Consider the following 70,808-nt stretch of genomic DNA (forward strand, 5'->3'; position numbering starts at 1 on the left):
ATTTCTTCTTTCCAGCCAGCGAGAAGGGAGTTTGACAGGCTACCATCGTGTACCTGGGAGTAAGCCCCACTGAACTCAGCGAGGTTTACTTCTGGGGACACATATAGAAGCTCGCTCTGTAAGGCTGCAGTCCTAAGCGTAGTTACAGAGGAGTAAGAAGCCCCCATGGACAACAGTCAGAAGGAATCTCTCCATCCCGCCCCCCCCCCCCCCGAAATGCCAACATAGGACAAGGTGACTTCAACTGCCCTGTTCCGCCCCTTCACCGCGTTAAATCTACAAACTATTTTCTGCAATAAAATTAAGCCTTTTGTTGCAAATATTTCTCTGCGATTTTGTGGCATTTGTAAGTACTTAAAATGTTTTTTTTTAAATCTTACCTTGGGCCATTTTGAGCACTGGGTATGGATTTAATTGCTTGGGGCTGGATGGTGCCGTTCAGTGGGAAATAATTTTAAAACTTGGCATCACAGGTGTGTAAAACATCTATATTGGTATCGTCGCTACGACTATTAAAAATATTAATTTCTATCGGACAAATTTACATTAATTGATGGCATTGAATGTTATAATTATATAATAAGAAATAAGTATACATAATTCTATAGCAAGAATAGGCACCTATTAGAAGTATTATTAATTGCAATATTAATTGCTTTAATAATATGAAAGCCAATTTCAATAATAAGATTGCTGAGAGATGACATGGGTGTTAATTCAATCATGGTTATTGGTAATAATGAACATTAATGTCTATAGAAGAAAATAGCATCTAATAATATTAACAGCAACATTGTTAATGTTATCAACAATAATCACTATTAGTAATTTTATTATTAGTGATTTATTAGTAATAAATTGGATTAGTTAATAATACTGATACTAATAGATACCATTTCTTCCTATAGACATTAATGTTTTATTACTATTACATGATTATTGATAGTTCTTATTAAATGAAGATTAATTTCTGTAGGGTGAAATGACATCTATTAGTAATGCTGTTATTAATAGGAGATGTTTCGAGTTTCTACAGAGGCTTTAGGCTGAACATCGTTAGAATTCCTACCTCATTTAGATTACTGCTGGGAAGGGACAAGCCCCCCCCCCCCTTTACATTGATCTGTAGATCATCTTCACCTACAGTGTCACCTCATCATAAATTATTGTCTTGGCCATGGAGTCACAAGAAGATAAAAATATATACGGAACACGGATCACAAAGCATCCGCCGTTCCTTTGACTGCCCTAGATTTGTCTCAAGCTTTCCGCTGCTAGAGCGAGAATAAGCCACGTTCTCCGTTGCCTCTTGTTTGACCCCCAAAGTCCAGTGGGGACGAAGCCGAGGCAGAACTTTGGCCCCTGCGCCCCCGCAGAAGCGGCAGGGGGGCCGGGCGCAGTGCCGTAGCCCTGGAGGGGTGCTCCCGTCGGAAGCACCCCTCTGGCGTCCCGCTCGCTCGGCCGGCTGATTTCTGGCCAGTTTGAAGGGAAGGCGCCCCGTTTTGGGAGCGCCTCAGTAGCCGAAGGGTGGCCCTTGGAGTCGCGGACCCGTTTTTCTGACGGCTTGCGCGGGAGCCGCCCTTCAACCTCGAGCAAGGGCTCCTGCCGATGAAGTGCTGGCTTCAAAGGCAGGACAAAAAGCCCGCTGAACTCCCAAGGCGGTGTCCGCTGGCGGACAGGCGGCCAAGATTCCCCACGCACGATCCGTGGGCATGTGTGGAACGCGCAGACAGGAGCTGGAGGAGAGGGTGGCGTTTCCTGGGTGGCTTCTCGGGCTGCGTTCTCCTTTCTCACTGGATGTGTGCGCGTCTCTTTTTAAACCACCCTCCCGCCACCCTCCACCCCCCCCTTCGCGACCCCCTCAGGATTTGAATGCCTTCTGGAAGTGGCAGATTCCTGGACGAAGAAGCTCCCCGCCGCCGGTTGGCTGGCGCCTTCCACTCTCTGAAGAGGCCACGGGGATGGACGGCGGCGGCGGCGCGGCTGCGAGCCCCCGGGCGACAGACTTTCCCTGCGCCGGCAACTGAGGAGACGCAGAGAGCCCCCCTTTCTTCTCCTGGCCTTCCCTGCCGGGATTTTGCCCGAATCAAAGCATTTTATTCATTCATTTAATTTTGGAAGCAAAAGATACACCTTTTCGGATGGGACGGGAAACGCAAAACCACCGGAGGAGGAAGGTGGAAGGAGTGGCGTACCGCTTTCTGCCCCAGCACTGACTGTGACCCTTATTGTTTTCGGGGTGGAGATCTTGGGATCTCTCTGTGGCTTGGAGGAACAGGAGACAACGCTCATTTCAATGGTCTGTTCCATCTCAGAAGAAGGGAAATGACCAAATATAATCTACCCCTCGCCTTTCTTCTTTTCTCCAAGGAATGCGATCGTTGACTTTTTTCTGCAAAGTAGATTAATTTCCCCTTTCTTCAGTATCCTCATTTTCCTTTCTTCCTCTTCACCCTTTTCTCTATCCCCGTTTTCTTGCTCTGTTGCTGGTCCCATCCATTACCCCCTTCTTGCTAAGCCCTGCGCTCCACAGCCATCTGCTCTTTCCTTCCTTCCTTCCTTCCTTCCTTCCTTCCCCCTTCGTATCTTCTCCCCTTCCCAGTCCACCCTCCATATCCTCCGCCAGCCCCCTTTGCCTCTTCCTTTCCTCTTCCTGACCTGTCTTTGCTCCTCTCCTCCCTGCCTTCCTAGGCGTCATCCTCTTCTCTCCCACTGCCCCCTTGGTCTTCTTTCAGCCTACCTCCCCATCTCTTCTACAGCCATTTCCCCCCCTCCTGCCCCAATCTTCTCCAATCCCTCCGTCTCTCCTCCTCTCCCCTGCCAGCCTCTTCCACCCCAGCCCTCTTAAGCCCTCCTCCCTTTCTCCCCCCCACCCTCTCCTCCTCTTCATCAGCCCCCCGCTCTTCTCACTCTGGCTCTGCTCCTGGCCACTTCAGGACTCCTGGCTCTCCTCCTTCCCCTGCCCAGCACGTCCCGCCCTGCTCCCTTCCCTAGGATGGCTTTGGTGGTGACCCCCTGGCAGGAGGAGCTTCCCGGGGGTCCCCCAGGGCCCCCCCCTCCCCCAGCCCCACAGGAGCCTGGCGGGGGGAGCAGCGGCGACAGCAAGGGGGCGTCAACGGCCGTGGACTGCCTGGTGTGTGGCGACAAGGCCAGCGGCAAGCACTACGGCCAGTTCACCTGCGAGGGCTGCAAGAGCTTCTTCAAGCGCTCCGTCCGCCGCAACCTCAGCTACACCTGCCGTGCCAGCCGCCAGTGCCCCGTGGACCAGCACCACCGCAACCAGTGCCAGCACTGCCGCCTCACCAAGTGCCTCAAGGTCGGCATGCGCCGCGAAGGTGGGTCGCGGGGAGGAGGCCCGGCGGCTCTGCCCCGGCCTGCGGCCCTCTTGCCCCTCTGCTCCCGCGCTCAGGCTGCTGCCTCACTCTCGCCGCCTGTCTGTTCTCCCCCTCGCTTCTCTTGAGCATTCTCGCTGCTCTTCTCTCTGTCATTTCCCCCTCGTCTGCTTTCTCTCCGTGCCATTCTTGCATTTCTTCTTTCCCTGCGCCTTCCTTTTATCTGCATTGTTTCCTGCTGGATTCCCTTCCTCCCTTTTCTCTGGATGAAGAAAACCTTTCTCTCTTTTGCTTCTTTCTTCTCCCTCTGTCTAACTTGGCTTTTTCTCCTTCCTTCCTTCCTTCCTTCCTTCCTTCCCTCTCTCTTTTCTCTCACCCCATCTTTATACTTTCTCACTCTTCTTAATTCTACCAAGTCTCTTTTTACTGCACATCTTCTCTCTCTTACTTCCTCCAACTTCTCTCTTCTTCATTTCCAGCTCCTCCATCCCTTTATTCTATCTCTCTTCCTTACTTTTCTTCCTCCTCTCAATTTTGTCTTCACTTTCCATTCTGCCCTCCTCCATCCCACTCTACTTCCCTCTTTTTTGCAGTCTTCCCACAAATGCTCATTTTGATTATTTTGCACCAACCATGTGCCAGATACCAAGCTAGTTTTTAAAATTACTACTGCATTTCATTCACGCAGCATTCAGTCTTAATCTTTGTTGTCCTTACACCAACCTCATGGTATAGGCCACAATCCTTCTTTCTTCTTTTTATCCTTCCCTTTCCCTTCAAGACTTTTCCTTCTTTTCTTTTCTGATGCACATGCAGCATCTTGTCTTTTTACTCCACCTTTAAAGAGAAAGATCTCTTAAATGAGAAAGGATCTCTTAAGTACCCCTACACCCATCTTTCCCCATTCTTTTATGTTTCTTTTCTTTTGCAATGTGTCCTCTTACTCTCCTCCTTTTCTTCCATGTCCTTGTTTTCCTTTACACGTGTTCATTTACTCCTCTTGCTCTTTATTAAAAAATCCTTCCATTTCCCCTTTTCACTCCCTCTTGGCTGTACTTGGATTTTCCCATTGTATTGTGCTGCTGGGAAATTTATTTTTCTTCATTTGTATTTTTATATGTTCCATTTCAATCAGCTCTCACTTCCAATCTTCTCACCATCCTTCACTCTTTTTCTCTCTCTGCTACCCAGTATCCTTTCCATTTTTTCTCTGCTTAACCCTGTTTTATTCATATGTATCTCCCACATTTATCATTGCCTCTGCTTTTTTCACCCCCACCTTTTGCAAAAAGTCCCCCCCTTTTTTGTTTTCTATTCTGCTCCCACTTGTTCTAGCTTACATCTTCTCTGCATTTGTTGCTTTGATTAAACCTCTGTGTTCAGGAACAGTCTATCTCTGAACATCAGATACCAGGGGCAAAGTTTTGGGGAGCAGCGTGAGGAGGGTGTGTATATAGCCTCCAAGCACTGCTTTTGTCTTCCGGGAAGCGGGCCTTTGGTGTAATCCAACGGAGCGCTTTTTGCATTCTTAACCATAGGACCTGAGGCTAAAAGAAAATAATTCTGGAGCAGAGCCCAGGGCAGCCTGATCAAGAATTATGCTCAGTGACCTGGAATTAATTTTCACTCAAATTAATGTTGTTGTTATTATTAAAAATGTATATACCACCTTATTAGCTAAAAAGCCATCACAATGGTGCACAGGAATTCAAAACAATAAAACCTTAAAACAATACAATTAAGAACATTAAACACAATAAAACATTTAAGCATTAAACCAACTATGTGATTTAAAAGGCAAGATTAAAAAGATGCACGTTCACACCCTTTCTAAAAGCCCAGAGAGTGGGGGCAGTTGGAGTTCTCGAGGGAGTGCATTCCGCAGTTTGGGAGCGACACAGGAGCAAGACCTTTCAGGTGTGCCCGACAAACGGGCCTGTGCAGATCATGGTGCCCTCAAGAGGGTCTCTCCTGCAGGCCTTAACAACCAGGCAGGCTCATCACGAGACAGGCAGTCCCTTAGACAGCCAGGTCCTAAGCCATTTAGAGCTTTAAAGGTTAAAACCAACACCTTGAATGGCACGCAGCCAGCAATTGGCAGCCAGTGCAGGGCTTTCAGGAAAGGCATTATACGGTCCCACTACCATGCAGCGGTTAGCAGCCCAGCTGGCACATTTTGCACCATTTGAAGCTTCTGGATGCTCTTCAGGGCTGGCCCCACATAGAGCACATCGCAGTAGTCTAAACGTGGCGTAACCAAGGCATGGATAACTGTTGCCAAGACAACAGTTGAGATGCTGAATGCAGATGGAGTTTACCCCTGTACACTGATCCCTTGGATTTCTTTGTTTCAATAGATTCTGTATGATAAAGAAAAGCCAATACACCATAGCAAGGTATTTTTCCACCATTATTTTCCAAGCCATAAGTCTGTCCATAAACTCTTAAAACGTGCATAAGAACACACTGCTTATTTTGAAATTTGTACAGTTGATTATGATCAGCCCCTGATTGAATATAGCCTGTAATCTTTCCCGTGATCGCCTTCTTCCAAAGGTTACACAGCCAATCTTTAATCAATGCAATATTGAGATCTTTAGCTCGACAAATCTTTCCTGTACAGTGGATCAAATTATGTTGTTCTTGATTTAATAATTTCCCAGAATATAACCTAGTAACAGTACCTCAGTTACATATGGTAACTTATCTATATCTTCTATCTCCTTATATATCTCTGGTCACAATACTTATAATATGTTGTAGAATATCTATCCAGTACTTCCTCAAAAGTGGACACCACCACCTCATATGTAGGTAGGTGTCTTTGGGATGGATCAAAATTTAGTCATACTTAGGAAGGGGGAGGGGGCCCCACTGAAATTAATGGGACTTAACTTAGTCATGACTAACTGATGACCCACTGATTTCAATGGGTTTACTCTACGTATGATTAATCTGGATCTACTCCCTTATTTTCACAGTGCTTTCAAGATAAACCTGGACTAATTCTAGTCACTTAAAAAACCTCCATGGAGTTAAATGCCATGTAGATCAACCTTCTCCCACCTGGCGCCCTTCAGATGTGTTGGACTATAACTCCCATAATCCCCAGGCTGATGGGAGTTGTAGTCCAACACGTCGGGATGGAGCCAGGCTGGGAAAGACTGCCTGAGCTGTGACGTTTTACTGGGCTTCTCTTTTTATGTATTTAAGGCATTTCTATACTGCCCTTCATACAAAAATATCCCAGGGTGGTTCACAATAAGAAATCAGAGTAAAATGCAATTATGTGATTAAAAATATGATGAAATGACAACAATGAAAACAAAAGCACTTTGCCAAATTCGCTGCAGCTTCAAAACCAATTCAGACTGGAGAATGCAGGACTTGCAATTACCGTGTTTAAGAGTGCTCCCTTCTCTAACTTTTTAAAAACATTACTGAAAAAAGTAAGAGAATAAAATGTCTTAACGATGCCTAAAAGACAACTATGTAGGCACCAGACCGACTTCCCCAGGGAGGGAATTCCATAATTGGGGTGCCACTGGTAGAAACTCAGGTGCCTCGCCAGTTGCCACCCATTTGATTTTCTGAGCAGGGCTACCCAATGGAAAAGACGAGCTGTCCTTTCCCATTGATTTCAATGGGTAGTGAAGCACGATGACTGAGGCCTGGCCTATGGATGCAGCAGAATGAGGTGGTTAAAGGTGTGAGGTGGAGGAAATGAGCTGCAGCACTTCAAACTGCGGGCAGAGGAATCACCTCTCTGAATGCTGCCCTGTGTGAAAAACATTCCCTGCAGGCAGAAATCTGGCCCAACAGGCAATGAACTGCCTGGAGGTTCCCTCCCCCACGTGTGTTTTTGTGCTCTTTCTAAAGGAGTGTTCTTTCTATGTGAGCATTCAAATTGGGCAACTCGGCCTGCCGCACGGTCCCCGCGGGGGGGTTCTCCCTGCTGCCGCATTCTGCTGCATGTGCCGACCTGGCCTTGGTCTGCATAATGGTGGTCATTTGCACACAGCCAAAAAAGAGGAAAGGCACCATCGAAAAACAGGACGCCAATCTGCATCACATTTGCGCAGGCAAATTTGTACGTAAGTTGCAAAACTGGGACGAATGACAACAGTTTCGATAGAATACATCTCATCGCAGTGAAGCCTGACTAGCTGAGCTGTGAGCCGTCCAGGCGCTGCTACCGGAGGACGGGTGACCCCAAAGCCCTGCTTGGCTCTCCTTCCTTTGGGTTCTTTAAACCAGTCTTGGACTGGACACCTCTGCAGTTAGAGGTCTTCCCTCTGTCACGTAGGGCACCTGGCCACCCAGCTTAGTCTGGGTCCAAGCCGATGGGCTTAGGACTGAGGACAGGGTGTGCGTGCGTAAGGGCCTCCCCGGCATCTGAGGCTGATTCCGCAATGCCCTCCTCCCCTCCTCACGCTCTTTGCACGTGTCTCTCTCTCTCCCTAGCCGTGCAACGAGGCCGCATGGCGCACACGCAGCCCAGCTCCGGCCAGTACCCCTTGGCCAACGGAGACCCCTACAACTGCCACTCCTACCTGACGGGCTTCATCTCCCTCCTGCTGCGGGCAGAGCCTTACCCGACCTCGCGCTACGGGGCCCAGTGCCTGCAGCCCAACAACATCATGGGCATCGAGAACATCTGTGAGCTGGCGGCCCGCTTGCTCTTCAGCGCCATCGAGTGGGCCAAGTGCATCCCCTTCTTCCCCGACTTCCAGCTGGCTGACCAGGTCTGCCTGCTGCGCATGACCTGGAGTGAACTCTTCGTCCTCAACGCGGCCCAGTGCTCCATGCCGCTCCACGTGGCCCCGCTCCTGGCCGCCGCCGGGCTCCATGCCTCGCCGATGTCAGCTGACCGCGTGGTGGCCTTCATGGACCACATCCGGGTCTTCCAGGAGCAGGTGGAAAAGCTGAAGGCGCTGCACGTGGACTCGGCTGAATATTCCTGCCTGAAAGCCATCGCGCTCTTTACACCAGGTGAGAAGCTCGAAGCTGCGTGCTCCGGGGGCACACGCGTGTCCCGACAAGGGGAGCAGGTGGTCGAGAGGGCGAGGCAGGAATTGCAGGCCCACGTCAGAATCTGGCAAAGGCAGGCAGGCCTGGTGGGTGCAAAATAGGGAAAGTGAGGCAGAGGCCTGGGCAAGAGCAAGAGCAAATAGGAGGGGCAGGGCTGGCCACCTGGCCATCTAGAAGAAACTTGTGGCGCAAGCAAGTGATTGGCCCAAGGTCACCAGTCAGCTTCTTGGCTGAGTAGGGATTTGAACCCAGGTCTCCAGTCCTACTCCAACCCTAACCACTACTCCACAGTGGCTCTCCCTATTCTGAGCGAGGGCAATGTGTTGCAGGAAGTGCTGCCTTTGCTTGGAATTGGCTTTGCGATGTATCTGATTGGCTATTTGGTGCCATAATGGAGTATGGAATCCGTGATTGGCTAGGATCTCTTCACAGCCACAAGACGGCCCAGTGTTTGTTTAAAAGGTGCTGGATAGTGGTGAGAGGGGGAGCAGGTGGGTTGTGAACGGCCACGAAAGAGGTGTGCAAGGGAAGGCTGTAGCTGGTGGCGATTCGCCTTCCATGAAGCAGTCGTTTCACACAGGGAAGGTTCTCGCAGAAACATTCAACGGGGTCTTCGTTCTATCTGCCCATTGGGTATTTCGCCTTTGGGTTGGTGTCAGGCATTTTCCTGAATAAGCCAGGTATCTGAGCTTACTGGTGGGCAGTAGGAAACCTGGTACCCTCCATAGCTTTTGGAGTACAACTCCCCCAAACCCCAGCCAGCATGCTCGGTGGTCAGGGATTATGGGAGTTGTAGTCTAATTCATCTGGAGCGCCTGCCCCTGGCTTAGGCTGGCCATAGTCATAAAGGTCAGCTGTGTTCTGGCTGTCCCCAGCCTCGCGCTGTCCAGAGATGCTGGGAACTGCGCACACCGCCCCCCAGCCAGCAGGGCCTCTGGAGCTGGCTGTGCGCCAAAGGAGGGGAGGCCGCAGTCCCAGCATTTGCCAGTGGTTTCTGCTCTCTGGAGAAGCAGTGCCTGGGCAGGACAGGGGCATGGGGAGGGAGCCATGCGGGTGCATGTCCGTGGGCCTGTGGCGGCGGGTGTGCACCGCTGCATCGAGGCCATCGAACCTCCAGAGGAAGGAGAGGAGGCCATGCACTTCATGCGTGGAGACACGTGTTCAGCAAAACATCCCCCGAGAACCCCCTCCAAGGCTGGACCGTTTTGTTACCGTGGGCGGAGGACCGGCCACACACGGCGTCCCAGGTCAACGGGGGCAGTTGGGGAGTGTTCGTCCTCTCGGCCTGAGTTGCAGCAGCAGCAGGCAGGATGGGCTCCTGTCCCGTGGGCTCAAGCAAATGGCGCCTTTCCAGAGGCGACTGGGGTCAGCTGTGGAAGGGGTGCATGCAGGAAGCGGGACTGCTTGTCTCCCCTTGGCGTGCTGTGCCCCTTTTTGCTTGCAAACAAACGGGGCTCCCGCCCCCTCAAGTCTTCCCTGAGTCCAGGCCCAGCAGGTTTGGCTTGTGCTGCTCTTGTGGGGTGCTCACTCTCGAGTAGCCTGTCGGCCTGGTGTGGGAGACTGAGGGTGGCCGGATGTCCTGCTTTACCAAGGACTGTCCTCCAATTGAAGGGGGTATCCCCTCTTTGAAGGGCTGTTTGGTCCAAGCTGTCTGCTGTAAACTGCCCAGAGAGCTTCAGCTGTTGGGAGTCGAAATGTAGTATGTAAATATATAAGTCCGCTTGAAAGATCAGTAACCCTAAGGAGGGAGAGCAGATCAGGGCCTGGAAGCCATCCCTCAGCACTTAGCAGCACCTGCACAGAAAGCTGAGCCCCAGGCACACTGGTCGCCTTTGCCACCACCTTGCATTTCCATTGAAATTATAATAATTATTTCTGAATCTGTGTCTCTACACGCAAATTAGTATATGCCAGTTTTATGCAAGTCTTTGTCCTCTCTTGCCCTCTTTTCTTGGCCGTGCGCAAGCAGCCTCCCTCGGGGGATCCCACCTCAAGTCTCAGCTGGCATCGGCTTAGCCCCCAGACTGGCAATGGACAGCCACTCCTAAGATCTGGGGATGGGGTAGTGAATTGTTTGGTACCATGTGGGACCCTCTTTCAGGCTCCTGTGAGCCTCGGCACATCTCGTGTCAGGTTAGGATCTGGCTGTGCTCTCCTACGCTTGAGTCAGTTCTGTTCAGAATGGCAGTTCAACTTCCCTCCAGCAGGGGGAGAGAGGGGGACGCTCTGCTCCCTCTGCTGGCACAAAACAGAATTGCTCAAGGAGGCAGCTCTGGCCTCCATTTTTGGGCACTCTAGCGCTGGCTTGCTGCCATAATTGGCCCTTGAATGCTGCCTGCTAGCCAAACAGGGCTCTCCCCCAAGGATGGAACAGACCAGGGTAGCACCTCTTGGCTGGTTCCTGTAAAGGGAAATGGCCCAGTGTCGATTTTTTACAGTGGCCGTGTTGCCTGCAGGGGGCCTTGCTTCTCTCGTGAGCCTCTAGGACAGCCTTCCCCAACCTGGTGCCCCCAGATGTTTTGGACTACAGCTCCCATCAGCCCCAGCCAGCATGGCCAATGGTCAGGAATGCTGGGAGTTGTAGTCCGAAACATCAGGAGGGCACCCTGCTGCCCTTCCCTGCTCTAGCTGCTTCCCCAATGCTTTCTCCGGGTGCCGCCCATCTCTCCCCCATCCCCGGCCAGGCACGAATTTCCTCGTTGGAAGACAAGTGTGCAGCAAGGGGGGGACGCAACTTCTGTGTTTTTGGAGTCACTCAGCGAGCTTGCTGTCACATCCATGTCACCCTATGGGATGCGAGATGGTTCTTCCTGGGACATCAGAACATCCCTGCTGGGACGCGGGAGACATCTGCCTCTGGCCAAGGGCGGAGGGAAATGGATTTGCATGGCGTAATTTCCAGGCGGTTTGCAGCAGAAAGAGACGCGTCTCTCTCTCTGTCTTTCTCCCCCACCCCAGTGGTGCAGCTAGGGGCAGACGTCCTGGGGCCCACAGCCCAGGAGACCCCCCAAGTGACCACCCAGAGAGCTGCAGGGGACGAGGGTATCACGACACCAGAAGCAAAGCTCCGTTTTCTCCCTCTGGTCATGATGGTGCAATGAGCTGTGAGCGTAACGTGCAAAGCCGCATATGCGCAGAGTATTTTCCTGCTTCTTTTGATCAGGGATGGCAAAGATTGTAACGTTCCTGGAATGTAGAAGCAGTTATAAAGCATGGGATGTCAGTTGGGGGGTGGGGAGGGAAATGTTAATTGTGTGTTTCCCAACTAAAGTAATACACAAGTCATGGGCGAGGGCGGCAAAAGGCCATTAGGTTCAAGGTCTGAAATGTCGGAGCTGCAGCACTGCCCACCCCCATGGAAATACGGAGGAAGACTCGCTTTGTGGAAGAAGGAGGGAGAGGTGGAAGATGGCTGGGTGGGTCTGGAGCTCCCTGCCGTGGTGACACTCTGCACATGCTCAGAGGATTATTATTATTTCAAGATCAGTTTTGGCAAGCCTTCTAACATACCAGGAACGCAGAGGCATTCGGCCCAGTCTGCCGATGAGAGGCCTCTTTCTCTCCCCCTCCACCCCACAGCTGAGAAGGGGGACGGGGCGGGGAATTGGCCCAGGAAGACCCGTTTCACAAGGGAATGTTTTGCATTGCGACAAGATCTTGATTGCACCTTTAGGGACAAGGCAAAGAGCGCGTGGGTTGGAGGAAAGGAGGAGGCTGAAAGTGATCATAGAATCATAGGGCTGGAAGGGGCCTACAAGGCCATCGAGTCCAACCCCCTGCAAGGCTGTTTTGACATTTGCTTGATCAGCCTCCTCCTTGCAGGCTACATGTCCCCCATGGCTCGGGGTGGTGGTGGCCAGGGAGCCAGGGTCCCTTCAGGGCCTGTGAGCTGAAATCCCTGTGGGATTTTAGCGGGATGACCCAGGAGAGCTGCTGACCAAGGTGCTTCTCAGCCTGTTCCACAGCTCTGTGCAGAATGTGGCTGGCTTTGGATTCACAACTCCTGAGTTCGGTGCCCTGAAGCAGCTTGCCTGTCTCTGGGGTGGAAGCATCGAGCTCAGAATCCCTGGCCATCGCTTCTGGCAGCTGGTGTAGCTCAATGGTGTGGCTGACTGGAAAGCCAGTGGTTGTGAGCTGGAGTCCTTTGCGGTCGCCTTGAGCATTTTTAACTCACAAAGTCTGCTTTGCGCTTGAGTCTCCAGTGCAGCCTTTCCCACCCCCCACCCCCCGGCGTGTTGCACTACAACTCCCAAGAAGTTGCAGCCATGCAGCACGCCCTTTCAGTGCCGCTCTGCCTTGAGCTGGACCAGTTGGAAACCGTCGGGACTAAACACACCAATGTTGACATGGGAAGGTTGCCTCTCAGTACTGCAGGCCCGCCAAGGGACCTGGGCCCCTCTTCCTCCCTTCCTGACTTCTCTGGAACGACAGTCTTTCATAGTTTAGTGTTGTGCAAACACGACGGGGACTGAGAAGCGAAGACAGAACGCGAAGCGAGTAACGGAGACTGACACCCCAAACCATCTGCTATTGCAGTGGTTGACTGGTGTTTTGTTGAACTTGTTCTAATAGCAGAAAACCACTAATAGCATTGATTAAAACAAACCAGCAGAAACAGCCACAGTGTTCTAGAGATAAGTGGTTAATGGAGAGCGCCGTTCCTTCCCCGTTCCGTTAATGATTTCTCTGAAATATAATCATTGCTGTGGTTAGCCCCCGTACGCAACTAACTGAAGATACGTTTAGACATTCCACAACTGGCCCTGAGCTTCCAGGACACGTTGCCTCGAAAAAGAGTGTCTGCTCAAAATGGGTCAGCGCTGGGATTAATCCTGGCATGGTTCTGTAAACTAGGGGTGTTGAACCTCTTTCCGCCGGAGGACTGATTTCCATTTCAGAGAAGCTCTCGGGGGCCACATTCCAGGGGTGGGCAGGGCCTAAGGCAAATGGGGCGGAGCGAGCCACAGGGAGAAAGGGCTGGACCAACATAGAAAAACATCAGTGTGTTTTCACTTAACGCTGCTCCTGCCAATAATGAAGCCTTAGGAAGGGCATTTCAGCCTTTTAGAATATGGGAAAAAACTGCACAAAAGCCAGAAAACCAGGAAACGATTGTAAATCGTTTACAATAGCATTAATAGCGTTATTAATGCTATTGTAAATGATTCACAATATCATTGTAATTAATAGAAGCTGCATTAATAGAAGCATATTAATAGAAGCTGCATTACTAGCTGCATTCATAGAAGCATAGCTTCCAAATCCCGGGAAGTACTAGTTCCCCTCTACTCAGCACTGGTTAGGCCTCATCTGGAGTATTGTGTCCAGTTCTGGGCACTGCACTTTAAGGAGGATGCAGACAAGCTGGAGAGGGTTCAGAGGAGGGCAACAGAGATGATCAGGGGACTGGAAACAAAGCCCGATGAGGAGAGGCTGAAAGAACTGGGCATGTTTAGCCTTGAGAAGAGAAGACTGAGGGGAGATAGGATAGCGCTCTTCAAGTCCTTGAGAGGTTGTCCCAGAGAGGAAGGCCAGGATCTCTTCTTGCTCATCCCAGAGTGCAGGACACGGAATAATGGGCTCAAGTGTCAGGAAGCCAGATTCCGGCTGAACATCAGGAAAAACTTCCTGACTGTTAGAGCAAGACGACAATGGAACCCATTACCTGGGGAGGTGGTGGGCTCTCCCACGCCAGAGGCATCAAGACGAGGCTGGACAGCCATCTGCCAGGGATGCTCTGACTTGGATCCTGCACTGAGCAGGGGGTTGGACTCGATGGCCTTGTAGGCCCCCTCCAACCATACTCTTCTATGATTCTATGATCTATGATTCTAAATAATGATTTCCAGCACCTAAGAGGTGAATCTCTCTGTGTATTTTTTTTACATCCCAGACTACTGCTGGCTGTTTCCATGCAAACGTGCTGTCAACAGTTTAATGCCCTATGCTAACACCCTGATTCTCCCTTGCAGACGCGGTGGGGCTCACGGATCTGTGCCATGTGGAAAACGTCCAGGAAAAGTCCCAGTGTGCCTTGGAGGAGTATGTCCGGAACCAGTACCCCAACCAGCCCAGCCGTTTCGGGCGCCTTCTCCTGCGCCTGCCTTCGCTGCGCATCGTCTCAGCCCCCGTGATCGAGCAGCTCTTCTTCGTCCGGCTGGTGGGCAAGACCCCCATCGAGACCCTGATCCGGGACATGCTGCTGTCAGGGTCCAGCTTCAATTGGCCATACATCCCCATGCAGTGAGAGCAGCCCAGATGCCACGAAGATGGCCATTCTGCGTCTTGGTCCAGCATTGGGTGACTTGGACTGCACCAGTGTGCAGACAATGGCATGTCACCCAGAAGGCCGTATGGGCCTCTGGGCCTCTCCCAAAATGGCTGTCTGTGAGACAACCATGAAAGGACATTAAGTGGGCAGGACTGAAGACTGCTTCCTTGTCTGCTTGTTTTATTCTAGGGGGTGCGTTTTGCAAGAACAGGCTCCACATTTCCATATTTATGCTACTCTTCCATGAACAAAACAATGGCCATTTTGAAAAAAAAATGAGCTTATCACTTGTATGATTTTTTTTAAAGGTTTGTCTACCACAATGTTTATTTTTGCCCCCAAGGGAACTATACTGCAACATGGATCCTAAAATGAGATATTTTGTTGTTCCGTTTCCAGGACCTATAAGTTCATTGGTGATCTTCCTTGAACCACAGTCTCAACAGGTGAATTTTTTTTGATGGTGTATCGGCAACCAGAGGCTAACGTGAACTAGCTACTAGGGCATTTGCAGGAGGATGTAGTACAATGTGGAAAATGAAAATGTGTGTGACTTGTTTAGCCTCAATCGTGCAATGAGACTTTGCAATCTTTTCACCTTCTCTTTTTGTGATTTTGCATAAAACTGTAAAAAGAAAAAAAGAAAAGGGCAGGGCCAGTTGAAAAAAAGACTTACTGCTTCAGGCCAATCTGCGTATATATGTGGGAATTACCTTTATGTTACCCTTTCTACAAGGAGCCCCCAAAGTGTTACATGGCCCCCCTCCCCTGGGGAAATGGGTATTTACAGCTGGGGAATTCTCTGTGATCTGTGGTGATGGGTGGAAATGATACCCAAGAGACACATTGAAGTGCAAGAGATATTCGGGTGGGGGTGGGGATCCTGACATTGCAGGGAGGGGAAGAAATCATAGGGTTCTGTTCCCATGGGAGAAGGAAAAGCTGACTGGGGCTCATGGGGGGAGTGTCACTTTGTTTCTAAAGAAGGAGCAAAATAAAAAGATTTGGGAGCCCCCTTAATTGGAGGGTAAAACATGCTATTTATAAAATAAAATAAACCCAGATTATATCCTATGCCTGTTGCCCTACTAAATGTATTTACATACACCTTTCCCCATATTTTAATTATTATTTGGGGGGGGGTTATTTGTAAGAGGGAGGGAGAGGTATCACGGTGTGGAGTGTGGATTCCTCTCTTGAGGGGAGGGTGGAAAGAGACAGAAAACGAAAGGAAAAACCACACAACACCCATCAAATAGTTTTTAAAATTTGATGGAGCTGGCATTATAATTAAAACTGATTATTGCTGAACACCTTCCAGATTTTTGTTTTATTCCTCCCTCTCCTCTTCCGTTCTGTGATGCCCCAGAATCTGTGGGTTTGGGGAAGATGTCTCTGCAGTAGCAATCACCCGGTACGGTGTGGACAGATGGTGGGAGGAAGATGGTTTGCAGGGGGTAAGAGAAGATGTGGGGGGAGAGAGTTTGGGGAAACGGTTACCTCAATGTAACTGTTAAATGCTTTACGTGTTTGGTGGGGGAACGACAGGCGGGCGTGGGGAGAAGGGGGGGCTTGCTTGTTCAGTTTTGCTGTTATTCCCTTCTCAACATATGAACGGGCACAAAACCTGTGCAGTCACATCGCCATATGGAGTGATGCTCACAGACAAGGTGGCGATGCGGTGACGGTCACAATGGCTTAAAAAAAAGAGATTAGCCTAGTGAGGGACGCATCAATCTTTTCCCACTCCATGTCGCTTTCACCATGTGTTCACCATTCCGTCCCTGTTCTGCCTTCATGTGTGAGCTATATGCACCCCAAAATTCACATTGAAATACATATTAAAAAATACAAATTTTTAAATGCATCATCTCTCAACATACCCATTTCTAAACATGGTTTCTCCAAAATACATGTTTTTGAAAATGAAAGCCCAGAAGCCGATGGATTTCTGAACTGCATATGGATCAGGCTGGTGTGGATCGGGACAGTTTGCATGGGAATTTGCAGATCAAATTAGACAAAACCACAGAGATGGAGAGGTCTCTCAACAGCTCTTCACCTTGGTAGAGAAACAGAGTCTCTGCATTTGGTGGCTGTTTACCTCTGAGTGCTGGAGTTGGGGCTCAAACCTCTTGCCTTTGTGATGGGGTTTCCAGAGGTATCTGGGCAGCCCTCGATGGGAATGTAACTCTGGACTCCAGGCATTTGCAGATGAAGTTGTTTGCAAGGGTTGTTTTCAGAAACTCTTATACCTCAGTCTGACTGCTTCTTGAACATGTACAGAGTGCTTTTCCCATAGGTTGGAAGCAACTTCAAAATGTGCATTTGAGCATGTCAAAATGCCCATATATAAGGAGTCCTTAAAAAAAAAAAACTCATAAAAAGAAGAGGAATAGCAACACCGAAGACACTCTGGATTAAATCCTAGACAGGCTACTAAAATTCTGGCTAGTCAGTGACAGAGTGAGTCAGGCGTGCCCCATACCTACAAACTATATGGGGACTGTGCAGATCTCTCTCTTGGCTTCCTGCAACTCCATCCTTGTCCCAGCTGTCCCAAGCTCCTGCTCACCCCCAGAGTCTCTGGGCTTTCTCTCTTGATGCCCCTTACGCCTGCAACTCTTCCCAGAGCACCCGTGGGATGCCACCTCTCTCTCGTTTCCTTGTGAACCCACCCTTTCTTAGCTCGAGCCTTCTGCCCTCGTTCCCAACCGGAACGAGGCCTGACAACAGGGAGAAGAAAGGAGCCCCACCCTCCTCCGGGCAGTGTGGGATCTGCATACAGCACGGGTGCGGAACCCCTTTCGGTCTCTGTTCCGGAGAACGTCTCGGGGGCCACATTCCAGTGGTGAGCGGGAATGGAGGCAAAGGGGGCATGACCGAAGCGCCAAAGATGCCAGCGTAATTTGACTGGGATCTCTTGCTGCCAGCAACTTGGCCTGAGGAAAGGCCATTCAGCCTTTTGGAAAGGGGGGAAACTGCACAAATGCGAGGGACTGATGAAATGAGTGGTGTTCAGGGGAACGCGGCTGTGGCCACCTTATTAACCCTGGAAGAACCAGATTGCTTGAGGTTCTGCACCCTCGGCATTTGGAATTCACTTCCAGAAAATGTGGTGCCAGCCTGACCATTAGCGTAGCAAATGCATGGGGAACTCCACCGGTCATGAGTCCTGAGAGCTCGGGACAGCCTCCATTGTCAGGGGCAGGGTACCGGAGAACCACACGTGGGGGACAAGACAACCACTGTTCGTGCTCTTCCTTGTTGCCTTCCGTGGGTGGGGGGGGGGCATTTGCTTGCCATTGTTGGAAAGATAATATGGAGGTGGGGAGGAGATGGCCGCAGGCACATGCAATTGTGTGGGCTCGCTGTCGTCCCTTGTTATTCTTGCTTCTCTCTCCTGCCCTCTGCTGACTTCCCTGCACTGTTAAAAATGAAGATTGTAAGCTCATTGGGGCAGAGGCTCCTGTGTGGCTTATGTTATTCTGCAAAGTCCCCTGCCCCCCACCCCACGCATTGATCAGGCTTTATAGATGATGTTGATGACAACAAACAACGAGTGATAGCCTTGATGGCATCTCTTCTTTGAAGCCCTTCCTCTTCCAGCCCCAAAGCTCAAGTCCACGCCTGGGGAGTGTCACTGGAGAATTCTCCACTGTTGCTGCTGTGGGAAGAGAGAGCTGTTTGGTTTACGACCCTTTTTCTAAAAGCCCATTAGAGAGCCGTCAAAAATGGCCTTTTCCGAGCGAAGGAACTGGGCAAGTTTGCATTTGACCTGGCTATAAATATCTTCCTTGGTGGAGGAGAATCTTTTAAATTATGCCCAGGACTGGGTTTGAGTTACACCCAGAATAAGACCTCCTAGGCTGGGGTCAGGATGAATCCTGTCAGGGGCAATTTGGAAAAGGCCATGAGAAAAGTCACCGGTTGCATTTGCACGGACGGACTTGTGTTTCATGAGTGGCCCACACACTCTTTACACACTGGAGCAGATTCCACACATCAGATCACGCCCAATAAAATCCTGGGAGGTGACTCCAGAGCTCCCTGCGCCCCAAGAAAGCAGCATGGGCACCCTATGCAGATCCTGTTCTGGTCAAAGTTGGGCTGATGTCTTTCCCTCTAGAAGGGCTCCCATGCCTTTAGCAAAGATGTGGTGAGCAGAAATTCAATGGGTGCAGATTTTGTGATTCAGTGAAGAAGGAACGCTTCCTCTACTGAATGTAAGGCTGTGTTAGCAACAACAACGACAACAAACACAAAACCCATTTCACTGCCCCATTTGTGGGTGGTGAAAGTTTGCCCCCGGTCTTATATATTTTTCCAGTATCATTAAAACAAAACCCCAAAACACACCCCTCGGTGCAGGGGTAAGCAACCTGGTGCCCTCCAGATGAGTTGGACTTCAACTCCCATCAGCCCCAGACAGCATGGCCAATGGGCAGGAAAGCTGGGAGCTGCTGCCTTAAGGGCATGTCCATATTACAAATTAAGAAGCATGGCCAGCCAAGGGCTCATGGGTACAGCCGTTTTGGACACGCCAGTTAGGTGCCGTGCGTGCCATCTTTTGGTAGAAAGGCAGGGTATAAAATAAATAAAGAACTGACAGAACCCAGGGCTCTTTGGAAAGAAGTGACTGGGTCAGATCCAGAGCGGCTGATCCATGAATGGCAGGCCTCCTTTCCCTGCATTCTCCCTGCTCTGGAGGGTCCCCCAACACTTGGGAACAGTTTTCCAGGATGCCGTAGGGGGAAGGAAGGATCGCCAAAAACGGTTTCCCTCCTTCCTCTGGCGTTCATGGATCTCTGCCAATTGTAGGTCTAGCACCAACTCATCATGGTGAACTAGGATGAAACCAGGTTAAATCTGTGCCCAAGTCATGCCTGTAGGGTTCTAGGCTATGGAACAGAACACCCCTTCTTTACCCTGTCAAGAGTTTCTTGTGGGGGGAGGAATTGTAGTATTCTAACAAGATGGCTTTCAGCAGATTGGCACTTCCACGATGCCTCCTTAAAAGTTACAGGCAATTGGGTGGGCAGTCAATCAACGTCAATCATCTGTGGGGTGACTTCAGTCTTGAAGACAAAACGGAGAAGGAGGTGAGTGGAGCAAGAAATGGAAAATAAAAAGGGGCAGCCTTGTTACATTTTTTAAAACATCCAAGAGCTTATAAGTAACAGGTTTCGCCTTTTAGCGTGCATTAAAATGCAGGGTGTTGGGTTTCTTTCTTTAATAGTAGTTGATAATATGTCCAGAAAGGTATAAAATTGCTGTCTTTAACTACTCACCAGCACCGACTTCAGTTGTCGTCTCCCCTGTGTCTCATATATTTTGCATCTAAAAGCTTAAAAACGAGGTCCCCTTTCAACATCATCACTATCTCTGAAACACTGATTTCCACTTACATATGATAATAATGACATTGTCATATCCAAAGCATCTTCCATAAAAGTCAGGACAAAACTTTCCAAATGCATCGCTTGGCAATGCGAAGTAGTGGAGAAAAATCGCAAACCTTTTCACTTTGAATTTGCAGTGGGGGCGGGGATGGAGGACACCCCTGATTTTGTGACAACGAAGACATATTTTCTGCAAATGTCATGTGAAGAGAGTCTTTCAACTTCAATTATGTTTGTACGTGAGGAAGATCAGGATCTAAATCAAATCATCATCAATAATAATAATAATAATTATATCTTGTCTTTCTGGTAAAACTGGCACTCAAATGGGCTAACGATAGTAAAATTCCAGTTAAAACAGAAATACAAATGAGACATAAAATCAGACCAAAAACACAATTCAAACACAATTCGATCAATGAAAAGGAGTAACCTCCTTCAACAATGACCCAACTTAAATACCAAAGGGCTGTCTGAATAAACACATCACCAATAATACAAATTTGCTTTTGCGGGTTTTGCAAATTGAGAGCATGGAGCTTCCCACACACCAGTTTGGGAAATTATTGCTTGTTTGTGTTTTTAAAAAAGCTTTCCACCTTTATTTGCACCGTGTGTGTGTGTGTGTGTGTGTGTGTGTGTGGTTTCAGCATAATTAACCTATGGAACTTACTGCTACAAGATGTGATGGCCAATAGTGTAGACAGCTTCAAAAGCGGATTAGCCAAATTCATGGAGAAGGTGAGGTCTATCCATGGAACCTCTATTTTCAGAGGCAGTCTATGTTCTGATTAGCCATGATCATTGGGAATGGAACTTCCAAGGCCAGAAGCAGTCTGTCTCAGAGTGATGGTCCCTAGGAACCAACAATAGGCAGGGTTTATGGTTGCCTTCTGGCCCTGCGTGTGAATTTTGCACTTGGGCATCTGAGTGGTGATAGTGGCCAATGGGTTGCTGGAACAGATGGATATTTGTTCTGATCCAGCAAGAGTTGTTTTTATGTTTGCACGTTCATCTTAGTAAACGATGCATGGATATTTGTTATGATCATGACTTCCCAAAGACTGGGGCTACTTCAGCTGCCCCAGTCCCAAAGTTCTGGAGCAGCGTGTCGGCTGGAGGCAAGACAGCAGCGGAGACTCACGGTGTCTCTCGTCGCGATAGACCTGCCGATGTACAGGCTGAGCAGCGAGTCCAGGGAAGCAGAAACAAGCACACTGGCCTGCGGCATTAGCCGCACAAACTCGGTGTCAGTTTGGGCCCCCTCCAAGCTCTGAGATCAATTCCCCAGGGCCTCTGCCAGGAGGCTGCCCATCCGAGGGGATCTGGGGCGGCCAATTAATCATGCCCGTGGTGCCTCCCGCCAAGGACCAAGCCTTCCACCCACCCTGAGCCCAGGGAGGAGAGGGGCAGAGAACAGCATGGCGCTCACTTAGCAATACTGCCGACCCACGTGCCCCCTCCTGCGGGCCCATGGTGTTTCCAAAGTGCCCTCGCGTGCAATGTCAGTTGAGAACAGACTTGCTTGGGAGGCTAATTGACACATTGGAAGAGTTAAAAGATGGGGAGGAGGAGGAGGAATTTTGAAGGAGCCTTGGCATCTTGCATTTCATTTCTCCCTATTCTGAGGCGACAAAGGAAAGGCAGGGGAAAGCATGCAAGTCCTTTGTGTCTGCAGAAAGAGAGGAGGACTGCTTGGCAAAGTGTCCAATCCCCCATTCAGGTGCAGGGCATGGTGAAAGAAGCCCTGAGCCTTAACTTAGTCCCAGCTCACGGCCAGAGATTAGAGCGCCTTCATTGCTCCAGAGGGCATTTGGAAATTGCAGGGAGCAGATTTTGGCTAAACATTATAAGAAACCTCCTGACAGGAAAAGCTGTTCAGCAGTGGAACAGGCTGCCTGGGGAGGTGGCAGGTTCTCCTTTGCTGGAGGTATTTGAGCAGAGGCTGGAGGGCGTCAGGGGTGCTGTGGCTGCACCCTGCATTGCAGAGCCTGCATTGAGCGGGGGGGGGGGGACACCAGATGATCTCTAAGGCCCCATCCAGCTCTGATTCTACAATATATGCAGAACTAGGTTTCAGGCTGGATCTATACATGCAGCGGAATGAAGTGGTAGAGTCCTGAGTGGAATAAAGTGGAAGAGTCCTGAGCTGTAGAATGGACTGTACCACTTCAGGCTGCAGGTGGGAGGCAAATCATATTTGGAATTTTCCTTGTGGGTAAATTTCCCTTTAAGCAGAACTACAAAGAGTCTGAGCATGGACAAGCTAAAAAAAGACACCTAAAAAAAGATACTGTAGAGCTCGAAAAAGTGCAGAAAAGGGCAACTCAGATGATCAAAGGGCTGGAGCATCACCCCTCTGAGGGAATCATAGAATCATAGAATAGTAGGGTTGGAAGGGGCCTGCAAGACCATCGAGTCCAACCCCCTGCTCATCGCAGGAATCCAAGTCAGAGCATCCCTGACAGGTGTCTGTCCAGCCTCCTCTTGAAGGCCTCCAGTCTGAGAGAGCCCACTGCCTCCCTAGGGAATGGGTTCCATTGTCGTATTGCTCTAACAGTCAGGCCTTTTTCCTGATGTTCAGCCGGAATCTGGCTTCCCGTCACTTGAGCCCATTATTCCGTGTCCTGCACTCTGGGACGATCGAGAAGAGATCCTGGCCTTTCTCCCTGACTTTCAAGGACTTGAAGAGCGCTATCCTATCTCCCCTCAGTCTTCTCTTCTCCAGGCTCAACATGCCCAGTTCTTTCAGTCTCTCTTCATAGGGCTTTGTTTCCAGTCCCCTGATCATCTTCGTCACCCTCATCTGAACCCTCTCCAGCTTGTCTGCATCCTTCTTAAAGTGCGGAGCCCAGAACTGGACACAGTACTCCAGATGAGGCCTACCAGTGCTGAGTAGAGGGGAACTAGTACTTCCCGGGATTTGGAAGCTATGCTTCTATTAATGCAGCCCAAAAGAGCATTGGCCTTTTTTGCAGCCACATCACATTGTTGGCTCATATTCAGCTTGTGTTCGACAACAATTCCAAGATCCTTCTCGCTTGTAGTGTTGTTGAGCCATGTATCCCCCATCTTGTAACTGTGCATTTGGGTTCTTTTTCCTAGGTGCAGAACTTGGCATTTATCCCTATTAAATGTTATTCTGGTATTTTCTGCTCAGCACTCCAGGCTATCAAGATCACTTTGAATTTTGCTTCTGTCTTCCAAAGTATTAGTTATCCCGCCCCATTTTGTGTGATCTGCACATTTGATCAGCATTCCCTGCACCTCCTCCTCCAAGTCATTCATAAAAATGTGGAAGAGCACTGGGCCCAGGACTGAGCCCTGCCGTACCCCACTCGTTACCTCTCCCCAGCTTGAGAAGGTCCCATTGATAAGCACTCTTCGAGTCCGATTCTGTAGCCAACTGTGGATCCACCGGATCGTTGTTTCATCTAGCCCACTTTGAGCTAGTTTGCTCATCAGGAGATCATGGGGCACTTTGTCGAAAGCTTTGCTGAAGTCGAGGTATATGATGTCTACAGCATTCCCACGGTCCACAAGGGAGGTGACCTGATCCAAAAATGAGATCAGATTTGTCTGGCAGGATTTGTTCTTGACAAATCCATGTTGGCTTCGAGTCATCACTGCATTGTTTTCAAGGTGCTTACCGATGGATTGCTTTATCATCTGCTCCAGAATTTTCCCAGGGATTGATGTCAGACTGACTGGTCTGTAGTTCCCAGGTTCCTCCTTTTTACCCTTTTTGAAGATAGGGACAGCATTAGCCCTCCTCCAGCCATCTGGCACTTCCCCCGTCCTCCATGATTTCTCCGAGAGAATAGACAGCGGTTCTGAGAGTTCTTCTGCCAGTTCCTTTATGACTCTAGGATGCAGTTCATCTGGCCCTGGAGATTTGAACTCATTCAAAATAATTAGGTGTTCCTTGACCATATACCTATCGATCTCAAGCTGCAATCCTGCCCTGAAGGTTACAACTGAAGGTTACAACAGCTGGGATTGCTTAGCTTGGAAAAAAGGAGGGTAAGTGGAGACATGATAGAGGTCTACAAAATTAGTTATCTTGTGGGGAACGTGGAGAGGAAGACATTTTTCTCCCTCTCTCAAGAACCCAAAGGGGTCACATCCCATGAAGCTGATTGATGGGAGATTCAGGACAGATGAAAGGAAGGACTTCTTCACACAGCACCGAGTTAAACTATGGAACTTGCTGCCACAGGCTGTAGTGATGGCTTTAAAATGTAGTGATGGCGGCCCTTCTCCGTGAGCCCCTGCCAAAGGAAGTGAGGCGGGTGGCTACTAGGAGGAGGGCTTTTTCTGCTGTGGCACCCCGGCTCTGGAATGAGCTCCCTAGTGAGGTTCGCCTGGCACCTATATGGTATTCCTTTCAGCGCCAGGTGAAGACCTTTTTATTTTCCCAGGCATTTTAGCATTTTAGCTTTCTAGACTTTTAGCTTTGCTGTTTTAAATCTGTATTTTAAACTCCTACACTGCTGCTAAGTTTTATTGTGGTTGTATTGTTATATTGTGGTTTTAATGTTCTATATATTTTTAATTGCTTTATTGTGTGCTGTTTGGTTTTAATTTTTGTGAACCGCCCAGAGAGCTTCAGCTATTGGGCAGTATAGAAATTAAATGAAATAAATAAATAAATAAATAAATAGTGAGGTGGACAAATTCATTTGGATGGCTTTAAAAGCGGGGTGGACAAATTCATGGAGGAGAAGGCCATTGATAGCTACTAGTCCTTATAGCTCTGTGCTACCTCCAGGGCCAGAGGCAGTGAGCCTATGTACACCAGTTGCTGGGGAACATGGGCAGGAGGGTGCTGTTGTGCTTGTGACCTGCTTGTGGGTTCCCAGTCGACAGCTGGCTGGCTGCTGTGTGAACAGAATGCCTGACTAGATGTCCCTTTGGTGTGATCCAACAGGGCTCCTCTTACGTTCTTCTTCCCAATATGCTCTTTTTCTTCTTGTGGGGATTAAAACACAAACACGGGGCAGCATTCAAAAGTGGTATCCCACCCCATCCCATGCAGTCCGAAGTGGTGAGATCTGCTCCGCCACCACAAAACTCCACCTCCTCATTCTCAACTTAATTTGTGGCAGCTTAGCACCAACCACTTGTTCAAAACCTGAAATACACAACGTAAAAAATATAGACCCAAGTTCCCCTGAGCAGGCAAAGAGTGCATTTCTCTTGCCACTAACTAACAAAGAGTCCCCCACACATCAAGGTTTCTACAGAAGAACGTTGAAGTGTCCAGCCAGTTTATCTCAGCCTCAACATCTCTTTTTCTAGGAACAAGTAGTGGCCAAAAAATATCTGGATGGGAATGTTCAACAGCTGGATGTAACCTTAATTTTGGAGAGCACTGGAAGAGGTTTGAGAGAGGCATTGCTTCTAACATTTCCTTTTCCCCACTGTCAGCTCTAGTCAAACAGGTGGTACAGGTTTTGAAACACTAGGCAACCTACCAAACCTGTTTATCTGAGTAAAAAAAAGCATGCATACAGACTACTGGAGCTGCTGCCGTTCTCTCAAACTGCCTTAAATTCTCCAGGTTCTTTACCACTTTTCTCCTTAAACTTTTAACTCCCTGGGCAGCAGATAGCAAATCTATCATCCATCCCTCTATCCACACAAATCCCTGCATATAACTTCACCTTACTTACAACAAGAAAACAAGAACCTTTTCCAAATGAATGGGATTTCCTATTTCATGTCTTCATCTGGATCACACCCTGTTTAAAATAACCACACGCGATCTGGATCATGGGGAACAAACGGATGGTTACATTTGTGGCTTTCAAGGAAACCATGGCAGTATCAGCTACACTTTGGGGGCAAAAATAGTTAAAAAAATATTTTAACAAAAAGTGCTAATGGATCGAAAAGTGGCATCAAACTGATGGCAGAAATGTTGTGAAACCTACATTTATCAGATAAAAGCGTCACTTTAAAATTCCACCCAATTCCCAATGCAACGGCTGAAGCGTGGAATGTGAACTCTTTGGGGAAATGCATGCTGGAAATGAAATGAAATGAAATGCTGACACCAGAGCAATTGTGGGGGCGGGGGGGGGGCAATCCAGTGAATGTGATCAGCCTTGAAATCAATAGGACTAATTTGCTGCATGCAGGCTGACTTGGGAGGGATTCTGTCCCCAAAGGCCGCCTGGAAATATTTAAAGACTATACACAAGGCCGCCCTTCCTTTGCGCATGTACCCGGGTTAGTAAACCTAGTAAACACGAGTCCTCCATTGCTTTTCCTAGAAGGCAGCTGCAATGCGTTGTTGCTGGACTGTGGTCCTTTACCCTCGGTGTGATACTCGCTCAAGAGGGCCACGTGCTACCTCCAGTATCAGAGGCAGGATGCCGACGTGCACCAGTTGCTGGGGAGCGTGGGCAGGAGGGTGCCGGTGCGCTCATGCCCTGCTTGTGGGCTCCCGGTCGACAGCTGGTTGGCCAGTGTGGGAACAGACTGCTGGACTAGGTGGAGCCTCGGTCTGGTCCAGCAGGGCTCCTCTTACGTTCTTATGACCCCACAACAGGTCTTGCATCAGAGCTGCCATGTCCAAACCCAGAACTGGAGCTGCAGGACATTTCGAGAGAGCTGAATGTGGCTTAGGAAGGCTTCATTGTCCACAGCATCAGAATATCAGGGCAAAGATGCATAATCAGGTGTCCCACAGTGGCCAAACTGAGGCCTTTGTGAAGCTTTCAAGGAGCCCACCGAGCCCACAGCCCACGTGCCATTGTTTGGTCCCCTGCAAGTGGCATTAATCAGCGGCTTCTGAACCTGAAGAGCCAGTGTGGTGTAGTGGTTAGAGTGTAGGTCCGGGACGTGGGAGATCCAGGTTCTAGTCCCCACTCAGCTGTGAAGCTCACTGGGTGCCTTTGGGCCAGCCACTGATTCTCAGCCTAACCTACTTCACAGGGTTGTTGTGAGGATAAAAGAGGGAGGAGGAGGAGCATGTGAGCCGCCTTGGGTTCCTTGCAAGAGAAGAAAAGCAGACTATAAGGGCGCAATCCTATCCAGATAGGTGGCTGCCTCCGAACTCGGAGGCGACCGCCTATCCAGTGCAGGGCAGGAGAAGCATGGAGGGGATCGTTCGCTCCGCACTTCTCCTGCCCTGCTTTTTCTGCTAGACAGCCGATTGTGGCTGTGTAGCTGCGGGAGCACGGAGCGGGGAAGGAGGCTGCTGTACGACACGTTGGCTGTGTCGTACAGGCATTTCTGCCCCGGAACGCCCCCAGCCACGCCCCTTTCTGGCCACTCCGCACGCCTCTTGTGAGCATGGAGGACGGGGCTGTTCCACGCTGCCTCCGAGGCAGCGTGGAAGTGGGGGAGGTCGGTTCTCCAGGAACCGACTTTGGACCGTGGGATCCGAGGTCGGTTCCCGGAAAACCAGATATCCTATGGCCGTGTAGCCACTGCCTAGCGGCCATAGGATTGCTCCCTCCATGTAATAATAAAATAAATTTAAAAATAATGGTGAACAGCAATTGACAGACCTATCCAGGCTTGTTTGTTTGGCAGGTTTTGCGGAACACCGCAAAAACCTGCCAACCCTGTTTGCCAGAGGTGAAAGCTGGATGGGTTTACATGCTAGGAGCGGCAATTCTTCTTTCAAACAACCTGGGACTCTTCTCTCTCTCTCTCTCTCTCCCACACACACACACACACACACACACAACTGCTCTCTTCAGGCTGATTCTAACACTTTACTTGAATCTTCTGGCAAGTCTACAGAGTGTCTGTGAATATTTGAGCAATGTTCTTTTTAAAGAAGTGAAAAATTGCCTGTTGGGAGGAAAAACAGTTAAAAACGAATGTTTATGACAGCTTATTTTGTATTTTAAAAGAAAAGCAAGAAAAAGTAAGGATACGATTCCTAAAGGAGGATGGTTCGGTTTCCGTCCCTTCTTTGAGAGTCTTGAAACCATCTTTGGATCGTGGGGGTCGGCGGGGGCGGGGAGGCAGGGATTAAAGACGGTCTTTGGCAAGGACACACCAACAGTACAGACATTACAGTGGGAGGTGTTTGGAGCATGAAAGTGACCCACAGGGGGGAGGTCTCAGTGCGCAGTGGGTTCTGGTAGGCATTTTCCAGTTCGAAGGCTCAATCGCCAGTCCTTTTGCAATCCACACTTTTGTGTCAAAAAATTGAAGGGGATTGTTGTCTCAGTTCAAAGTGGCACCTGGCGGAGGGGCCGGCTGGCTGCCCCCCCTTCTTCCCCTCAGCACTTTTGAAACATTAGCCCCTTTGGATTTTATTCTGGGAAAGCAGAAGAGTATTTTGGGCAGGAAATTAGTGGCTCCATCTGTGAGAAAAATCTGAAAGGGAAGACGGCACCCCCCTCCCCTGACAACCCCAGTGTGGCAAATTGAGAGAAACAGACGGATAGATGGGAGGAAAGAATGGGTTTTAGGGGGTACAGAGATGCAAGGGCCAGGAGGCATGTGTAGGTGTGTGTTGGGGGGGAATCAATTGAGTCCGGATTTCTATGAATCTGACCCATGGATTCCACAGAGACTGGCTTTTCCAGACTTGTACAGGCTCCATGGACTTGCAGACATTTTTTTTTTTAACTTTTCGGAATTTTATGTAAATCTAATCATAGAAAAATACATTAAATGAAAAAAACACTGACCGAAAATGCAGATTTCCCCCCTAGGCTAAAGCATGGAAATGTGCATTTGTGTGTGCGTGTGGGTGGGGATTGCACATGGGGGGGATCTGCACATTTTGAGGGAGATTTGCACATTTTTCCAAGTGTGAATTTGCATAAATGCAAATTTGCACAAATGTGAATTTGTGCAAATTTGGGAGATTGGAAAAAATCCAATTATGGTGGCGAGCGGAGAGCAGAATGGAAGGTGCCTGGCAGTCCATGTCATGCTGATGGAACAGACGTTACAAATCCGTGCATCCTTCGTAGCCACAGACTCACTGGAGCCATCCCGTTCAGAGGCTCGTGTCACCGGGATGGGTCTGTTCTCACACAACTCCCCTTCCTTTCGGAGAGCAGCAGCTCAAATGATTGTGCTCCTTAAGTCAGCCCCCTCCAGCTCCTACCCATGGCCTGTCAGGGCCCCCTCGGAGGGCTGGGGTGAAGCACCACCCAGCCGGCAGTGCAGGACACGAGCGCTGCATTCCAGCTTCCTACACAGAACCTGCGCGTGGCAGTGGTGCCATTTTCCCGGCAGCCATGGCAAGATGCTGGAGTGAGCCCAGTCTGGGTGGCACATTCTAACACCAAGAGAAGGAGAGATGTGGCCAGTGGAGGGAAAACGGAGACACAGCCAAGCTGACGAGTGCAAGATTGATCGACGGAGTGTTTTTTCAAATCTCCCCTTCCATTTTGATCATATTATATCATCTTGTTTCATATCTATTACTCAAACCTGGAGGAGGAGGCTTCTTTCGCCCTAGCTGACCTCATACATGCTCAGCGGTTTCCCCTGAGGAAGAAGATGCCACTTCCAAAGCCCTCTGGAAATCTGACAAGCAGTTGGTCAATCCATCTTCTTGCACCTGTCCTTTATTCTTCTCTCCCCAAATTGCCCCCTGAACTCAGTCCCCCAAGCAGGCCTCTGCTTCCCTTCATGTTCAGGCCACAACCTGAGGACACTCTAGGGAGGCCTTGTGCCCCATCTCAGCACACTGCTTGACTGGGGCCAGGAAAAGTTCATCTCTGGATCAGATGGGCTATGAGTTCTGTCTGTCAATTTTGGTTTCTCCCACTTCCTTATTTTTCCAATCTTAAATTCAGTCCTAAATCCCCAAATCTGGATAATTTTTCCACTCTTAAGTTCACTTCATCTCAGACATTGAGATTTTTTTTTAACAAGTTTGCATGAAAATTCATATGCATTTCGGTGTGCATTTCTCCTAATACATTTTGGGGTGTAATTTTGCCTAATAAACACATATTTCACAAGCAATTTCCCTGATATAAGGCATTTTTTTTAACATTACTTTCATAATTATATGCATTTTTCTGGGCACTTTTCCTGAATATATGCATTTTTGTATGCATCTTTTTAAATAAGAGAACTCCATTGCAAAATTCAAAGAAGTGTGAATTTCGAAGGATAACCGAGTTTCAGTTCCCGTATTGGTTTGAAAGTGAGAAATTAGGTAAGTTCTCATTAAAATGTGAAGCAAATTTCTTTCCTCTCCCTAGTGTATACATGTGTGCCCTCCTTCACTAAACTTGCTTTCTTGCTGGTGTCTGTGTTGCCATTTTAAGGCTGCATTATGTAAGCCAGAGAGAGAGAGAGAGAGAGGCCGCCATTGCCTCCTAGGTGTCAGGAGTGGTTTAAATTGGTTGAAACTGGATTAAAACTGTTCAAATTCCAGTGGCAACTCAGTTACTTAAATTTCTCAATCATCTGCTGGGATGCTGAATAAATAAAAAGAAATATGGTGAAGGCATATGCCATCAAACATGATACCTTCACCACCAAGGAAGGAAGGAAGTCATGGTGGTTGGATGGTTAGATGGAGGAAGGAAGGAAGATAGACACAAAGCGAGAGAGAGCGAGAGCGAGAGATGGATGTTGGCTGAGGAAGGAAGAAGAGATGGAGGTTGGATGAAGGAAGGAAGCAAGGAAGCAAAGAAGGAAGGGACAAAAAGACAGAGGGAATCACACACACACACACACACACACACACAGAAGATGCATGTTGAATGGAGGAAGGAAGAAGAGATGGATGCTGGATGAATGGATGGACGATTCTCAAAGTTCCCACTTTGGCAACTGATAGCAGATGGTACTGTCCTACATGAACTGCAGAAACAGTCAAATGGCCTTCCAGACTGGTTGTTCTACCTCTCTGCTCCTCTCTCAGTTCTGCAGTCACAAACAGCTCCTTCTGCTCTCTGCAGAGACCGAGGCGATCCAGCTCTAATGAGATCTGCATGGAAGCTTCCTGTTTGACAGCAAACACTCGCTGGAGGGAGATTGAACCGGGGATTCTGTGTCCTAATGAGCCAGCCACAGAGCACTGCATGGGGCACCAGAGAGGAATCAATAATTTGGGGGTAAGTTTGCGGTCAGTAGCCACATGCTATGTGAAAAGGTTATTCTACAGCAAGGGGAGACCAGGCGAAGGCGCTTAACTCCTTGGGGGCCTACATCGAGCAAAGGCCCTTGCCACTCCAAAAGTCAACTCACGGCTCGTGAGCCAAGGGAGTACCGGCTATGGAGAAACCACCACTGAAAAGGAATCCAATATGGGGTTGAAGGGCGAGATAGAAAAATATATTAAGTAAATAAATGGAAGTCTCACCATGGTCAACAGCGCTTACGCCCAGCGTGCCTAGGATCGTAGCCTTCGTCACCTCCAGGTTACATCATAGCAATGCGCTCTATGTGGGGTTGCTGTGAAGGCTGCTTGGACATCTGGGCGGTTTAAAATGGGGCTTCTTGAGTCTTACCTGGGTCCCAAAGATCAGATCACGTATCTCTGATAGGTTACGCCACGGGTGTTGAACCTTTTTCTGCCCAAGGGCCAAATTCCATTTCAGAGAAGCTCTTGGGGGCTGCATTCCAGGGGTGGGCGGGGCCAAAGGCAAAGGGGCGTGGCCCAGTGCAAAAGGGGGTGAGGCCAAAGTACCAGATTAGTTTTGCTCGAACTGTGCCAGTACTGCCCCTGACCAAGCCCTAGGAGGGGCATTTCAACTTGTAGAAGGGGGAAAAAACTTCACAAAAGCCAGGAAACCACCAAATGATTGGTGGTTGGAGGAAGGGGGTGGAGCCTTCTGGGGACCCCTGGATGGTTGGCTTTGGAGGGCCCATGCCCCAGGATTATGGTGACCCATTTGACTGGTGACCCATTTGTTTCTGGGCTCAGCTCAAAGTGCCGTTCTTGACTCTGTTCAGCCTGGGGCCCTCCAGATATGTTGAACTACAACTCCCATCACACCCATCCATCCATGTGGGATGAGGCAAAATAGGCAGGGGAAATCATCACCATCATCACCATCATAATCCTACCTTGCCATGAATCAAGCCCAAGGCAGCTAACAACAACAATAAAAATGCAAACATATATGAAACAATAGCTTTCAATTCCACGTTGCATAAAACTTAACCCTGTTAGAAAGAGTGGAGAAATCTTTTGCCGGCTCGGGGGCTCATTCTAAAAATGAATCTTTCCCTGACACTGGGTCATCTGAGGTGACCCTCTTCTCCGAGAGCTAATTTGCAGTCCTGGCATTCAAAAGAACCAGTTTAAAAAAAAAAATCAAAAAAAATCTCCAAACTGGCTTATATATGAAGCTCAAATTTATCACGCAGCGGAGAGGTGAGACCCACCGCTAGCAGAGGCGGAAAGAGAAGGAGGGAAGAGAGAAAGGAGGAGTCGTGTTCACCATTAAGCGAACGGGCCCAGGGATGGGAGGTCATCGCCCGCATCACCCCGTTTTTAATTGGGTTCATGTTGAACAACAGACTTGTCAACAGAGATGTGCTGGCTCAGGAACGCCCCAAAACGAGTCCCGCCAAATGAGTGGGTGGACAGGAGGATTGTTCTGGGTGGGCAGAGGGAAGCGTTTCCATTTGGGTTGCTTAGCAACACACACGTCGGGCTACAGGGATCATTCGCCGGGCGCCAGCTGACCCCGATGCAACCTACCCAGAAGGCACAAGCAGAAATGGCACTCCCGGCTTCGTTCCTTTGGGCAAAGAGATGAAGCAGTCTCAGCTGCTGGGCATCAGCAAAGCTGGGTTTTGTTGGGGTTGATAGCAAAGGGAGCCCTAGAACCTGCTCGAAATGCCAGGGCCATATGATTTGTACACCGTCCAGCTGGTGGTGTACAAATCTAATGCAAATATGCAACATGAAACAGACAAATCTAAAGCAAATATATGACTTGAGAAAGACAACAGTTTTGTACACGGCACCAATACAGGGATTAGGGATGGGAGAATTAGTGAGACTGGACTTCATTGCGGTTCTCAGAGTTCCACCCTGAAGCTCAGTCTGCCTCATTCCTGTTCCCGAATGCAAGCTATTTGGGTTTTTTTTAATCAAATGAGAAAAGTGTGCTTTTAGATGCAGTTTTTTAAAAAAGCGCACACCCAAATATGTACTTTCCCTCTCAAGGGCTAAAGCATGAAAATGTGTTTTTTTTTTTCAAAATGCACATGAAACAAACACATTTTGTGAATATGATTGAAAGCTCAGGAATATGAGCTTTGCCTGAAAAATGCACATGTGTTCGTGTTTGTGGGTATGAATGGGCATGTTCTGGCCGAAAATCAATCAAAACAAAATTCTTGTACATCACTAGCAAGGACAGAGTCAGAATCTGGAATCAAACGTTGTCAGTGGATTCCCTGAAACACTAACAGGGGGCGCAAACTAACAAAGCTGCCACTGCACTGAATATTCGCCAAGGTACGAAATGTACCAAAATTCCCGGTTTCACCAGCTGTGTCTTGAATTTTAAAATCCCAATGCTTTAGCCCTGTTTTAATGATCCTTTGTGGGCTTTGCAGGCATCCATTGTGAGATTTGACAAACTGCTGAATGCTAAGTGTGGTTGCATGCTCCAGTACAGTCACTTCTTCATGTATTTATTTATGTAAACTATTTCTCGGCCACTTTTCGGGGCAGGAGACCTCCCAAGGCGGCATACAACAATAAAACATAATAAAAATTGATGTGGTATTACAAACAATAAAAATAGTAAGAAGAGCAAAAAAATAGCAGTTGTTGTTGTTGTTGTTTATTCGGTCAGTCGCTTCTGACTCTTCGTGACTTCATGGACCAGCCCACGCCACAGCTTCCTGTCGGCCGTCGCCACCCCCAGCTCCCCCAAGGTCGAGTCCGTCACCTCCAGAATATCACCATCCACCTTGCCCTTGGTCGGCCCCTCCTCCTTTTGCCTTCCACTTTCCTTAGCATCAGCATCTTCTCCAGGGTATCCTGTCTTCTCATTATGTGGCCAAAGTACTTCAGTTTTGCCTTTAATATCATTCCCTCAAGTGAGCAGTCTGGCTTTATTTCCTGGAGTATGGACTGGTTTGATCTTCTTGCAGTCCAAGGCACTGTCAGAATTTTCCTCCAGCACCACAGTTCAAAAGCATCTATCTTCCTTCGCTCAGCCTTCCTTATGCTCCAGCTCTCGCAGCCATAGGTTACTACGGGGAATACCATTGCTTTCACTATGCGGACCTTTGTTGTCAGTGTGATGTCTCACCTCTTAACTATTTTATCAAGATTTGTCATTGCTCTCCTCCCAAGAAGTAAACGTCTTCTGACTTCCTGGCTGCAGTCAGCGTCTGCAGGCATCTTTGCGCCTAGAAAGACAACGTCTGTCACTGCCTCCACGTTTTCTCCCTCTATTTGCCAGTCATCCATCAAGCTGGTTGCCATAATCTTGGCTTTTTGAGGTTTGACTGCAACCCAGCTTTTGCACTTTCTTCTTTCACCTTCGTCATGAGGTTCCTCAGCTCCTCCTCGCTTTCAGCCATCAAAGTGGTATCGTCTTCATATCGGAGATTGTTAAAAATAGCAGTACTGGTTGCAAATTGGCCATCAACGAGTAATGTCAGCATGCAACCTACAAAGCATAAAATGCCATCACAGGTCAGCAATGGCAAGTTCAGTGTTCCGCTCAGATATCCCCCGGTATCACATATTCATTAAATATTTGAGGATTCAAAGCATAGCAGGCGGAAGATAATATTAACAGATGCAGAAGGGAATTCTGAGGATTCATTGCTCAACACTCCTTTCCTTCCGCCTCCCCCCAGTCTTCCCAACGCTCACTCAGTCCTCTTTCTGGTGTGGGATGGGAGAGACTTCGACTGGCTATGATTTATTTCTGTGGTGGCTTCGCTTGGTTTGCTCTCCATAGGACTTCGGAGCATTTACGCCATCCTATCCAATCCACCTCGGGCATCGAGAGTTGCAGAGGAGGGCGTCTCCTCCTTATCGCCACGTCGCCCTGGGTGGCGTGGCTTTGAAGGCACAGAACGTGCTGCCCGTGGCAGCCCTGCCAGGGCAAATACAAGTGGGTGCCTTTGCTTTGGGTCCAGGGAGGCCCCGTGTCCTGCGGAGTGGGCCTGCGGCATTGAACTCTTGGCATGGCGATGAGAAGTCTGAGCTGGGGGGAAGTGTTTACAGCAGCGCCACATCCTCCTGAGTCCCGGGAAGAGACAGACAGATAGCAAGGTGGCCGGGAAGGTAGGCCACGCATGGAGATGATGTGTGTGTGTTAAGGCCAGGGATGAGAGAATGCGCAAGGATTGGGCTTTCTGAGTTCTCCAAGCGCCACCTTGATGCTCAGTATTCTTCATTCCCATTCCTAACGGCAAGCTCCTGCACGCATTCAGACAGCAAAAGTATGCATTTGGACGCACGTTTTTTAAAAAAGTGTGTGCCCAAATGCGTACTTTCCCCCACTGACTGAAACGTGAAAATGCTTTCTTTCTTTTCTTTTTTTGCAAAGGAGCATTGATAGCCTGGGAATGCGTGAGCTTTGCCTGCAAAAGCCGTTCATGTTTGCATTCGGGTTCTTAAACGATTGGAGAAAAAATTGTCATACATCCCTAGTTAAGGCCCTTTTGGAGATGTGAAGGTGACCAGAGACGAAGGGCAGCTCCTGCACCCACGGCTGCCTCGTGTCCCTTGGAGTGCTGAGCCAACCCAAAATGAAAGGGGGCTCCAGGACAGGTACCGGCCATCGGTTCTGGCAGCTGTCCAGGGATCTGAAGTGTGGACACAGGACTTGCTACAGATCACCAGATCTCTCCATACATTCCAAGGGTCTCTGTTTACCAGGGACACCCCTGATTTCCTAGTCTCTGTCCCCAGTACATCACTTGTCCATAGTTTTTGCCTTGGTGGGGGGGAGAGTGCCTCTATCTCACGCCCTGTAGCTGCCCGTCACATTTTGAATTCTGCTGACATATTGCCGGCATGTTGTCACACCCGTTGCTTGGGGCTGCCCTGAAAATGAGTCAGAATTGTCATTCTGCGCATACCGCAGCTGGCTGGATGCTTGGAGCAGAGGCTAAAAGTTCAGAGCATGTGACACCAATTTCATACTGGCAGCACTGGTTACCTAGCTGCTTCTGGGGACAATTCAAAGTCCTTGTTTTGACCCTATATGGTTTGGTATCAGATTCCCTGAAGAACCACCTTCACCTGCATGAACTTGCCAGGCATTAAAATCAGCCACAGAGGCTTTGTTTTCAATTAGGAGACTGGGCCTTCTCAGTGGTGGCCCTCTATCCATGGAACTTCCTCCCAAGGGAGTTATGCTTGGCTCCTTCCCTGTTTATTAGGGGGCCATCACACAAGCATGCCTCTGTTTACATCGATGGGATGTCAGAGGGGGTGCATCATGCTTTGCCAGCCACTAACAAGAGGAAAGGGGCCCAAGGAACCGTCAAATGCTGTTTTCTCTTTCTCTGTGGGGGACTGCTTCCAGGGGGAACTGTTTTCTGGGATGAAGGAATGTTGGAGGCTGCATGGCAGGGACCAAGCACAGCTCCTAAGACTCTGATCTGACTTCCAAAGTTGTCTAAACACACTGCCTTCCTCTAAGCTATATAACCTTCTCCTTTCCTTTAAATAATGGCCAGTAATATGGCTTTTTATTTTCTGACAAGCAGTCCCCACTCCGATGGGAAGATGAAAAGGGTAGGGACACGCTCTTAGTAGTGATGGATGTGCAAGCAGCCGGGCCTTTGACGGTGATCGGCTTTACTCAAGCCGTCAGACAAGGGTGGCGGGAGCAACGTTAAAGAGCCCGTGCCAAAACTGCTCCAGCAGAACTGATGGTCAAACCTCTGACTTAAAGCTCATGAAAGAGAAAGAAGAAGCTGAACAATGGGAACTGGCTAATTTCTTAATCCTAAATTGTGGTGTGCAAGGTGCGGTTTGTTTATTTAGTTCCGGTATTGGTGAACCTTCAAGCAATTGGTTCCCAGGGCGGTGAAGAGCGAGGTAAAAAGAACATCCATTGCTGAAGGGAACAACTCTGCACATGCTCAAAGGCATACATAGCTAAGCCACACTCTCTAAGCCAGGGGTGGGGAATTTCTTTCAGCCGGAAGGCTGAATTCAGTTTTGGAGAAGGTCTCAGGGGCCGCATTCCAGTAATGGGCCAGGCCAAAGGCAACAGGGGAGGGACCAAAAATACACCCCCCCCCCCAGCATATTGTAAGCTTTTATGGCCAGTAGCTAAGCCTTAGGAGAGGCATCACAACCTTTTAAAATGGAGAAAAAACTGCACAAAAGCTGGGAAACCACCAAATGATACATTGTTGGGGGAAAGCGGTGGGGCTATATGGGAACCTCAGAGGGCCAGATTTGGCCCCCAGGCCTAAGGTTTCCTACCCCTACTCTAAGCCAGACTTCCCTAGCCTGCTGCCCTCCAGATGACTACAGCTTCCACCATCCCCAGCCAGCATGGCCAACACCAACACATCTGAAAGAAGGTTGGGGGAAGACTACTCTAAACTACTGGTCTTCAAGTGGGGCCTTGGGACGTAGGGATCCATCCCACCCTGGCCTGAAGTGGGTTACAGCAGGGACACGGCTGCTGTTTTTTGTAATGCTCTGCCAGAGAAGGAAAATGTGCGTGTTTGTGTGCAAGAGCGGCAGAAGGTCACTGCGGGAGAAGGAGAAAGGCAGGAGGAGGACAGGAAGATGCTTATACGGGGGGGGGGGGATAAAAGTATGATGGGGGAAAAGTTAACAATGGGCCTCATAAGAACATAAGCCGAGCCCTGCTGGCTCAAAATAGAGGCCAACATCTTCTCTAGCAACGTCCAATATCGCACAGTGGTCAAGCTGGTGCCTCCGAGAAAGCAGGATGTGAGTGCAATCGCTCTGTCTTGTTACTCCAGCAGCAGCAGCAGCAGCAGCAGCAAATAATAATAATAATAATAATAATAATAATAATAATAATAATGTATCCCATTTCTGTCTTCCCCTCTGAAGTTTCTGTGCGCCTAACGCTCCTTCCTGCAACTGCTTGCTGTTGAACCCTTATTATTTCCCCTGTCAGTTAAGTTTCTTTCCTTTAAAACACACCCACCCACCCCAGAGTCTTCATATCTCTACGGAGGCGTTCTTACTGCCTGAATGGAAAAACCTACTATACAATTAAGTCAGACAGGACGGCATCTTTAAAGACCTCCCTCCCAATGTCAGAGCCGCTAACAAAAATCGGTTGCTAATTTGTAGTCAATGTGCCGGATTCTTCAACTCTCTCTCCCTGGCACGCTCTCTCTCTCTCTTTCTGTCTCTCTCAGCCTGCATCTTCTAATGCGAGTGATAATTTATATGAGTACCCAGCAGGTCCTCAGTCACGGGGCCGGGATTTCTGCTCCACACAGCCACAAAGCAAGCCTATCATGGAAAACAGACCCTTGGTTACTGTCTGTCTGTCTATCTCTCTAATCATCTGTCTATCTACCTATCTACCTATCTATGGTATAGTTTTTGTTTGATGTAAGCAAGGGCGTCGTTAACATAGGCCCACCTGGGCACGGGCCCCGGATCTTTCAAACTGGGCCCCGGATCTTTTGAGCTGTCCTAATTGCCATAACTTTTTTTTAGTTTGCATGATAAATACATGATATTTGGAGGCTTGGTAGCCCCCACGGAACTTATTGAATCTGCCAAATTTCAGGCAGTTAGGTGCAGTGGCTTTTGTGCTAGTCATAGGTAAAATTTGCTATTTTCAAGAAAATCTGTCATAGCAAAGAGCTATTTTTTTTGTGCTTCCACATACATGCATGGAATTTGGGGACCTGCCAGCCCCAATAGAAATGACTGAGCCTGCCAAATTTCAGACAGGTAGGCCAAGTGGCTTTTGTGCTAGCCACAGGTAAAATTTGCTTTTTCCAAGAACATCTGTCAAAGCAGAGAGCGATAATTTCTTTGTTCTTCCATATAAGTGTATGGAATTTGGAAACCTGGCAGCCTCCATGGAGCTAATGGAATATGCCAAATTTCAGGCAGTTAGGTGCAGTGACTTTTGTTCTAGTCACAGGTAAAGTTTGCTATTTTCAAGAAAATGTGCCAAAGCAAAGAGCTATATATTTTCTGTGCTTCCACATATGTGCATGGAATTTGGGGACCTGGAAGCCCCTATAGAGATGACTGAGCCTGCCAAATTTCAGACAGTTAGGTCCAGTGGCTTTTGCGCTAGCTATGCGTAAATTTTCCTTTTCTCAAAGTCTAAAACAAAAAGTAAAAACTGTCAAGTCACCCAGGGGATTAGAGATCCTAATCAGAAGGAGTTTAAGGTGACCATTAGGAGGTCACTATCCTTAATCTCTGGTGTTGGGTTTTTTTGAGGTGCAAAAAACCTCTCTCCCCCTACTTTTCTTTTCTGCTCTTACATGCCCACTGTTGGGAGCTTGCCTGCAATGAAATTTTGAAGAGGGAGAAGGAAGGGAAGAAAGAGCTCCATGTGAAATACTGGTATTTCACACAGCATCTGATTTTACTGCCCCAAACTGGAAGCTTTGGATTCTGCAGACGTTTAGTAGCTTCAGTACAGCAAAGGATCCAATCAGTCTCTACAAACTACTTTTTCTCCCTCCACTTTAATTCCTCCTAAATAGCTGTAGGACTCCAATAATACCAAAGGGAGGGTTAGGACTATGTGGCATCATGGTCGAGAAACTGCTGAGGCTTTGAAATAGGTTCTACAGTTTGCAAAAAGCTAGAAAAAGCCCTCAGCCACCTCACCTCATAAAGGTCATTTAAGTACGTGCAATCCTTATAAACCCTCCACAGCCTCCTAAATTCCTCTGAAGTACCACCTCTCTGAAAGGAGCCACTTGGCTTAGGGAAGTTTTTCTACCCCACACCCCCACACACATTTCCAATCACCATTCTTATTTTCTTCTCCCCTCCCCTCCCCTCCCCTCCCCTGTTTTCTTTCTTTCTTTCTTTCTTTCTTTCTTTCTTTCTTTCTTTCTTTCTTTCTCATCTTTATTCCACCCAGAATAAATTCTTAAATTCTTAAAGAGAATTCCCTTCAGTAGGCAAGAGAAGTTTTGAACTGTATTTGACTTTATACAAACGGACAAGGGGGTTGGTTTTTCTCCTTCTCCCCACTCAAGCCTTTGAGAAAAGTGGGTTCACATGGCTGCAGAGAAACAAACCTGGGGCTGTTTTGTTTGTCAGTTGCCATTATCCAGCAACAGGAAGGGCTGTAGCTCAGTGGTAGGGCACATGCTTGGCATGAAGGAGGTCCCAGGTTCAATCCCCAGCATCTCCAGGCAGGGCTACGAAAGAATCCTGCCTGAAACCCTGGAGAGCCGCTGCTGCCAGTCAGTGCCAACAGTACTGGGCTAGATGGACCCAGGGTCTGACTCAGCATAAGGCAGCTTCCTATGTTCCTATGAACAGAAAGTAGGGGTGTACAAAGCCCCGCTTACCTGGCTCCGCTGGGGTCCGCAGGTGGGGGGAGGTGATCTGTTCCTCCCCCCTGGAATCCTGCCCGGCTGGCTCCGCTCTGTGGCCAGGCTGTGGAGCCACCGGCCAGGCCAGCCCGCAGTGGAGCCTCCAGCCGCTGCCGGGCTGCTACAGCCACAAATGGCGTCCTGCGTAGGGGACGCCATTTGCATCCCTATGCTGGCCCTTGATAGGCTACGTATATATTTATGTAGCCTATCACGGCTAAAGCAGGGACGCAAATGGCACAGGGGATGCCATTTGCGTCTCTGCTTTAACTGTGATAGGCTATGTAAATATATACATAGTCTATCACGGGCCGGCGTAGGGACGCAAATGATGGCCACTACGACAGCTGCCATTTGTGGCCACAGCAGCCCAGCAGCAGCTGGAGCCACTGCCGTTGCTGCAACCGCCGCTTCATCCGCTGCCGGAGCCGCTGCCAGAGCCGCCGCCAGGTAGGCTCCGTTTCGCGGGGCTTTCGCGGGGTGGTGGGGCGGGTTGCTCCATTCTGCCACAGATTCCGGGGGGCCAAATTCACTGGAATCCCTGGGATCCGTGGTGGAATTCTCTAACATCCCTAACAGAAAGCTTTAATAAAAATAGGAGTTTTGGGGTTGTTTTTTAAGTGGAGGAGAGATAAATGCTGCTCATTTATACAAGCCTATGTATGCCTACTCAGAAGTAGGGATGTCAGAGAATTCCGCCACGGATCTCGGTGAGGCCGAATGCCAGTGCATTCGGCCCCCCTGAAATCCGTGGTGGAACGAAGCCCCCCCCCCCCAAGGCACGTGAAACGGAGTACTTACCTGCCGCCGTCCGCGCTGACTTGTGAATGGCGGCCGCATCTGCGGCCGCCATTTGCTTCCTCATTATAGCCGTGATAGACTACGTAAATAATTATGTAGCCTATCACGACTTAACTAAGGGAACGCAAATGGCAGCGGCTACGACTGCCGCCATTTGCGTTCCCTTTTTGTTGTTGTTGCTGTAATAGCCTACCTAAATATTTACGTAGGCTAAAACGGCAAAAAAAAAGGGAACGCAAATGGCAGTTGTTGGTTTTTTTTGCCATGATAGTCCGCTGTTGTTGGGTTTTTTTGCCATGATAGGCTATGTAAATATTTACATAGCCTATCAGGGCAAAATACAGGGACGCAAATGGTGGCGGCTACAGTGGCCGCCATTTGCATCCCTGCAGGCTGCCCAGCGGCCGGATGTCTGGCTGTGGCCGGAGAGAATTTCGGGGGGAGGGACGGATCACCTCCCCAGCACCACGAATGCCACCCTTTGAAAAGGTAAGTGACTTTTGTACATCCCTACTCAGATGCCCCATTATATTTAATGAGGCTTGTTGTTGTTGTTGTTGTTCAGTCGTTCAGTCGTGTCCGACTCTTCGTGACCCCATGGACCATAGCACGCCAGGCCTTCCTGTCCTGCGCTCTCTCCCGGAGCGTGCTCAAGTTCATATTCATTGCATCCGTGATGCCATCTAGCCATCTCATCCTCTGCCGTCCCCTTCTCCTTTTGCCTTCAGTCTTTCCCAGCATCAGGGTCTTTTCCAGGGAGTTTTCTCTTCGCATTAGGTGGCCAAAATATTGGAGCTTCAGCTTCATTATCTGTCCTTCCAATGAGCACTCAGGGTTGATTTCCTTTAGGATGGACTGATTTGACCTCCTTGCAGTCCAGGGGACTCGTAAGAGTCTTCTCCAGCACCACAGTTCGAAAGCATCAATTCTTCGGCGCTCAGCCTTCCTTATAGTCCAGCTCTCACAGCCATACATTACTACTGGGAAAACCATAGCTTTGATTAGACGGACCTTTGTCGGCAAGGTGATGTCTCTGCTTCTTACTATGCTGTCTAGGTTGACCATAGCTTTCCTCGCAAGGAGCAAGCGTCTTTTAATTTCATGGCTACAGTCACCGTCTGCGGTGATCTTGGAACCCAAGAAAGTAAAATCTGTCACTGCTTCCATTTCTTCCCCTTCCATATGCCAGGAAGTGATGGGGCCAGATGCCATGATCTTCGTTTTTTTAATGTTGAGTTTCAAACCAGCTTTTGCACTCTCCTCTTTCACCCTCAACAAGAGGCTCTTGAGATCCTCTTCGCTTTCTGCCATTAGGGTGGTATCGTCTGCATATCGGAGGTTGTTGATAATTCTCCCGGCAATCTTAATTCCGACCTGTGATTCATCCAACCCGGCATTTCTCATGATGTACTCTGCATATAAGTTAAATAAGCAGGGTGACAATATGCAGCCTTGTCGTACTCCTTTCCCAATTTTGAACCAATCGGTTGTTCCATGTCTGGTTCTTACTGTTGCTTCTTGTGCATAGGATTCCAGCACAAGTTACTTCTGCAGGGAGGTTTGCACCTTGATATTCCGCATGTTTACTCAAAAATAAGTCCTGAGTTGTGAGCATGGTACTGCAGGCTTAATGCAGTGCCTACCCAGTTCTGTCTAATGAATTGACTACCCTTTCAGCTCAGTCCTATGCATGTTTTGTTATTTGTGGGTTTGGGGTTGGGTTTTTTTTGCATGAAGTCTAGCTTCAGTGGTGAAGGAAAGGCACTTCGTGCATGCTCAGAGTTTGTCCATAACTTAGTCCTAGTTTTGAAAACAGACTCATTGGCTGAATCCTGGTGAAGTCTTGGCACAAATGAAGATATGGGGAGGAAGATACAGTGAGAGTTTGTGCATAGAGAGGAGTCACACAAAACAAGACATCTGTTTTGATAAAGAGTTGCTGGAGGATGGTAGGAGGAAGGATGGTTGCATGGAGGGGAACAGAATTGATAGGGGGAGAATGTAAGTGCTCAGTGGTGAAAGAAAACATTCTGCACATGCTCAGAGGCACTCTCTATTTAAGAACATAAGAAGAGCTGTGCTGCATCAGACCAAGGTCCATATAGTCCAGCATTCTGTTCACACAGTGGCCAACCAGATGCCCACTGGAAACCCACAAGCAGGACATGAGTGCAATAGCACCTTCCCACCCATGTTCCCCTGCTGCTAACATTGGTGAAATGTAAATAAATTCTAGTAATTCTAAATTTGCATGCATGTATATCCTTCAGAAACTTTGCAGGTTTCTTGCCTGGGGGACACCTCTAATGACCTGTGCACTTTCATACAAATTTACCCAAAAACTACTGGGGAAGGGGTGAATGGAAGGGAAAGCAAATCACTCCCTCCCCCAAACTGGAGAACTCCCCTTCCACATGAACTGCTGCACCTATCCTTCTGAAACTTTGCTGATTTCTTACTTAGGGACAACTGTGGGCTGTCTGTAATTTTCAGAACAATGGTCCACAAGGAACATAGGGAGATAAGTATGTCTTCTTTTGGAGACTTCAAAATGTCAAGGTCACCCTTGCACAAAAGCCCTTGTGGCTACCATTCTGAAATTTGACAGACATGATCTTATCTGAAAGAGCAATGAATCCTGAAAGTTTTATCCAATTCTTTCAAGGAATTAAAACGTTATTGGCAGGTCCCTTGAAAAGAAAATCAAAATATAAACTCTGCACCTATTTTTCTGACATTGGGCAAGTGTAATCCTCTTCTAGGGGGCTACTATGCCTGAAATTATCCAGTTCTGACCAAGAGAAAAAAGTTACAGGTTTTTTTCTCATTTCCCATGGTGGTCAACAGGAAGCATAAAGACTAATTTTTCCAAACTTAACTCAGGTTCGGTGCTGAGCTGGTGGACTGACTACAAATTGGCCTGAGCAGAAGTGGGATGTTTTCCAAAATGCTGAATTGGGATCTGAGTTGAAGGGGGGTGGGGGGTCAGTGCACACTTCTTATGTATGTATGTATGTAATCTATATACACACGCAAGCACACTGCATGCACACACCACACACTCACACACACACACACACACACACTAGATGTGCGCTTAGACTCATGTATATATGTGTGTGTGTGTGTAACACACAGATTTGCATACAGTGTGTGTGTGTGTGTGTGTGTGTATATATATATATATATATATATATATATATATATATATTTATATTTATATATATACACACTGTATGCAAATCTGTGTTATGGGCCTGTGCCCTGGCTCTTTTAAGACCCTAGCAATGCCCCTGGTTGTAAGCGACCCTGAATGGGATTTATTTTTAATAACAGAAAGCCAGGGTATAAGCACTTTTTATGGATAAACAAATAAGCAAGAAGAAACCCACAATAGGGCCCATGGAGCTCAATGTCCTGAGCCGGCCTTCCCTGACCTATTGCCTTTTGGAAGTGTTTGACAACAACTCCCATTATCCCCAACCAGCATGGCTAAAACAAATGTGTAAGGTTCTGAGCCCAGGCCATTTTAATTCTGTGCCAAGAAAAGCCGAGCAAATCAATAAGAGCTAGAAAAGTACTTTAAAACTATATATATATATATATATAAAATTGAATTTTTTCTATACAGTGTCACATGCTGCACCTTGTCTGTGTTTCTACAGAATTGTGGCATGCGCACATCGTCTCTGAATATTTACTGTTTGCTTTAAGACACTGGATATTGTATTTTCCTTAACTGAGATCCATCAAGGGGTAAAGGGCACCACCCCATGATGTGCCCAGCCACGTTTCTCAGCACCCACGCTCTGCTACCACGGTTTCATGCTAGGCTGAGAACTGTCGTTCCAGAGCGCTGCTGAAGAAGGATCGCCCCTTTTCATTGCCACCTGTCCTGGCCCTGGTTGAACAATCCGACTGTTGAAACTCGATCCTTTGTGCACCACCCCGGAGGGCAAAGCCATACCGGCTGAATTTCTGCTGTTTGGAAGGCACAGGACTCCTACCAGAAAACAAGGGGGCAACCGTATTTGGGGCTTAGGAACATGTGAAGCTGCCTTGTACTGACTCAGACCCTGGGTCCGTCTAGCCCAGTATTGCCGACACTGACTGGCAGCAGTGGCTCTCAGGGTTTCAGGCAGGAGTTTTCCCAGCCCTGCTTGGAGATGCTGGGGATTGAACCTGGACCTTCTACACACAAAGCAGGGGCTCGACGACTGGGCAATGGCCTTTCTCTTAATAATAAAGTAAGATTCTAGTCCTCATGGCTCAGAATCAAGGGTTGATTTTAAATAGGAACACAGGAAGCTGCCTTATACTGAGTTGGACCCTTGGTCCATCTAGCCCAGTATTGCCGACACTGACTGGCAGCAGCAGCTCTCCAGGGTCTCAGGCAGGGGTTTTCCCAGCCCTGCTTGGAGATGCCGGGGATCGAACCTGGGACCTTCTGCGAGCAAAGCAGGGGCTCTGCCACTGAGCTGCGGACACCCCTTAGGTATCGCAAAGTCGCAGAGGTGGTACCTAATCCTGGGGCCAGGGTCTTCCGGCCTGTCTGTTCTGGCGCCCTAGAAGGAAGGAAAGGCCACTGGCAATTTGGCAATTCGGGGGGCTCTCTCCCGCTTCTCCTTGCTGCTTCCTCCACGGGCTCCCCTTGCTTTCCCTCTCTGTTATTTCTGGTGCGAAGGGCAAGGCAAGGTCAAGCGTCCATCCCCATCAGCCGTGCCACAGAGGCACGCCAGCTGAGTTAGCCTGACAACCCTGACTTGGCCATTAACACCTTTCCCCCCGAGGCCCCCTCGTCACGGCCACAGCCTGGAGTGGGCAGTGTGTGTGGGGGGAGGTGCAGGCGAAGCCGCTTCAAATCTCTCGCGAGTCCCCAGCTTCCCCCCGATCCAACCTTGATAGTAGCCAGCTGCAGCAAGAGGAGGGAAGGGTCGTCTTCGCTGAATAGCGATTGGTAGGGTTGTGTTCAGGGGCTGCTTATTGGGTCCTGGGGTAAACTGGAAGCGCAGGAGCCCCAGAGTTGCAACCCCCAAGGAGAGTCCAAAAATTCAGGTCACTGCAGCAGTTCACATCCCCAGCGGGGCGTCTCCACCAGCGATTTCCTCCGAGCCGGCTGCATTCGGAGGTCGTTGGGGATGCATTTATTTATTTATTTATTTATTAAATTTATTAATCGCCCATCTGACTGGTCACCCAGCCACTCTGGGCGATGTACAACCCACCATAAAACAATTTAAAACAATAAAATTTTACCATAAACATTTTTTTTTAAAATACCCTAACCCACCCCAAATGCCTGCCTGAACAACCACGTTTTTAATGCATGATGTCGTGGCCATCCAGCCGCCGCCCCGGAGCTTATTGCAGAAGAACCGGATTTCCCGAGACTGCTTCCAGTCCGACTCTTGTCCTCACGCCAGGCTCTCCCCGGTGTACGTAGCTGCTGTGTGCCCCAGCCCCCGCATCGACCTTGGGGATGCTGGCCCTGCCCAGGGGATGCCGTTCCCCGTACGGGGTGTTTCCTGTCTCCCGTCCCTGTGTTTCCCAGCACAAAGCAAATAGTGTCTGCTCAGAAGTAACACCCCTTGTGATCAGTGAGGCTTGGGCTCGTTGGGAGCTTCTCTCACAAATGCGCACATCAGGAGTGTTTCTTTCGCCACTCCGCCGCCGCGATCAGGTGCAGCAACGGCTACAAAGGGGGCTCGTGGGGAGGCTGGTCTTACAAATGTGCCCAAGGGGAAGTGACTACTTTGCACTTTCCTTTTGGAGCCTGGAGGGGGGAAGCCTCTCTTATTGGTCGAGCAGCCCCTGACACTCAGATGACGTTTACTCCAGCGCACCTCCCCCCGAAGTAAGTTCTCTGAAGCCACTCAGAATGGTGCGATGCACAGCCGTGTGGAGCCTTGCCCGGACCGAAAGCAGCTCCTACAAAAATGCGGGCGAGCCACTCCTCCCTTCTCCTTCCGCTGTCGTGGAAACAGGGCCCGGCAGGAGCAGGTCTCTTGTAAAGCTCATCATGGGTCTGAATTGCACATTCAGACCAGGCCACCCAAAACACTTTGCATCACAACAGGGAGCAATGTAGTGCTGCTGGGAAAGTCCATTTTCCCTCGGTTGCTGTGAAGATTGCAGCTTGGCAAAGAGGGAACAGGGAATCCCGAGGGGGGCGGCAGGTGATGATGGCGGCTCTGCCGACAAAACAGCGCCATCATCCCTGCAAGCCCCGACTCTGCTGGGCCACTGTCAGGGTCCTTTTAAAACTGGCGGCCCATCCAGCTGAGCATCAACCTCCTGTCACCTGTGGCAGCCCTCGGGGACAGGCAAAATGTCTTCGCAGCCTGTCCGGGATGTGAAACCCTCGCTTGCCAAGCCTCGGCATCCCTCAGTGCACGGCTGATGGATGGTGTTCACTTTGGAGAGCTACAAGCGGAGAGGCCATTGTTAAACTCGTGTGCCAAATGGCGAAGTGCGTGCTTCCTTGGCACTGTTGATTTGAAAGGGCACGCGCCAGTCCATGACCGGGTTTCCTGGCAGTACAGGATGTAGGAAGATGTCCCCAGAACATTAGAGACTGAACCCCCAGGCTCCCCTCCAAAAACCAGAGTGGGGCACGGGTGTGACTTTCTGCAAGATGTTAATCCCCAAGCTGAAGAGTTTCGAAGAAATCGGACATATCACGCCCCTCCCCATTTCCTGTCTCTCCCCATCCCCTGGTCCAGTCACAGGCGCCGTGCAGCGCCGTGGTGCAGCCAGGTAATTTTAGACCCTGGACTTGATGCGGCAGCTGGGGGGGGGGGGCTTTAGAAGGCTGTGTGTCTTACTTCAGCTGTGATGCACACAATAAACACTTCTCTTCCCCCGCTCTGACCACCATTCCATGCTTTACAACTGCTTCTCCATTCCTGATGTTTACAGGGATCCCCAACCTTTTTGCGTCAGTGGGCACATCTTGAATTTTTAGGGCATGGCGTGGGCACTCTTGCGAAATGGCTGCCACGGGGTGGGGCTTGCCCATTCATAAATCGGCTGCCATGATGGGTGCAAAACACCCATTTCCCAGAGGGCAAACTGGTGAGACTACAAGAAAAGTAACTTTGCTGAAGGCAAAGGTCTGAGCTCTAAAGCACAAAACCACTCTTTTGAACTCAAATAAGGATGGTGATGGAGGCCAACTCTTTGCTTAATTATTATTAAAATCATAATTATTATTTATTATATTTTAATCTGCCCAATAATAAATATTTTCTGGGCCGATCACAAAGCATTTAAAGTCTAAAGTGCCATACAAGCAATTAAAATATAGAATACAATGCAAACCTTTAAAAGAATAGAATACAATACAAAAGAAATAATTTGTAAGGGATAGGATAAAAATCAGGAGGGGCAGGGAGCCTGGCAGCTGCCAAGAGAGGCGTCTCTGGGCACATCCGTGCCCACGAGCATTACATTAGAGACCCACCATTAGAACAGCAACAACAAAACTGTTTGCGAACCCTGGTTTTTAAAAATACTCCGAGCTGGCGTGGTTTTGCATTTCAAAACCACTTAAATCATAGCTCCATGGTGACTACAGAAATAAAATGCAGCCTGCGTCTTCTGCACCTGCCCCTTCCTGGGTGGTCACTTGGGCCTCTCCTGGGCTGCAGGGCACGGCATTTGGCCCGCGGACCCGCTCCAGGGGCCACCCCGCGCGAGGGTGTCAACGTTTCCAGCAGGGTCTTGCAATCGGCTGATCGTTTGTTTGTGCCAAGCGCCGACCATATCTGGGTGGGGTTTAGAGCACACAGGCGGTGCCTAGGAAACCGAGGGCGGGAGCCGTGGAAGAGGTGGTGGGCACTTCCTGCGCCTGATGCCCGCTTCATCGCCACAGAGACTCACGCGGTGCGTGTCTGCACGATCAAGGGCCAACCAACCAACTAGCCTTCCTTCCTCCTCTCCCCACATTTCCTATTCAGCTTGCCAGCAAAAATAATAATTAGCCCCTTTGCTTAGTAAAAGCAAATCTATGAATGAACACATGAAAAAAAACTACATCGCTCGAAGGAGGGCGGCTTCAACTCTCCTCACACCCCGTCGCCACTGCGCCTCCCCCCCCGCCAGCGACAATCCTCTGGAGGAATTTAATAAACCGTAACCCCGTGTTGACTCAACAGCGCGCTCCAGTAACCCCAAAGCGCCCCACTTCCCTTTGGCCTCTACAAACATCCTGTTCTGAGCGGCCCACCCATCTGGAGGAGGAGGCGGCCAAAGGGTCCGAGCAGAGCACATTGGCAGAAAGGGATCCACGCGTGATTACTCCTCAAGAGCAAGCAACTCAGGGACTCGGGCCTGTGTCCTAGGTGTGCATTTGAAGGCACAAAGCCTTCCCTTTTCAAACAAGGCATGTGTGTGGGGGGGGCAGGCGCTGCTTGACCTTTCTCGATAACATCGCTATTGTTACGGAGAGCGTTGACCAGCACCAAAGCTCAGTGTTCTTGTCGCTGCTTCTTGAACACCTCCAGCAGCTGGTCTTTGAACCCGTGGATGGACGGAGGGAAGGTGTTTGCAGCCAGTTTTCTAGAGCCAGTATTGGCACAGTTCCTTCATAATGCCTGAAAACTCAGTCATGGAACCCAGACCCAATTCATTACCATCCACATCATCTGTTTATTTGTAAGCCGCTTTTCCAAGGTAGAGCCACGCTCAGACAGGCTTCCAGCAACACCAGAAAACGTTTTACAGAATAAAAGACAGCAACATTTTCAGAAAAGCCACTAACAATTACAAATCGTACCAACATTTAAATAGTCATACAGAGAGGCGAAACGTCTCACGTTAATAAATATACAGTAAGATGAAACACTCCGCCAAGATGAAGCAATTATACTAAGGCCTTACAAAAGAAAAATACAAATACAATCTATGTGGCAGTAAGGATGAGGCGCCTTATCAAAGCTGAACGCAGCCCCAGCCACAAACACCCCCCACACAAAGAATTCTCCCATGCTTGGCAAAGGTGTGCCGAGCTCACGGACGACAAATTCTGGGCCAAGGGAGCTTGTGTCCTCCTCCACCCCAAAACGCCGGAGTCTGTGCCTTGTGGACATCAGAATCGCCTCACTGGAGCAGACCAAAGCTCTGCCCAGTTCAATGATATTTTCCGGACATTGTGTTCCAGGCAGACGCGCCTGGGAAGCGCACGAACCGGCCGCGAAGAGAGCCGCTCTGCTGCCCCGTTGTTCCTCCCAGGTATTAATCCCAAGTACCAGCTAGACCGCATCTATAGGCGGATTTTGCTATTGTGGCTAACAGCCACCGACAGACCTCCATATATTTGCCTTGTCTTGAAAATCAAAAGAAGTCTAAGCTAACAACCACACACACATTGTGTTCAAACGGTGCAAATTATTTGCATATTTCCCCCTTGGCCTGCATAGCTATTTTTGTTTTGCGCCTTCTTGTTGGTTTGTTATTTGGTTTAATTTCTAGTGCTTTTCCTAGAGAAGGGGGTCCTATAAAGCCCCAGTTCCTGGCCTGGGAGCAAGTGAGCTATTCAGAAACTGAGATTTCAGTAGGCTTTTGGCCCACAGACACTTTCAAGCATATATTCACACAGCCATGCGGGGTATAAAGCTGTGTAAAAAAAGAAGAGGAAGAAGAAAGAGCACAGGCACGAGGACTGGGTATGTACTTAAAAAAAAAGAACCAGCACATAGTCACATGTGTGTGTATTTTTAAAAAGAACACAGCCATGAGGGCTAGAAACTTGATTAAAAGAAATGAATGTAGCCATATGGCTAGAAACTGGCTTTAAAAATACAGAAACAGCCGTGAGGGCTAGGAATGTGCTTTTTAAAAAAGGAACACAGATGTGAGGGCTAATAGCAAGTTTTGTGTGTTTTTTTTAAAAAAAGAGGAATGTGGCCATGAGGGCTAGAAACTTGATTTTTTCAAAAGGAACACAGCAATGATGGCTGAACCATTATTAAAAGAAAACCAACGAAGCCATGAGGACTAGAAAACTGCATTAGAAAATAAACAGAGGTGATACGCGTAGGACGATAAATTCTGAACCCAAGGCCACATTCTGTGTTCTTTTCCTACAGTTGTGCAGATGTGCAGCTCTACTGACTGCCCACTAATATCCCATGAGTCTTGCGCTCCCTTCCTTTCTCTGATGGTGCCAATCTGTTGTTAGGACATGCTACATTCAGTCCCCTGGAGAAGTTCCAACCAGCCATATTTCTGGCAGCCTCTATCTGAGTTCCCCAAATGTTATTCATCTTCTTGAAGGCAAAAAAAGAAGAAAGAAAGAAAGAAAGAAAGAAAAGAAAAATCCACCCTTCCCCATGAACCCCCCCATCCCTAAAGCACCCCTCCCTTTCCCTTCCCGTAAGTGGCCATTAATTAAAGCCAAATCACGGTACAGGGAAATCAAATGACTTCACAGTGATTAAAGCCTATTACCGCCGAGAGAAATGGCACGCATGATAATTTGCGGCTTACAGGATACTGTGCTGGCTATGCCAGCTCGTTGGCTCTGGCTCCTTCCAGGTCCTTCCCTCGTAACCATCCTGTGCCAGAGATCAGGGCCAGCCCAGCAAGGGCTTCAAGTTGACCTTGCAAGAGAGGATATCTCTGTGTTTGAGAGGGCCGTCACGCAAGAAGCGAGCCTGCCCGCTGGCCCCTCTTTTAAGCCCAGTTTTTTCCCAAGTCTCTGCCTTCAGGGTGGGGTGGAGATTGCTCAGATCCCGTAGCATCTGCCCTGGAACCCCTGAGAGCCACGGAGGGGCTGGGGCAAATTTCCGTGTCAGCCCTGGTGGGGCGCCCTGTCATCCCTCACCAACGGAGAGCTTATCCAAGAAGATCCCCTGTACACCAATGTAGATTCGATTGTAAGCCTGTGGGGCAGGGATTTGCCCTCCTTAATTCTGTCATCATAGAATGCCTCTTTTTTTAGGGTTATGATTAATTACAATTAATTAAATTATTATCAATGATTATTAGAGGACGGCAAGCTGTGTTTCAGAGCAGACTTTAAGAAAAAGAATTAAAATGATCGTGTCTGATACCAAACCCATGCCAGCGGAATGTCACCGCTGGATGATTCACATTCCAAGCCATTAGCCCATTACTATCAATTTGCTAAATATCATTTGGGCGAAGCAGTGATGGTCTGGGATGAGGACTTTTGAGCCGCCCACTGCCCCCCTTCATACTTAGCGTTTAAAAAACAGCCAGCTCGTGTTCAGATTGGTGGCCAGCAGGTATTCCCAGCCTTTTGGGATCAGTAGGCACACTTGGAATTTTGAGAGAGTGTCACGGGTGCTCTCGCAAAATGGCTCGTCCCTAAACACTCATTTCCCAGAAGGCAAACTGGTGAGACTAAACGAAAAGTAACTTGCTCAAGAACCTAAATAGGAGGCAGAGGTGGGGTCTGAGCTCCAAAACACAAAGTCACTCTTTTCAACCCAAATGAAGTTGGTGCTGTTGGCAGCACTTTGCTCAGTGGTGCAACTGGCTAATTATAGACCCTGGGCACAATGATATTGGGTCTTACTTCAGTTGTGAAGCCCACAACTAACGTTTCTCTTCCCCCCTCCCCGCAACTCCCCTTCCATGCTTCACAACTGCTTCTACATCCCTGATATGTTAGAACAAGAACAACGAAACTGTTTGCCAACCCTGATTTCAAAACGCACACACGCCAGCCTCTGAGCATGTGCAGTTTTACATTTTACACTCACTTAGCACCATCTTCACTACAGGAACAAAATGGAGTTTGTGTCTGCTGCCCTGATGCCCCCATCACGTGCTGCTCTTTGGGTGGGGATTTGGGGCTCGTGGTCCAGCCCTGGATGCACCATTGCCTTCACTTTTCAGCATAACAGCTTCCCAGTTAAAAAAGTTTTAATAATAATGATGATGATAAAAAGGTTAAAGGTGTCCCCAACCAGTCGTATCCGACTCTAGGGTGCGGTGCTCATCTCCATTTCTAAGCCGAAGAGCCAGCGCTGTCCGAAGACGCTTCCGTGGTCATGTGGCCGGCATGACTGAACACCGAGGTGCACGGAACGAGGCCGAGGCAGTACCTATTTATCTACTTGCAATTTCTTGCTTTCGAACTGCTAGGTTGGCAGGAGCTGGGACTGAAGATGGGAGCTCACTCCGTCACGCAGCACTTGGGTCTCGAACTGCTGTCCTGCCGACCTTTCGGTCTGCAGTTCAGCATCTTAACCACTAAGCCACCGCAGCTTAATAATAATAATAATAATAATAATAATAGAAATAAATGCAATAAAACCCAGGAGGGGTAGGGAGCCTGGCTGGTGCCTAGACAGGTGATTGCAGGTACATTGGGGGCCCACGGGCACCTCTCCTCCAGCATACTCTAAACCAGCTTCCGACAACCTGGTAGCAGCCAGATATGTTAGACTACAACTACCTTCATCCTCAGACAGTATGTCCATTGGAAGTTGTAGGCCAACACATCTGGAGGGTGCCAGGTTGGACATGGCTTGCTGGCAACCTGAACAAGAGCAGTCCAGTTGGGGGTGAGGAGAATGCGCTGCAACATTTAGTTGCAGCTTCCAATTGTTTACATTCACAAGCACCTTCCCCACCACAAACTACCTGGACAAAGCAGAATGATTTCATCCACTCTTCTTTTTTTAATGTGGTTCACAACCTACTCAGAAGTTCGGAGCTGGGAATAATTTTCCCCCTCTCCACTTCTCAAGGTTTTTTTCCATCCGTACTAAAATGCGTGATGATGGAGTAGCAAATGTCCTCCAGTTCCCTCTTCCGTTCCTCGTACTCCTTCTTCGGAGCTAGCCGGTTGCCTTCCATCCATGTAGCAGTCTCCTCGCACATCTCCAAGACTCTCCTCTTGGCTCGATCATCCAGGGACTTTTCTTCCACAGCCACCCTCTTTAGCTGAAGGGTGCTGGCCTCCAAAGAATTCAAGGCTTCTCTCTTCTCCTCCTCCACCTTCTCTTGCGCTCTGTACTCTTCCTCCTCGCGCATGATGCGCCCCATCTCTTCTCTATCCAAGTGGCCCCGGGTGTCTGTGATGGTGAGCTGATTGTTGTTCCCTGAGATCCTCTCCATGGCAGAGACAGTAAGAATATTGTTGTGATCAATGTGAAAGGTGACCACAATAATGGGCATGCAACGGGGTGCAGGCTGGAGGCCACTCAGGGTGACCGTTCCCAGGAGCCGGTTGTGTTTGGTTAATGTTCGCTCCCCTTCGTAGACTTGCAAGAAAAGACTGTTTTGGTTGTCCTCAGTGGTGGAGAAGTTTCTGGTCTCCTTCGTCGGGATCGGAGAATTGCGCTTCACCACAACGTCCATCACGCCTCCCACGGTCTCCACTCCTAAGGAAACGGGCGTCACATCCAAGAGGAGAAGGTTCTGGAGATTCTGGTACCTGTGGCCAGTCAAGATGGCAGCATGAATGGCTGCCCCATAAGCCACCGCCTCATCTGGGTTGATGGTCTTACACAACTCCTGCCCATCAAAGAATTGAGAGAGAAGTTTCTGGATCATGGGGATGCGAGTGGAGCCCCCCACGAGCACAATGTCGTGAACCTGGGTCTTTTTCATGCCAGCATCCTCCAGCCCCCTCTCCACATGAAGCATGGTGGCTTGGAAGAGGTCGGAGCACAGGTCTTCAAAGGTGGCCCTGGTGACAACAGTGTGGAAATCAACTCCCTTGTGGAGGGAGTCGATGGAGACGATGGCTGTGATGTTTGAGCTCAGGGTCCGTTTGGCCTTTTCACAGGCTGCTTTCAGCCTCTGCATTGCCTTCCTGCTCTGGGTGAGATCCTCGATGTGTTTCTTCTTGAACTCCTGGGTGAGATGGTCTGCCAACCTTTGGTCAAAATCCTCTCCACCCAAGTGGGTGTCTCCGGTAGTAGCCACCACTTCGAAGATGCCATCCTGGGCAGTGAGGACGGAAACGTCAAAGGTTCCCCCGCCCAGGTCAAAGACGAGGATGTTTCTCTTCACCTTCCATTTAGTGCTCTCATTTAGGCCGTAGGCGATGGCGGCTGCAGTGGGTTCATTGATCAGTGCCAGGACGCTGAGCCCTGCAATGGCCCCCGCATCTATGGTGGCCTGGCGCTGCGCATCGCTGAAATAGGCCGGGACTGTGATGACGGCCTGCATGACCGGGCGGCCTAAGTAGGCCTCAGCCGCTTGCTTCAGTCGGGCCAGCACCATGGCAGAGATTTCCTCAGGATGGAAAACTTTTTCCAACCCTCTGTGCGACACTTGAACTTTGACCTTCCCATTGCTGCCCTCGACCACTCGGAAAGGACAGCGCTTCAGGTCGGACTGTACCAAAGGGTCCTCATAGCTGCGGCCGATGAGCCGCTTTGCACAGAAGACCGTGTTCTCCGGGTCAAGGCCTGCCTGTATCTCAGCTGGTTCGCCCACCAGCCGCTCCCTGTCGGTGAAAGCCACGCAACTGGGGGTGGTCCGGTTGCTGTGGCCGTTGGCGATGATCTCCACCGTTCCCTTCTGGCAGACCGCCACGCAGGAGTACGTGGTGCCCAGGTCAATCCCCACTGCTGGACCCTTGGGGCGAGCTCTGGCCGCTGCTGCTTTAAACAGGGGGCCAGACTGTGGCAGGGAGCCGTTGGTCACGGCGTCCTGAGCTTCCTCATGACTGATGTCTGCTCCCATGAGTCTGTGTCCCCCAGGCCCCAGCCCTCCTGCCAAAGATGGAAAATTGGCAACTCTGGGGAGGCGGGGAAGCCTCCTTGGCTTGTTTCTCTGCCTCTCGCCTGGATGTGTCTCCCCAAGAGTGCAGGGGGTACTCCATCATGGCCCATGTCATAATAGGCCCCCAGGGACCAGCTGTGCCTCCTGTCCCTCAGCAGACCGGCTCCCCACACTTCGGCTGTGTTTCATCCTGCCTGCCTACTGAGATCTCCGGGAGAGGCTCTGCGCCGCGTCCCACCGCCATCTGAGGTACGGCTGGCGAGTACGCAGGGTGGGCCTTCTCGGCTGTGGAGCTCAGAGGCTCTGGAATTACCATCACCACCACCCTCACCCCAAACTGGGGCAACTTGTCTAGCCCCTTCCCTGCAAACGTTATGGAATTTGGCAAATGCCGTTTTGTTTCCATGGACCTTCCATGCCAGCTAATTTGTCCTCCCCGCCCTCCGCTGCCCCCAGTTCATAGCTGGGTGTTTTTGTTCTGTGGTCAACGGCATCGTTTTAATTCTTTACTTACGTAGCACCATCAGTGTGAATGGCACTCTACCGAGTACAAGAGGTCAGAGGTCTCTGCCTCGAGGCGCTTACAATTTGAAAATAAGTGGAAGGGGAAGCGATCCGCGGTTGCTTTGGTTGCATGTGCTCCACAGGCTGAGTTGCAGCAGTGCCAGGGAACTCAGGGGTTGTGCCAAAGGGTTCAGGGATCTTGAGGAGGGATCCGAAGGGAGGGAGGAGGGATTCATGCTTGTGTTCTGGGCGACTTTCCCATGCCTACCGCACAGCAAGGAGAAAGGGCAGCATCTTTCGAGGGAATGGGAGCCCGAGGGTGAAGGGTGGTGGGGCTGGAGGGTAGAAGGTCACAAGCAGGGATTTACTGGGAAATGAGAACATAAGAGATAATAGTGTTGGGGTTTTAATTCCCCTCCTCCCCAATTTTCTTTCCATGGCTGCTTTCCATGATCGTGGGGCCCCCAAAACAGCAGCCGATAAGATGTTGATATCCATAGAATACGATGCTGCTGGAATCAGCTGGGAGATTTTGACGGAGGAACATTCTGATCTGCAGACCAGCTGGGGAACGGCAAGAGTCACACCTGGCGGGGGGATATTTCTTAGCCCTGCCAGGGAGGACCAGCAGCTGTCTGGAGGCTGTGCCTGGAGGGGAGGGCACTGCCTCCTGCAGCCGGGGGCCACCTGCGGCTGCACGGGGGCAAGGCAGGGGGCAGCAGCACCCCTCCCGGTCTCAACATGGCTCCACCACTAGACAGGTGTCGGTCCCCTCTGAGGTGTGGGGGGAGCCTGCTGCGATCGCACCGAGAAATCACTGCTTGCTCCTGGCAGAGGAGGGGCTTGAAAGAAGCCGGCCTCCTGGTGTAAGAACGGACCCAAGGGGCTGTTAAGGTTTAATTTCAAGACCTTTGGGCGCTATTTAGCGACGTCTGTCTAACGTTTCGCCACGCTCGGTTTGTGTGCATGTGATTTCGTGGCTCTCATTGCTCGATTGCTTTGATGTTTCTTTTTTTAAAAAAATATTATTGTTAACCACTCAGAGAATGTTGTTAAGGGGTGGCACACAAATAGTGTATGCAAATAAATAATTAAATAATTAAATAAAATGATATTGTGTGTGTGTGTGTGTGTGAGAGAGAGAGAGAGAGAGAGAGAGAGACGTTCTAGGGCAGACCGAATTTGTTTTGTCTTGTTTTCGTATTTAAATTACCACTAGGGATCGTTTTCATGCTTTTAATTAATGAAGGCTTTTGGCTTTATGTTCTCATAATGTTGAACTGCTCTGAGAGCTGTAGTGCAAAACAGCATACAAATTCAACACACAAGCAAGCAAACACACAAGGTTGTGTGTACATATGAAGGAACACAAGCAGAGGGATGGTGCTCATACAGTATTACGGCTGCTGACCGCAGAATTCAGGATGCCACTAAGCGTCTGGCTAGCCCACCTGGCCATTTCCAACTCTTGGACATCACCTGGTAAGTCCTAGCTCCTGGGAGGAACTGGGGATCACGTAGATGCGCCCCAGTATGGGATGCCCACTGAATGGGATGCAGGAGATGCCGGGTGTGCGCCTGCATGAAGAAAGGCTTTGCCTTTCTCATCCTTTCCTGTCCGTCCATCCGTCCATCCATCCATCCATCCCTTTGAGGCCATGTGTCCTATTCTACAGAGAAAAACCATCCAATTGGGGTGGCTTTAAAAGGGGGTTGGACAAATTCCTGGAGGAAAAGGCTTTCCATGGCTCCTAGGCTTGATGGCTATGGGCTACCACAGTACCACAGCCAGTGAGCCTATGTACACCCATTGCTGGGGAACATGGGTGGGAGGGTGCTGTTGCACTCCTGTCCTGCTTGTGGGTTCCCGGTCGACAGCTGGTTGGCCACTGTGTGAACGGAATGCTGGACTGGATGGACCTTGGTCTGACCCAGCAGGGCTCTTCCGATGTTCATATAGACAGAGGACAGTCCTCCATTGGAAGGCGTCCTCTCTTCGAAGGGCTGTGCGGTCCAAGTCCAGTTTGAAGCTGAAAGAACAACAAGAAAGGAGGGAGGGGCTTGCGATTTCCCATCCGCAGCTAGCAGCCCCCTGGACAGCAGACTCCGCAGCCGGCACAGAGCTCACCCGGTCACCGTCTTCCCCACTACGGTGAGAAGTACTGTATTCCTATTCGAAGCATAGTAATTATTTCTAAATTCACCTATTCCTAATTCAAGAGCTACTAAGGGCTAGAAACTTGCTTTGGGGCATCTGAGATACTTGGGCCACTGAATCCCATGCCCTCTGTGCCTGAGCACTATTGTCATCATGGGACTGGGGAGGCACAGGCTCTGTGCCACGTTGCTGGGCTGCGGCTGGCTTTTAAAGTTTTATTGCTGTCTGCTTAAGTTATTGGACTTGCTTCGGTGCCTGTTTTGTAACTTTGTGATTTCTTGCTATGTTTTAATTAAGCAAGCCTTCTTAATTTTAATTTTGATTCTTGGGACATGTTTCATCTTTTATCTTTATGCCATCCTGGACACTTTTTGTAGAAAGGCAGGATAAAAATAGTAAACTGAGCTCAACATGCATGTATCAAGGAGGTCGAGCAACTCTTTTTTTTTACCCATACTTTTATTGCGCCCTATAGGTGGAACAACGCACTCCGGCCGTTTGGCGACTCATTCCATTTCCTCAGGAGGGTCAGTCTTGTCGGCCACCGCCACATTCTGAACTGCTCCAGATGTCCCTTCTTCCCTCTCGCCTTGGGTGAGGGAGGTGCATATCGAATCCCACACTTCCTTGAGGTCTTTCTGCCGCTGCTCACACTCTTCCTTCTCTGCCAGTGGGTTCCCCTCCAGCCAGGAGGCGGCACTATCACACATCTCCAGCATCCTCCTCTTGGCCTTCACGTCTAGGACTTGCTCCTCTGCAGCCCTCTTTAGTTCCAAGGTGCAGGACTCCAAGGAATTCATGGCTTCGATCTTCTCCTGCTGGGACATGTCGCTCACCCTGAACTCCTCAGCCTTCTGCACTATCTTTTCGATCTCTTCTTTCCCTAGACGGCCCCGGGTGTCTGAGATGGTGAGTTGGTTGGTGTTTCCTGTTTCCACATCCATGGCAGAGACAGTCAGGATGTTATTTTCGTCGATGGAGAACGTGACTATAATGACGGGGACCCCACAGGGTGCCGGAGGGATGCCTTTCAAGGCAAATGTGCCCAGCAGGTGATTGTGCTTGGTCAGTGCCCTCTCCCCTTCATATACCATGAACAAGATGGTGTCTTGATCGTCTTCGGTGGTGGTGAACTCCATCGTTTCCTTGGTAGGGACAGGAGAGTTGCGTTTGATGATGGTCGTCATGACTCCGCCTTGTGTGTTGATCCCCAGCGACAGAGGTGTGACATCCAGAAGAAACATATTCTGCATCTTGGGGGTGCGGTTGCCTGTTAAGACAGCGGCCTGGATGGCTGCTCCATAGGCCACTGCTTCGTCGGGGTTGATGCCTTTACACAACTCTTTCCCGTGGAAGAAATCTTTCAGTAGCTTCTGGATCTTGGGGATGCGGGTGGAGCCCCCAACCAAGACAATGTCCATGATCTCGCCCTTGCTCATCTTGGCATCTTTCAGCGCCCTTTCCAGGGGCTTCAAAGTGGCTCGGAAGAGGTCAGAGCAGAGGTCCTCAAAACGCGCCCGGGTGATGGCCATGTGGAAATCGATCCCTTGATGGAGGGAGTCGACGGAGATGCTGGCGCTGGTGCACGAGCTTAGGGTGCATTTGGCCCGTTCAGCAGCTAACTTCAGCCTCTGCATGGCCTTCTTGTCCAGATGGAGGTCCTTCTTGTGCTTCTTCTTGAACTCCTCGGCAAGATAACCCACCAACCTTTTGTCAAAATCCTCCCCGCCCAAGTGAGTGTCTCCCGCCGTGGCCTTCACTTCAAAGATGCCATCCTCGGCGGCAAGGATGGAAACATCGAAGGTGCCCCCACCCAGGTCGAAAATGAGGATGTTTCGATGGCCTGTCGCCTCCTGGTTCCTCACATCCAGGCCGTAGGCAATGGCAGCAGCCGTCGGTTCGTTGATGATTTTCAGGATCTGGAGGCCAGCGATGGCTCCGGCATCTATGGTGGCCTGGCGCTGGGCATCGTTGAAGTAGGCTGGCACCGTGACAATGGCTTGGGAGATGGAACAGCCTAGGTAGGCCTCAGCTGTTTGCTTCATCTTGGCCAACACCATGGCGGAGATCTCCTCCGGGTAGAAGGTCCGTGTCTTGCCCTTGTGGGACACTTGGACCTTGAGCTTCTCCTCATGGTTCACCACAGTGAAAGGCCAGTGTTTGACATCCTCCTGCACTGTGGCATCCTCAAACTTCCTGCCAATCAACCGCTTGGCATCGAACACTGTGTTCTGGGGGTTGAGAGAGGCCTGGCTCTTAGCTGGGTCCCCTACCAGGTGTTCGGTGTGAGTGAAAGCCACGTAGCTGGGCGTCGTCCGGTTTCCTTGGTCATTGGCAACGATCTCTACTTTGTCATGTTGGCAGATGGCCACGCAGGAGTAGGTCGTGCCGAGGTCGATCCCTATGGCCAGGGCATTCCGCTTAGGCATGGTTATGCCGGTCGCCTTTTTGGTAGAGGTTGACTGACTGGGGATGAGGAGGAGATCGGTGCTCCCATAAGAGTTTTTATTTGCCTCTCTCTCTTTCTCTCCTCCTTCAAGACCAAAAAGTTAGCTGACCGGGGCAGGACTTAGATTTTTTCTATGGATCGTGGCATTTTCTGCCTTGCCTATAGCTGGGCACTGGGGCCTTTCCTTTCTCTCAGAGTGCCTACTCTTATCTTATCTTCAAACCCATACTGATGATGTCACCATCACACATCACAATGGAGGTTGAGTAGGCAGCCCTGAAATGGCTCCCCCCCTCTCCCTATGGTGACCTAGGAGCTACCTTTTTTAACTTTGCTTAAAAATGTAGGAGCTACCTTGCTGGATCAGACCAAGGGTATGCAGTACCTTGTTTCCAATGGAGGCTAGATGCTTCAGGGGCAGCCCAGAAATCAGATGAAGGTAACAGAGGGCCTTCTCTGCAGTGGCCCCGACTCTGTGGAATTCCCTCCCAAGCTGGCTCTGTCTTTCACACACACTGCTTTTCAGAGGGCTTTTAAAAATATCTGGTTTCTCTGGCTTTTACTTGAAAAGGTTTTATGTACTTGCTGTTGCTGTATATTTGAACTGTGTTGTAGTGTATTTTGTAAGTTTTAACTGGCTTATTTTAATATTGTCTAAATTTAAGGTGGTTTTTATCATTTGTTGATATTAAATTTTACTGTTTTATATTGTAAGCCACCTTGGGAAGGCTATAGTCTTGAAAGGCAGTTAAGAAATACATTTCTTCTTCTTCTTCTTCTTCTGTACTTTGTTTGAAGTCCCTTCTTGGTATTCAAAAGGTATACTGCTTCTGTATATGGTTGTTCTATTCAGCTATACTTGGTGTAATTAGCTGTTGATAGGCCTATCTTTTGTGCATTAGTTAATTTTTTTTGGGAGCCGTCAAAGGTTCCACCTACACGTACAGCAGGCTGAGCTGGGGATTAGGTGACCAAGTCCTTCTAACGTGGTGGAATGAAGGGCACCACTTCGGTCTGCAGGTGGAGAGCCACTTTTTAAACGCGCCCCTAATTGAGAATTTTCATGCCATTAGAAGACTAGCCCAGCAGGAAGAAAAATAAGCCAGAACTTTGCATGCTCGGCTCAGGGACGGGAGAGCATTGCACAATGGCGCCTCTCGCCTACCACTGTGGGTCATGCAGCCCACTCTACCACCTCAGCATTCTGCCATTTCCTTCCGCGCCACGTGTGTGGCAGATCCGGCCTAAGTCAGCTTGTGGTCATGTATCCCAGGAATCAATTTTGGTTGCAAAAACTGTCCGTGTGTTCAGCAGAACTGCTTTTGCACAGGAGCAGTTTGAATCACAGCACCGTGGAATTTCGGCGGCGACACCCGCAGCCGTTCTTCCCTCGCTCCGTTGCTAGTCTTCTGGGATAGGGATAGGAGACTAGAATTGGCAGCCTGCCATGGGGCAGAGAAATTATGGGTTACAACTCCGGCTCAAAGCTTTCCAAGGAGATTAGTAAAAATGCACGATAAATAATATATTCTAAGAACAGGGGAGTGTTTGGTGTGTGTGCAAAGGATTGATTGTTAAAAGAAAGCTTTTTTCTCAGGCATCTGATATACACATCAACAGCACGCACGCACGCACACACAGCGAAAACCAGGACACGGTTCACATGAAAAAAAAATTAACAGCTCTTGCTAAAAGCTGGCCAGGTTTGAGTAGGAAAACGGACACCACAGCTTTACAGTAACGCAAACTATAGAGCTACTGTGTCGGCAGTGACCCCGGGGGTCAAAGGTGAAGGGTTTCCCAGGAGTGTCTTTGATAGAGCCATCTTTGATGAGAAAGGAACCTCTATGCAGATGTCCCGGCATTACCATTAGAATGTGTAGCAAAACGCAGACCCCGAAAGAGAGATTTAATGGAATGTAATTAAAACTGCACTGTTTAGCCCCCCCCCCCCGCAACCCCGCATCTCTCTTGCTTCTCACTTTCTCCTTTTTCTCCTGCTCAGACCCTTAACCCTTCGCATTGCGCGGTTCGTGACTAGAGTTGCGGAGAGGCATCCCAGCCCCCTTCGGTCTTCTGTCCCCGTTCTGAATTCTAAGGAGACGGGGCTTTTTTGTTTTAAAGAGAAAGATGCAAACATTGTATGAGCACCTTTGCTTTTATTGCAGGCTATTTGAACGTCGCGTCCTCTTTTGGGAATTTGCTCACGGAGTTTCACTTCACAGCGCTACCGCCTAGAGTGCGAACTGTGACGCCTAAAGGGCAATTCTTTTGCTTAACTCCTGTGTGCCTCAAGCTCTGTCAAAAAGGAAGGCTAAGTACAGTCACCACAATTAGGAATGCTTGTCCCGTGTTATACTGTGGTGTAGTGGCTGGAGTGTTGGACGGGGAGCCGGGAGATCCGGGTTCTAGTCCCCACTCGGCCCTGGAAGCTCCCTGGGTGACTTTGGGCCAGTCACAGGCTCTCAGCCCAGCCTGCCTCACAGGGTTGTTGTTGTGAGGATAAATGGAGAGGAGGAGGATTATGCATGTCGCCGTGGGTTCCTTGCAAGAGGAAAAAAGCTGGGATATGCAATAAATAAATTACCTCCCCCTTCTGCACCTCCACCAGATGTGGGGAGGGACACTGCCTGAGATGGTTTAAACATGGATTAGGCAAACACATGGCGGTCTGTCAATGGCTACTTGTCGTAACAGTGCCTCTGTGCTCAGAGACAGCAGATCTCCGAACACCACTTGCCTTGGAGCAAGAGCAGAAACGGTGGCATCTGGCTGGCCGTTGTAGAGAGCAGGAGCTTGGCCTAGCTCAGCGGTGCAGACGCTCAGGCCCAGGGGCCGGATCCAGCCCTCCGGGTTTCCCAGAAGGCCATGCCCCTGGCTCCACCCCCTTTCCCCTGACTGCGGATCATTTGGCTTTTGCGGGGTCTCCCCTTGTTCCGAAAGGTTGAACTGCCTCTCCTGGGGTGTTGCTACTGGCAGTGCGAGCGTTAAGCTAAACCATGCAGGCCTTTTGGCCCCACCCCTTCTGCCCTTGGCCCCGCCCACCACTGGAATGTGGCCTCTGAGAGCTCATCCGAAATATCCAGCACCTCCGGTCTCTGTAGGTCTTTGTCTGATCGAGCTGCTGGGCTCCTCTCATGTTCCCCGTCTGCTGAAATTCAGTTTGTAAGTTCCTTGAGGACAGGGACCTGTCCTTTTTTGTTGCTTGTGCTATTCCGGAATGCCTTGTACATCGATGGTCCTATGTAAACAACAGCAATGACTACTCTGACGGTACATTTTCACATCCTTCAAAAGCTGAACTGGTATTAAATTGGCAACCACAGAGAAAAGCCTCTGAAGATAATATTTTCTCTCAACTGCAACCTGGGTATTTGAAAACTTCTCCCGTGAGGGGAAGTGCCATGGCTCAGTGGAAGGGAAGGTTCAGTCCCAGGTTCAATCCTTGGCAGCGTCTCCAGTTAAAAGGAGCAGGTTGCAGCAGGCAACTGGTAACCTTGGAGAGCCACCAGGCTAGACAGACCTGGGGGCTAGGCAGCTTTATGTGTGACAACTTGGGATGGGCGAATCTGTCTGTTTTGCTTTCTTCCTCATTCAGTTTTTTCAAAATTCTTTCCATCCCGTTTATGAAGTAATGTGCAAACGTCGGTCAGCTCTTATAAAAACAAACTGAAATTAAATTCTCATCTATCTGCATTAGCCGAATTCAGCAGGGACAGCTATTCCCAGCACGGAGAGGACCACGTTGTGCCTGCCTGCCGTGTAGCTGTTCAAGCTGAGGCCAGAAAAAAGAGGTGGCACCCCTAATTCTGCCTTCCAAACATGGTTGAATATGCAGCGATTCAAACCCAGACTTCTAAGAGCCAAGACTCAAAGCCCTGAGCCTGGATGGATGAATTGGTCAGCTTTGCTTTCTCCCACATTCAATTTGTTTTTGTCAAAAACTCAGGTTCTTTCCATCCTTACCAAAGTTGCAAATGTTGGTAAGTTCTTATCATTCATAAGACAAGCTGAACGAAATTCTCACCCATCCTTAGTGACATCCAGGGATCACTTGTTTATATGGTTTTATGCTGCACTCTGTGGTTTTAATTTTTGTGAACCACCCAGAGAGCTTTGGCTATTGGGCCGGTATAGAAATGAAATAAAATAGTTCTCCGAGAGTGGTTTCTGGGATGCTGATTGCTAGTTTAATTTCCCACAAACACAGTTGCGTCCAGAGATTTGCAGTTGCATCCATGGGCACGTAAGGTCAGAGGTGACCGGCCTGTCTGCAGATGCATCTACGGCACTTGGTACATGACACAGGTGTTCGACAGAGCCATCGTTCGTCACAGGACTAGGGACGGACAATCTGTCACCATCGCTTTCCCCACACTCGAGTTTCTTTTTCAACCTTGAGTTCTTTCTGTCACGATTATGAAGGAATTTGCAAGTTTTGGCAAGTTCTTATCAATAAACAAGCTGAACCACATTCTTATCCATCCCTCCACAGAACACACAGCACAGACAGACCTTCCGCTTCTTCTCGCATCTCCTTCTATGCAACGCATGGCAGTGGGGTGTCATTTCAGATATCGTCTCGCCACTAGCATGGATTAAGCTGCAGCTGTTCTACTTTGCTTTGCTAGGAAGAAAGATAAGCGCTATATTCCGTTGCATTGAAAATAAGGGAGCAGGGACAATGCTGCGTTTGAAAAGGTCACTCTAGGCAACCATTTCTTCTGCCCAGGAGGACCGACGATTCTCCTCTATACTTCCAAAGGCTGCCCCTTTTATTGTTTGTATTTTGTTTTTAATGGACTGTACACTGCCCACAGAATGTGGGTTATTGGGCAATTCTAAGATATACATAAATAATAATACCACCACTGGAATAATAATAATAATAGTAATTATTATTACAATGCTAATTTAATAGTGAAATATTGCTGGCTAATTGCAAATTCTGCAGCACACAGTCAAAAGGTGGATATCCTAAAGCCAAAGCTGCACCACAGAGGGGCATTGCTTCTTAACCAACCCAGAGCCAACTGTTTTTAAAATGTTATTTATTATATTCGTAATTTTATACTGGATGTTTTTGTATACCCTATGATGTTTTCTTATTTTTATGATGTAAGTTACAGCTTCAAGTTTATAAATAGAAAGAAAAGCACAGCATAAGTTACTAAAATACTGAGCCTGTACAAAGTGGTTTCCTTTCATTGAGTTCATGAGAAACAAATACAGTTGTTCCTGTGGAACTCCCTGCCCCTGGAGGTCAGGCAAGCGTCAACGCTGTGTTGCTTTCGGTGCCTCTTGAAGACACTGTTATTTTGAGAAGCCTTCCCTGAGTGACTAGACGCGGTGTATTAAATTTTGAATCTGTTTCTTTTAAAATGTTTTAATTATTTTAATATCATGTTTTATTTTTTTATCTGTTGTTCACCACTCTAAATCTTTGATGTGGAGCGGTATATAAATATTGTAAATAAATAAATACAATTTGATTTGTTGAAATATATGAGTTATTCTACCCCTTCACGGATCACTGCCTTGTTGTGGCGAAGGGGCTTGCATAACTCAGTGAAGCCATCAGCTATGCCGTGCAGGGCCACCCAAGACGGACAGGTCATGGCGGAGAGTTCTGACAAAAGGTGGCCCACTGGAGAAGGAAATGGCAACCCACTCCAGTATTCCTGCCAACAAAACCCCGTGGAACGTATCACATGGGGTCACAAAGAGTCGGACACGACTTAACGACTGAACAACAGCAATGAGTTATTCTATAATGTAAATTAAGACGTTGAACCTTTTGGCTTAAATGCTCATTCTGTGTATTATTTTGTTTTGTTTGACAGTTCATTTCTATATGGTGAGGTTCCATTCCTGTATATAGATGTGTACACGCACATACATATTTAATGAGAAGAAAAACACTGAAATGAGGGAGAAATGGCACAGATCTTGTCAGCGGGCTGCTTTGGAGGGTTGTGATATTGCCCTACGAGCCCCTCCTCGACAGTTAAATGCACAATAGATCCACAGAGTTATCCAGGAGCAAATCAGCTCAAATATTCTCCCAACAGAAGTAATTTATCGCTGGGGAGATTTTTCTTCAGGCTTTTCTTTCCCACTGATAATTGACGGCAATTCCACTGGTATGAAAACCATGGCAGCACCAGCGGTCCACATCTCATCATCAACTCCACCTTTCACAAGGCCCAACTGATGGACCGGACGTATTGATTAGACCCGACAACTCTTCAGTTCTACGTTCCAATTCTCCTCATCATCCCTGCCACATTTAGGTGCAGAAAGAACCCCAAACACCACCAGATATTTTCTGCAAGCATCAGGTACATGATCCCGTGTGTGTTTTAAACTGTGCTTATGGGCGCAATGAGAGCTTATGAAAGGCTGTAGGTCAAAGCATCAACCCCAGGCGGAGCTCTCTCCTTTCTCCACTTAATATCTCGCCAAACATCCATGGTGTTCTGGTGTCATCAGATGTGCTACCATGGTCCAGATCTTTGGTCATGAGTCATGACAGGTGCTTGTGTGTGTGTGTGTGTGTGTGTGTGTGAAACGCACCAAGATTGGCCTCCGAACACAAGCAGCTTGCATTGCACACTAGCAACAAGGAGGAAAACAACTCGAAATGAGTTCCATACCTAGCCTCCGCTCCCACCTTGTTTACGTGTAAGTTGCTTTGATTGCAGTGGAGCGTGTGCGCGCTGAGTTGGTTCTTACTGCTTCGACTCTCAGAAGTGAGCATACATCTCTCGCCCTCTTAATACAGAAAAGTCTCTCCCCCCGCACTCCCCCGCCACCCAGGTACACGCACGCACCCATACAGACAATCTTGTTAGATATTGTTAGCAAAGGTCAATTTAATTGTAGCAACCGAGTATAAATCATCCTGGATGCGTTCAATGCCCAGCCACCCAACCCTTCTCAACGAAACCTTGACAAATCCCTCGCTGACCTTAGCCCTCAATCCTGCTTTGAAAGTTCACCCAGGTTCTTCCGAGCCACCCAGCCACCCTCCCCTTTTCAGACCGTGACCTCTTGCTTCTCTCCGCCACAGGGTCTGCCCTTGTCTACTTCCCTAATATTAAAGAATGCCATATATCACGGTCCTTGCACCATCCATCAAGTTGCTAGCCCTCAAGATCAGGGTCATGGATAAAAAGGGATCAGAGGGCAGCTGGGAATACACAGAGAAGGGTTTGGGGGTGGGGTTGAGCCTCTTGGAGGGTAACATTTCCGTTTGTTGGCAGAAGGTATAGATTAAGTGTTATGTGGGGGAGGGAGTTAACCCCCTGTTTGTGCTTGGCTGCAGGCCTATGGGCAGGATGGCCAGCAGAACACTGCCCCCCCCCCCCAACGGTTACAAACAGTTGTAAAATGTTTGCCAACTTTTCATTTAAAACAAACCACTATCCTACCCATGTAGCCCTGCAAACTCACCTGTTCTGTTACTTGATGCTGCAATCTTTTGTGGCTCCCATGTATGTGGATGGGGAACTTTGCGGTGAATTATGCCCTATGGCGTAGGCCGTGGGGCGGGGGGGGGTGGACCACTCGGATTTATTTGTTTATTCATTTCTGCATCAGGTGCATCCTTGTGAAGATTGTGGTAGCCTTTAAGGATTGATTCCATTTATTTATTTATTTACATATTCAGATCCCACCTTTCAAAACATTTTCAGAAGGTGGCTAACAAAATATAAGCATTAAAATCCAGATGATTGAAACAGCACGGCATAAAAAGGAACAGATTCACGAATTGTTGTAAATTGCCCAGAAAGCTTCGGCTATGGGGCGGGTGTAGAAATGAAATAAATAAAAATAATTGTGTATACAATTCTGCCCAAATTCAGACCTGCTTATTTTTTTAAAAAATCTGTTATTATTTAGCACTTCTTGTTTCACAAGAAGGACAAGTTGACATCCAGGTGGGATGAAGGGGGCGGGTATCCTTCATATATCTTTAAAGTATCCGTTAAAAAAAAATCTTCATAACAACCTTTTGAGGTAGGTTAGCTTGAAAGATACACTGATCTGCCAAGGCCCACCAATGACTTTCATGGCCGAGTAAAGAAACTGAATCTTGTCCATGACATCTTACCTGTGCTATGGCACACAAAAACCAAATGTGGGAAATTGCTTCTCTTTTCTCTTTTGGAATCATTTTATATGCCACATTGCGTATTATTCGCTTCTAAAGATTTGTGTTAGTTTAATTGTAATCTCAGTCACAGATGGCTTTCGGCAGCATCTGTGGAGTGGAAAGGTGTGATATCAGTACCTGTTTTATCGATTCCTGTGCTATTTATTGTTTTGCATGATCTTGTATTTTATTCTTTTAAACATTTGTATTGTATTTTGGATGTTTAACTGTTGTATGGCATTTTAGTTTTTTTAAAAACTGTTTGTAATCTGCCCAGAGAACATTAGTTATTGGGTGGATTAAGAAATGTAACAAACAAACAAATCAGTGTGTCAAATAAATAAATAAATAAATCTGAAACGCCGACGCCTTCGGACGCCACCCGAAGGAGCTGCCTCAGTTTGCTTTGCATTACGGCCGGCCCTGATCCTGCCACGTGGCTGGCTAAGTGGGGTGCTGAACTGAATGGACTTTGGCCTCCTCCTTTCGAGGAGATGGAATCCACTGAATCCTCGTTAAAATCCTCCTAATGAGGATCCGCTGCCAGGGGTCAAATGCCCAAACAGATGTTGCACTGCGCAAAAGCATCTGTCCAGCCTGCCACGACCCTCTTCCCACCCCGTCGCCGCCTCGCACCATCGCTGTGCCCCACCGCCCTCCGCGCGCACACTTAAAAAAAATGAAATGAAAACGTCCCACTCCCTCTTTCGTTTTATTTCAATCTAATTGAACGGGGAGTTTTGAAGATAAAAGCTGGCAGGGCTAATTACACCTCATTATTCCAAAAGCGCTCTCATGCCTCACTTATTCTCAAACGCCGGCAAAAGCGCGGGGGAGGGACGGGGCTATTAAGGGACAAGGCCTTGGCTGAAAACAAAGTTAGTTAATTCACACAGCGAAGCAGAAAAGAGAGGGCCTGTGTGGTTTCATTATTTCCCCTCTCCTCCTCTTTTCTTTTCTTTTCTTTTTTCTTTTCTTTGTGTGTGTGTGTGTGGGGCTAGGAATGGGGAGAAATTTCAGAGCCTTCTCTCCAATAGCCTAAAATTGATAGCTTAAAAGCAATGGGTAAAGGAGGAGTGGGTGGATAAATGGATGGATGGATGGATAGATAGATAGATAGATAGATAGATAGATAGATAGAAATAAGCAAATTATTCTGGTTTTGTGTTTTGTTTCTGAGGAGGGATTTTTCCTCCGGCTTCTGGCAGACTTGGCTATATGATGGATTCCGTACACAGAAAAAGGAAATTGAGGGCGATCTGCCTTTAGGGCATCCCCCGTGATGGCCGAGAGCACACACCTGTTTCAGCGATGCCATGCAAAAGCAGAGGCGGCATGAAGCAGCGAGTGGCGTGCCAGAATTGGGCTGACTTGGGGTCAAATTTCTCCTCGGCCGTATAGGTCCCGAGATGGCTCTGGGCCAGCCATGATCTCTCAGCCTCACCTACCTCCCAGGGTTGTTGGGGAGGTGAAGCCCTCACGAATGCCACCCTGACCTCGCTGAAGGAACAGCAGGATCATAAAAGTGTAATTCTG

The 70,808-nt window shown here is 48.9% G+C and overlaps 3 protein-coding genes across 3 annotated transcripts; 1 reads left to right on the forward strand and 2 right to left on the reverse strand.

Annotated features, from left to right (window-relative positions):
- Positions 1-2,919: 2,919 nt before the first annotated feature.
- On the forward strand, positions 2,920-16,500 carry LOC146334702 (nuclear receptor subfamily 2 group F member 5-like). The gene is made up of 3 exons (XM_084824155.1): positions 2,920-3,335; positions 7,797-8,324; positions 14,336-16,500. Exons 1-3 carry the CDS (start codon positions 2,996-2,998, stop codon positions 14,608-14,610), a joined length of 1,143 nt encoding a protein of 380 aa, XP_084680281.1. The 5' UTR covers positions 2,920-2,995; the 3' UTR covers positions 14,611-16,500.
- A 37,511-nt stretch (positions 16,501-54,011) lies between these two features.
- LOC146334703 (heat shock 70 kDa protein 1B-like) lies at positions 54,012-55,964 on the reverse strand. The gene has a single exon (XM_084823627.1). The coding sequence runs from the start codon at positions 55,962-55,964 to the stop codon at positions 54,012-54,014; it is 1,953 nt and encodes a 650-aa protein (XP_084679753.1).
- A 3,207-nt stretch (positions 55,965-59,171) lies between these two features.
- LOC146334704 (heat shock 70 kDa protein 1-like) lies at positions 59,172-61,094 on the reverse strand. Its single transcript, XM_084823628.1, has one exon. It carries the CDS (start codon positions 61,092-61,094, stop codon positions 59,172-59,174), a length of 1,923 nt encoding a protein of 640 aa, XP_084679754.1.
- Positions 61,095-70,808: the final 9,714 nt, after the last annotated feature.

The sequence above is a fragment of the Heloderma suspectum genome, chromosome 17 (genome assembly GCF_057233095.1).
Source record: "Heloderma suspectum isolate Gila_16-S chromosome 17, 16-S_ref, whole genome shotgun sequence".
Taxonomy (NCBI): domain Eukaryota; kingdom Metazoa; phylum Chordata; class Lepidosauria; order Squamata; family Helodermatidae; genus Heloderma; species Heloderma suspectum.

Excerpts from the sequence above, each read along its gene's own strand:
- LOC146334702 (XM_084824155.1), top strand. The coding sequence starts at position 2,996 with ATGGCTTTGGTGGTGACCCCCTGGCAGGAGGAGCTTCCCGGGGGTCCC. Across the intron at positions 3,336-7,796 it reads GGTCGGCATGCGCCGCGAAG|CCGTGCAACGAGGCCGCATG; the intron begins GTGGGTCGCGGG and ends CTCTCTCCCTAG. Across the intron at positions 8,325-14,335 it reads CATCGCGCTCTTTACACCAG|ACGCGGTGGGGCTCACGGAT; the intron begins GTGAGAAGCTCG and ends TCTCCCTTGCAG.
- LOC146334703 (XM_084823627.1), bottom strand. The coding sequence starts at position 55,964 with ATGGGAGCAGACATCAGTCATGAGGAAGCTCAGGACGCCGTGACCAAC.
- LOC146334704 (XM_084823628.1), bottom strand. The coding sequence starts at position 61,094 with ATGCCTAAGCGGAATGCCCTGGCCATAGGGATCGACCTCGGCACGACC.